Here is a 70,599-nt window from a genome sequence, read left to right as displayed (position 1 = left end):
ACTGTGTTTTTTCTCTCTTGCTCTTGCTGCCCTGATGGTCAGTAGTGTGGTTCTGTGAGCACAATGGTGCTCTGCCCCTGCTGTGGGCCCAGAATGTACTCTTGGAGACCCGAGACCTGGTGGCCACCTTCCTATGGCCCTCCCTGCATGGCTGTGCATGCTCCATGCCTCCAGCAGCCTCTGCAGCCTGCATTTGCATGCACACGGGCCCACCAGCCTTAGCTCGCCTGCGCCCTGAAGAGCTGTTCCCTGCTTGCCTAGCGCTTGTGAATAGCTCTGGCCTCGGCAACCCAGTCAGCTTCCCCACCCTCCAGCAGGCTGCAACCCCTTGGGGGTGGGGCCTTCCCTCCAAGTTTGTCTTTCCTTGGGTATTCTCCCTCAGCTGGACAGTATCCTCTAGAGTTCTCTTTACATCTTATAGTTATGTTCTGTCATAGCTTCATAATTTTTTACATGAAACTTCTGCTTAAATTACTGTGTGGGCCTTCTTTTTTTTAAAAAAATTATTTATTGATTCTTTTTTGAGAGAGAGAATTTTTTTTGATTTATGCATTCATTGGTTGATTCTTGGATGTGCCCTGACCGCAGATTGCACTGACAGCCTTGGCATACTGGGATGATGCTCCAACCCACTGAGCTACGCGGCCAGAGCCTGTGTGGACCTTCTGATTGGAACCAGGCTGGTATAGGTACATTCCTTCTTTGACAGGAAGCTAAAGCACAGAGCCTTCTTTTTTACTAGAGGGGTTCTTTGGCTCCAGACATCGTTTGATCTCTGCACTGGAATTCCTGTCATCCACGCATTGAAAATATGCAGTTATGATCTTGAAGGCATCTACGTGCCTGGCCTCCTTCCACTCCAGTTACTGGACAGTTATCTCAGCCGTGTTGCCTTCACAGGCTCGTCTTCCCTTTCAAAGGTTACTCACATATTTATGTAATGACTGGAAAACAAACTGTGGAGTGAGAGTCTTCTCTCTAGCCAGTTAAGTCAAGCCATGCTTTTTCTTTCTGAAAAAGATCATCTCCAAATTCATGGTACAAGCACTACTAAACAAGACGTTGAATGCTAAAGAGTGGTTTCAACCAGAAGTAATGGTGTCACCTATATCATAGGGTGAGTATGGGAAGAAAATGAGATGGTCTAGGTAAAATGCTCAGCCTAGTTCTAGCACTTTGAACGTGCTCATTTATTTTGAGTCCTCCTTTTCATTCATTCATTCAGCTCATTCTTAGTAAGCAGCTACTGTGTCCCAGGGCTATTATCAGCATGGGAATATGAGGATGAACAAGGTTCATTTCCTGCCCTCAGAGTAGCCAGTCCAGTCTCCTGTTTAGTGTATACCAAAGTATGAGAAATGATCTCCCTCTTCATTCTCTCCTAAAGCCATAGGCTTTCAAGTAAGTGAAATATAATGAATAATTTAGTCAATAATTTAGTGCAACTGAGTGATAAATTCATATGTCTACAAGGAATTTTCTGCTGTGTTCATTTGATGTGAGCTTTGGCAACCCTGAATAATTGTTGGGCAATATTCTTTTTCTGTAGTTAACTATAAATATATTTAGTTACATGTGATATATATGTTATGTATAAAACATTACCATACAATAGGCTATGTGATAAATGTTACGAACAGCAGTTAATTTAATCCTTACAACTATCTTCTAAATTAAGCACGGTTATCCCTATTTTATAGATGAATGAAGGTGATGCTCAGAGTGTTTGAGAAATTTTCCTTAAGTCACTCAAAAATCAAGTGACTGGACGTAGCTATACGGTTCCCCTCTTGGGGTCTCTCACACAGCTGCAGTCAGGTGGTGGCTGAGGCTGGTGTTACTGAACATCCGAGAAGGTTTCTTTATCACAGAGCTCACGCATGGCCTTGGTGGCTGGAACTGCTGAGGCCTGGCATTTCTCTGTCTCTACATGGTTTTCCATGTGGCTCTTTCAGCTTCTTTAGAATATGAGGTACTTCTTACATAGTGTCTGATTTTCCCCAAAGTGAGCATTCCAAGAGATCTGGGTGGAAGCTGCCAAGCTTTTATGACCTAGGACCGGAAGTTACTCAGGATTACGTCTACCCTCGTCTGTTGTGAGTCACTGGCTGGCGGAGATTCAGTAGGTGAGAGAGCTACGTCAGGGCATTAGTGTTGGGAGGCATCATTCATTGGGGGCCGTCTTTGGAGACTAACTGACATTGAGGGGAGAGGGCCGCCTGGAGAGGAAAGCTCAGAGGAGGCACTATATACATGGGGACTCTCAGAGGTATGGTAGGAGTTAGCCAAGTGAAGAAAGAGTGCAGAAAAGAAAGGATGAGAGAGAATATTGTCTTCTAAGCAGAGGGAACCCCCCATGTAAAGATTGGGAGATGAGAAGAATAGGGGCTGGGCCTGGCCGAGTGCTCGGTTGGTTCGAGTGTTGTCCTGTACACCAAAAGGTTGCGAGTTCAATCCCCAGTCAGGGTGTGTCCGGCAGGTGACTAGTCAATGCTTCTCTCTCGCATTGATGTTTTTCTCTTTCTCTCCCTCTCTATTCCTTCTTTTTGCTCTAAAAATCAATAAACATGTCTTTGGGTGAGGATTAAAACAAAAAGAAGAAGAGGGGCTGAGGGGGTGCCGAGCATAGTGTATTCAGGTTCTACCATTTACTTGCCCGGTAACTTTGGATAAGTATTTAACCTTTCTGCATCTTGGTTTCCTCACATAGGAAGCAGAGGAAATGATTACTAAATAATCAATTATTATCTAATAGCACTGTAAAAATTAAATTAGTTGATGCACGAAGAATTCTTTAGAACAGTATCTGGTGCGTAGAAAACGATGTGTTGGTTATCGTTAGCATCGTACAGGAAAATACGGGTAGCGAAGTATGGCTGGAACGTAGGACCTGGACTGGGAAGGGTAAGGTGTGAGTCTGGAACAGTCAGCAGGGGCCAGAGCATGACTTTGTCAGTTTTACAAAGGTGTCTGAATTTGATCCTAGAGTGAAAGAAGAGATATTGCAGATTTTAAGGAGGAGAGAGTTGACCAGGTTTGGGATTTTAGGAGGCTTTCTGTATTAAAGCTGTCCAGAGTGGGGGGGTTTGGGGGAGGAGGAAAACTAGACGCAGAGATCAGTTAGAAGCTGTGGTGGTCTGGGAGCGGGCCGCAGTGGCCGGGCCGAAGGGTATGGGATGGAGAGAGGTGGAGCTGCAAAGGCCACAGTGCTGGTTAGTGACAGGGCAGGGACTGGAGCTGTTGACTAATTACACAGAAATTTCCTGCCAGGAAATTAACCTTTTTTACTTGTTTGTTCAGGCACGAGTTTAATATGTGCTATTTGACGGAGAAAGATAAGTAGCTATAAGTAACTGGGCAGAGATGGTTCAGCTGGGAGGTACGGTCTCCCTTTCCATTGCTTACTTATGCTTTCAATTGCTAATAACCAGTGTGCTCCCATAAATCACTGCACCCAAGGGAAACTGAGCATGGTCAGCGATTTTCTTTGTAATAGGTTTTCTTTCTTTCTTTTTTCCCCCAGCTGTAGCGGAAGAGTCACACTCTGTCTGTCGTAACTGTCTCATCTATTCTTCTTTGGTCACACTGGGAGTGTTTATTTGCTTTTTCTGGTTATTTGGCATTTGAAACATTCGCAAAATCTGACTGGCTGCTCTGTTGGAGCATCTTTTGCCTTTTAAGATGTGTTTCCCAAACACTCCCTGTGGACACAGGTTGGTCACAGAGCACGAAGTTCTTAGAAGGTCTGGGAATAGCTGGGAACAGGTGACTCCAGGCTGAAGAGACATTTGAGGCAACAAGTTGGCTACTAGGACTGTGGGCAAAGAATGAACTTGGTGGTGTTCTCCTCCACTGAGTCAGGAGACCCTGAAGGTCTGAGACTGTATTCTAAGTGAGCCCTGACAGGATCCACTCTGATCGCTTCCCTTGTCCATCTGCACCCCATGCTTGTTCCTGACTTCATATGGGGTCATAGAGTCCAATGTTGATAGCGTCCTGTGTGTTCTTCAAGGCACAGCACAGGCCCACCTTCGTGGGAGCCATTCTTCATTATTCCAGCCCTGTGGGTGCCCCCACTCTCGCCCCCAACCTCTGGAGAACCACAGAGGAAGAGTAGGCACCATACACTCAGCACTCACCTGCGGTATATAGTGTTCTCTCAACAGGATGAACTCTTAGCTGTTCTGGAAGTCCTCTGAGTGCTGTGTCCTCCCTTGTCCCCATGACACTTGTCTGAGTTTTCGGGCAACCTCTGTTGATTGCCAGATCCAGAAGTGTGGAAGACGTGTTAGCCCTAATTACAGGTTGGGAAGCTGAGGAGGAAAGGGTTAAGTCACCTGCTCAAGGTAGTGAAGGTTGGCATTCATCCAGGAGCTAACCAGGAACAGTCCCCAGCTAAACATTTCACATACATTTGTGGTTGAATCTTTCCCACAAGCCTGAGAGGTAGGTCCTATTATCCATATTTTACTGCTGAGCAAACGGAAGGTTACAGCTTTTAAATAACTCCATAGCACTCATGTGCCAAGCCCGGCCAGGACTGAAACCCAGGCTGTCTTACTCATCGCTGCTTCTCGTTTTCGGCACTTCCTGCACCGTAGCACCTGTTTCCCCACCTGCCTCCTCTACTCAGGCTGTTACCTTTCCGAAGGGCAGGGGCCATGCTTTTGTTTTTATTTTCATCTTGGTCACCCCAGTGACTAGCACAGAACCTGATGCCTAGTTGATGTTCAATAAATGATTGTTAACTAAATGTTCAATGACTATAAAAGGCCAACAATAAAGCTTACTTTAGTTCTGGTCAGCACTGCCTCCCTGCAAGCCTAGGTTGGTCTGACCCATCTCAGAGTGAAATCTCATAGGAGCCTCTACTCCCCTCAATGTGATACCATTAGGCACCTTGTGTGAAGAGAAATCTTACTTCTGGGCTCTTCTGAAAGCCCCTTGGGAGGAGGTGGGAGCTGAGGTTAGCAAGCTGCTCCACTGGGCAGGGCAGGGAGCTTTCAGACCTGCTGTGCTGGGCTCCCTCCTGGCTTTCCTCTGTATATAGAGGTTTAGTTTCAGTCCACAGAAACCCTTCAGAGAGAGTGCCCACCAACCTCAACCAACCCTGGTGATGGAAAGCCCGGTCTCTGGCCAGAGGATTGGGGTTGGCGTTGGCTCTGCCCCTGACCAGGTGTGTGGTCTTGAGGCACTTATTCAACCTTACAAAGCCTCTGTTTCCTCCCTGTAAAGTTAGGATACAAATAATACCCACTCCATTGGGTTGCTGTGAGTATTACTAGAGAAAACGTGTGGGTGGCCTTCTCATAGTGCGCAGTGGATGGCGGCCCTGGTTACTGGCTGTTTAAAGGCTGCACACAGATAGACTGGAAATCTAATTCCATTGTGAAACAGTGTCATCTGAGTGACTGGAACATAAAAATCACACTGGCTCTTTCCATACCTTGAACAAGTTCTCATGAGGCTTGTATTGTAGGGGAAAATGAATAAATAAGCACTTATACTAGCTGTATACTTTGAAAAATCATACATAACTTTCGACATTGAGAACAAACAATTGTTTATATTTAAAAAAGAGGCTGGAGACAGAGCCATGAAAGAGTAGCAGTAATTACAACATGGGACCCTGCGGGCGCTTTGCCAATCACTCTCCAAATACCGTGTCTCCACCCTCTGTGTTCCCTCCTGAAAGCTCCTTCCCAGGGCAACGCTGTCAAACAGTGGGAGTGTATTTTCCAGGTCTCTCCACTTTCCCTCTCTGCTTTCTACTGTAGCATCTCCTCTGTTCCTACCTGTGGGTCAGGCTTCTAGGGGTAGATTGGCTGGAGAGGGCAAAGGAAATAGCCAGGTAAGGTGGGATCTCAGGTGAAGTCCCACAGAGGGCCGCCTTGTGGGGTCTGCCTGGGGGTGAGGGTGGGAATAAATTGACCTGACCCTACTACCCAAGACAAGGAAGTTGGAGCTTTCATCTTCCTGCACTGCTCAGTGGTCAGCCAGGAGGTGAGGACGCATCAGTGCCCAGATAGTGCTGGCTCTTCTCAGGTGCAGGAAAAGTGGGCTCCCAGGGGGAAGCGATTTAGCAACTATTAGGAGATGAGCACTGGATTCTAATTTATATATAAGATAGGAATCATAGTACCCCAGTGATCAGATCAAAATACTAGCATTCCATGGCATATTAGCACTTCAAATTAAGACTCTGAATAATGCTCATGGGCCACCCTCAGGTGGATGACAGGAGATTTGGGGGTTAAATGGGCCTTCCTGACATAGCTCATGTCAAAGGCTGGCTTTCACTTTTTCAGAGATAGGAGTAGACTTTAACTTGTTTTATAACAGTGCCTGAGCTCAGAAAGTGCCCTGCTCATAAAGCGCCCTGCCCTGAGCAGGGGTGTTTGCAATACAAATGATCTTTCTCACTCGGGAGAAAGGGACACACCCCTAGATGTTTTGACTATGCATTGTTGCCATCACAGAGTTGAAGACTGTGAAGTTAGTGCTTAGCACTCATAGGTGTTGCGTTAGTATTTGTTGAGTAAATGTGTTCAGGAATGAAAGGCAACACTCTAGAGGACAGCGTACATTAAGTGTCTTCCCCTTCTCCCCCCAGATATAAGCCTAAGTTTATTTAGAAAGTCAGAGATAGGAGAAGTGGGCTGGGGAGAAGGGAGCCAGCTGGGCTGTGGGGGCTCAGGAAACAAGTTACAGAGGTAAAAGAAGGGCTCTTGGTACTTAGGAGAAAGAAGGCAGGGATATACATGCCCGGGGGCAGAAGAGGGGGAAAGGCTGGGGAGTGTGGGGAGACAGAGGGAGGGGGAGACACAGAGAGAGAGCATCACCCTAAGTGTCTTCTTTGTTATGTCTGGTCTAAGCTTATTCTTCAGTTTCAGTCACTCTTACTGTGAAATCTTTTCCTGCTTTTTTATCTTCCAGGAGAACTTGCCCTCTTTCTTTTAAATTTCATTTATTTACTTCTTTGCACTGAACTCACTATATTATAATTATGTGCTTATCTGTTTCTCCTATTAGACAGTGAGGCCTTAAGGAGAGGACCTACTTTACATACATCCTTAACTCCAGAGCCTGGTTCCAGGTGGGGTAATAAGTGTTGACTGAATACACGAATAAACGAACCGGATGGCTAAGCCAGACGTCTGTTGTTTGAAATTACAGTGTGAATGCAGGGGTGCAGTAGTCCCTCTCATTCCTCGGGCCTCTTTCTGCGGTTTCAATTTGCTGAAGTCAATGGCAGTCTGAAAATATTAAATGAGAAATTCCAGAAATCAACAATTCATAAGTCGTAAATTGTGCACTGCTTTGAGTGACATGATGAAAACTGGCGAGGTTCCTCTCTGTCCTGCCCAGGGTGCTTAATCCCTTTGTCCAGTGTATCTGCTATGCACCCCATCCCTCTTAGTCTCGTGGTAACCGTCTCTGTCATCAGATTGACTGTCTAGGTATCACAGTGCTTGTGTTCAAGTAACACTTATTTTACTTAATAATGGCCACAATGGGCAAGATTAGTGATGCTGGCAATCCAGATACACCAAAGGGAAGCCATAAAGTGCTTCCTTTAAGTGAAAAGTTATGTATGTATAGGAAAAACACTGTATTCTCCAAGGTTTCAGTAATCCACTGGGGGTCTTGGAATGTATCCCCCATGGATAAGGGGAGATACTACGTGTGTAGGCATATTTCCCATTGTTTATCCTGATGACTCCCTTCTCTCAAAGCCGATCTAGCCATGGAAACTAAATAGTTAATTTAAAAAGGGAGAGGTTGCAGAGAAAAGGGAGCCCCTAGTTCACTGTTGGTGGGAATGGAGACTGGTGCGACCACTAGGGAAAACAGTATGGAACTTCCTCAGAAAACTAAAAATGGATCTGCCTTTTGACCCAGCAATTCCACTGCTGGGATTATACCCTAAGAACCCTGAAACAGCAATCCAAAAGAACCTATGCACCCCAATATTCATAGCAGCACAATTTACAATAGCCAAGTGCTGGAAGCAACCTAGGTGCCCATCAGTAAATGAATGGATCAAAAAACTATGGTATATTTACACAATGGAATTCTATGCAACAGAAAGAAAGAAGGAGCTCTTACTCTTTTCTACAGCATGGATGGAACTGGAGAGCATTGTGCTAAGTGAAATAAGCCAGGTGGTGAAAGACAAATACCATATGATCTCACCTTTAACTGGAATCTAATAAAAATGAACAAGCAAGCAAAATATAACCAAAGACATTGAAAGTCAGAACAGGCTGACAGTGACCAGAGGGGAGAGGGGAGGGGATAATGGTGGGAAAGGGCGAAGGGTTTACAGGAACAATTATAAAGGACACATGGACAATAACAAGGGGGGTAGAAACAAGGGAAGAAAGTGGGGAGGGCTGGGGTAGTAGGGAGGGGTGGGGGGGAGGCAGAAAACGGTACTTGAACAACAATTTTAAAAATGTTTTAAAAAAAGGGTTAAAGTAAGGGAACACTAAATGCATGAGGCTAAATAAGTGGTAGGTCAGTTCCTGGGCCTTGCAGCTTAGGTGCCTCAGGTAGAATAGCTCAGGCGACTACTCCTTTTGTCTGAGTCCTGATGGAGGCTGCGTGAGCAGAGGAGAGTGAAGGCAGGTAGAGGGCCCCCTGGTCTACAGGGCCACAGCACACCTCCAGGACAGATGGTAAGAGAACGGGACTTTATTTTTGTATGTGTTTATGTATTAGTTCTGTTTTTGAGTTCATTCCTTTTACAAGGTATCTTAACATCTGGGAGCTTATTTTATAACTTCAATCTGTAAAGCAGATTCTCAACCTCAAGTGAGTTAAAGGACCTTGAAAATCTCAGAAAGATATGAAACTTCTCCCTTGAAAGTGTAGAGTCATTCATTCACAAACTTTCTGTAGTATTGGGACTTCAGGAGCCTCCTTTGTATAACGACTGTTGTGTTGCATGACTAGTTCAATGCTGTCACACAGTAGGTGCTTTGTATACACTGTTGAGTTGAATCCAACTGAGTGAAACCATGGAAACAGTCTTGCAACAGAGGGACAAGTGAATGAAAACCTGATAACATGATTCAAGGTCTTGTAGGAAGGCACCTCCAGTTGTCCAAAAGAAACCAAACCCTGCACTTCCTTCCTTACCTGGCTTACTAATACTTGTTTATTTATTGTACAAGGCAGACACAGGCTTTAGCATAGGTCTGGTTTCCATTAAAGGGCCCCAGGATAACCCATTTAACCTTATCTGTCCTACATTTCTTGCCATTAATGTGTTTATCAGCTTCTTCCTGGGAGGGGAAAATGATTGCAAAAAGGGATGTAGGACATGTGGTGCAGTGCCTGGAATAAGAAGGTGCTCATCGGTGTTAGCTTAAAACAGAAAAAGACAAAAGAGCAGATTAGAGGTAGGAAGGTATTCAGTATTCAGTGGATAGAGGAAATAGGGGAAAGGGTATGGAATCAGTGGAGTAGGGAAGGGGGCAGGAGGAGACCCAAGAGTAAGAGCATCCTTCCCCGCTCGTTTCAGACTAGAGTGGCCTTGACTGCTAGAAGCTCTAAAGACTACAGGTGAGCTAGAACCCAAGAAACTAGGTAAAGTCCCTGACTGATACCAAATAAAGATACAGCCTTTTGATAGTTCTGTTATGCATCTTAGGATGTATAGAAATACAATAATTACATGAAATAGGAATCATGGAAAATAAGCTGTGAATGGAGACATTTGCTAAGAGGTGCGAAGTTGTCCCCAGAGAAGTCAATTTGTCCACTCTTCTCACTTGGGAAAGAGAAATTAAGTGAGAAGCTCTTGCCAAACCTAAGTGTCTGAAAAGCAGACTGTTTCAGGCTGCAGGGCAACACCAGCTGCAAATGAGCTCAGCAGGGTGAGGCCAGCAGGGAGGCTGCGCAAGGTCTCTCAGGAAACATGGCAGCAAGCACAGCCTCTAATGTCTCTGCAAAGTTGGCCACAGGCTGGGCCACAGGCTGGGCCAAGGTGCCCAGGGCAGGGTGGCCTGACCCTGGAGCTGGGGTGTGGGTCAAGTGAGTGCTGTGCCACTTTCTCAAAGCTGAACACGGGGCAGGCCGCTTAGCTCTACAGGCTTCAGTTCCTAATCTATAAAGGGGGGATGGTGTTTCCTCTGAAGAATTTCTGTAAATATAAAAAATGAGACAAAACAGCTGTGGAAACTGTAGAATCTCTGAATGTTAGTTGTTGTGATGGTGGAAAAGACTAAACTGACTGGATTAGTCTGACCGGCTGCCATATCAAAATATCATAGACTTGGCGAGGTGGGGGGCTTAGACAACAGAAAAATATTTTCTGCCCTGGCTTGAGCAATAGCCTATGAACCAAAGGGTCGCTGGTTCAATTCCCAGTCAGGAAACGTGCCTGGGTTGTGGGCCAGGCCTCCAGTAGGGGGTGTGCGAGAGGCAACCAATTGATGTTTCTCTCCCACTCTTTCTCCCTCCCTCTCTCTCTCTCTCTAAAAGTAAATAAATAAAATCTAGAAAAAGAAAAGAAAAGAAAAAATATTTTCTCACAGTTCTGGAGGCTATAAGTCTGAGGTCAAGGTGTTGGCAAGGTAGTTCATGTTGAGACCTGTCCTCTGGACTCACAAGTGACCACCATCTCACGGTGTGCTCAGACGATCTCTTTTTTGTTGGGGGGGGGGGGTGGGCAGAGCCAGAAAGAGAGAGCACCCTGGTGTCTCTTCTTATAAGGCCACTAATCCCATTGTGAGGGCCCCAGTCCCATGACCTCATCCAACTCTTTTTCCAAACAGTATTACATCTGAGAGCTAGGTCTTCAACATGTGCATTTGGAGGGGACACAACTGTCCATTCTTTAATGCTGGTTAAAAAGAAAACATTGCTCCACATGAATATTCCATCATATTTTAGTGAGAGAAAAAGAAATCGGTGGTAGTAAACAAATAGGCCTTAAATAAAATACCAGGGTAGGGAACTGCTTAGCCCTAGGCTGACCCTGTTTCCCAGCCAGGCCTTTGTTGGTCTGTAACTGCTGTTACAGACATCCTTTCAAAACCGAGAGCCAGGGAAAACCCCGTCTGCACTGGCAAGTATGATGTGACGTGATGTAGTGGTAGGTTAATAATACTGGTTTCCACCCTGTGTCCCTGTGTGGATACCTGTGAGAATGTGAGAAAGCTATGGAGATTTTCTCAAGGAAAATGCACATTTCTGACAATGGAGAAGGGTTCTCAACTTGAAATCGATGGTCAGATCCCTGGTGTGTGTGTGTGTGTGTGACCCACAGACCTCAGGTTTTGGGCCCATGCACTATAGAAGATGGGAACACTGGTGGTCCTTCAGAATAGCAAGGAAGTTTCTTCCAGTATTTGTGGGTTGGAGTAAAAATGCAGGGTTAAAAAAGATTGGAGTTTGCTATCTAAGTTGTTATCCTCAAATAAGTTATAAAGTGGGAATTAGGGTAATATGATAGCTAGATGCCTGCAACATGAGTCTGGAAACCTGGGTTCTAGTCTTGACTCCCTGGTTGAGGCCAGACACTCTGTGCTAAGTGTCTCTTTCACATTCAAATATTATTAACTGATAGTTCAACATTGTAAAGCACATATATGTACATCAATAGTCTCTATCAACTCTCTTTCTCTCTCTCTCTCTCTCTCTCTCACACACACACACACACACACACACACACACGTTCTGTGGGAACAGAACCATACTTCTTTACAATGGGAAAATAAAATTTCCTTAAGTCTCAGTTCTGTTCTTTCTCAGTGGGATCCAGGACAAGCCTTGGCCATGAGAACCCAGTAGTCATAACAGGAAACATCTGGGAACTTCATCTTTAGCAAAATGAAAGCAGCTTAGTCTTCTCCCACTGTTCCTTAAAATAGCCTCCTTTTCTCAATGCTTACCTTTGTCAGTGCCTATTTACACTGTTCCCTCCCAAGTTCACACCCATCAGCTTCTTGAAAAGGTGTTTCAGGCAGTCGTGGTTTGGGGTAGTTCAAGGGAAATAAGGAAATGACTGGCAGGCAGATGGCCAGCCCAATAGCACGCTTGTTCTACTCCGCACCTGCCGCAGGCCAGGGCGGTAGAGGAGCTGCACGGCAGTGTGTCCCTGCTGGCGAGGGCCCCGCGTGTGTTCCGAGTGCCAGCCTACTCTCTCCACAGGAGTTTCATCCTGGTTTGGGTCCGTGTTGTCCTTGGAATGAGCTAGTTCATTAGTCTCTTTTGATGACTGATGCCACTCGTCCACCTCTGGGTCAAGACCAGAACCAGACTCGGATGTGATCTGGGACTGAAAAGCAGCAGCCTGAGTCCCCTCCCATTCCACCCGCTGCGGCACAGAAGCACTTTTAGCCTGTCAACACACTGCGTAAACTTCGTCAGAGGACCGGCAACACAAAGTGAGAATCTGCTGATTTCTAGTCCAGGAGAGGAGACGAAGGGCATTTCGATGCAAAGGTGATGTACTGATTTGGGTGAAACCCTTTAGCTGATTCAGTTTCATTTGAAACACTACCCATATCTGGCACATAGTAGGTGTTTTGGATAAGTTTATTGAGAGAATGAGAGAATAGGTCTCATTAGGTTTTTCACATAAAAATGGGGAGCTGGCACAAAGCAGACCTCCAATCAGTATTTGGTTCTTTTCTCCCTCAGGTGCTTCATTCTTCTGATAACTTAGGGAATCGTGATTAAGGCTGTATTAAAGAATACACACACACACACAACAGGGATGGGCAAAAGTAGGTTTACAGTTGTTCATATGGAAAACCCTACAATAATTAATAAATAGTAATACAAGAAAAAATTCTGTGTTTCGCATACTCATAACTATAAACCTATATTTACCTATCCCTCTATATTTAAAAACCACATGCCAGTTTGTATTGGAAACCTGAATATTTTCCCTGTACTCAGGGGATAATTGACTTCATATACTGGCCTTATTATCTTGGTAGAAATATTTTTTTGGGTTCCACTGTCTCATCAAGTAAATTTCAGACAAGTCAGTTTTCTTCTTCGGATCTCAGCCAAACCTACCTCTCTAGGGACATAGGGAGATCTGGGTATTTGGGGAATTCGTAGATGTGAAAATATTTTACTTCACTTTAGAAATGGAGGTCTTCTGTGCCTAAGTTGAGGTGTTTCAACCACTGGGAGTAGAAATGGGTTTTTTTTAGACTTTTTGTAAGAGTTTATTTGAGTCAAACTGATGATAAGTGTTAGGGAGCGAAATTTCAAATACTTCCAGTAGAAATGTTCTCATTCTTCTCACTTTATTTGCTTAGAGATAAATGTGGATTGAAGGCAGAGGAAGGAATTCCTGGTCCTATGCTGGGAATCTAAATGTATCATTACTGTGAACAATTGTGAACAACAACAAAAAAACACAAAAAACCCCACAAAAAACCTATGACTTTAAACTTGTGGAAGAACTCATCATCACAGGTGATAAAAACCAGATGGAAAAGCTACAGTTGATGCTCCCATGATATTTCCCCCCCTTGGCCAGATGATGACTGACTTATTCCAAACCACCCTAGGGACTGATAACTTCATGTTAATTTCTGTCTTAACAGCTGATTGTGTCACCGAACTCCTGCTTCACCATGAAATTATTTCATTCCATCCAACTCAGCCGTGTTGGTGCAAGTGACTTGACCATGAAATAATTTCTAATTTTGTAATTCTTTGGAGAACCAATGAGAAAGCATTTCTATAATTCTGTTGGGAAAAGTTGGTGCTTAAAACATTTTATGCAATCATCCTCGTTTTCAATTTTCATCCCACAGCTGGTCTTACTAGCCTTTAAAATGTCTCGGAAATTTCAATATTTAGGTTTTTATATTTCTGAAATTGCCTCTTGCACTTTGGATGCGGCATCACAACCATTTCATAGCCAACACTGTTTTGTTTTAAAGAAGAATGTGGTTCTAAGGACCCCCATTTTTTCTTGATAACACATATAAGAAAAGGATTTTTCCTTCAATTATATACAAAGCTTCTATATATAGAAGTCTTGGAGTCATCCTTAACAACTTTTCTTTCCTATTCCACTTTTATTTCATTAAGTTCTGTTGCCTTTGTCTTTGGAAAGCATCCAGAATCAGCTCACTTTATGCTCCGGGCTACATTTCCTAGCCATGGCCTCCCGCTGGCCCCCCAGCTTCCTGACTGGGCCAGCCCTGCCCCCAGCCCTGCCCCCAGCCCTCACGTGCACTCTCACCATGGGGAGTTTGACCTGTTAGAAAATGGCTGGTGTGGCTCAATGGGTTGGGAGTCCTTCTGCAAACTGAAAGGTCTCCAGTTTGATTCCCGGTCAAGGCTCATGCCTGGGTTGCAGGTTCAATCCTAGGAGGTAACTGACTGATGCTTCTCTCTCTCTCTCCCTTCCTCTCTTCTCTAAAAATCAATAAACATATCCTCGGGTGCAAATAAAATATATATATTAAAATATATCAAAATCATCTTTATAAATTTATAATTATAATAAAATACACCCATTTTTAAGGGTACATTTTTTTGAGTCTTGACAGATGCACCAGCTGTGGCACAACCACCACATGAAGATAAAGAACATTTCCGTCCCCGCAAAGAAGCTCCCTCGTGCCCCATTGCAGGGAACCCTCAGTCCGTACCTGGGGCCCTGCTCAATCGCTGACCTGCTGTCTGTCGTCAGAGACAAATTCTGCCTGTTCTAGAATTTTATATAACCGGAAGCGTACAGTATATAGTCTTTTATTCTCTTGCTCAGCATAATGTTTGTGAGCTTTATCCCTGTTTTAATATGTATTAGTGGTTCATTTCTTTTTATTGCTGAGTGAAATTAGTAGGCCTTTCTTTTAATACAAAATTAAATCCATCCGGTCCTTTAAGTGTTTAGTCCAAATGAATTTTTCCCCTTCTGGTTGAGCAGCGTGTATGAAAAGTGCGTGAGCCTCTGCGTAGCCAGCAGGGACGAAGGCAAGATGCTGCAAGGCGATTGTGCTGGCTTCACTGTTTTGATCGTCTTCCAGGTACGGACTCTGGGAGCTGCCTCTCTGCATTCAGTGCCAGGAATCCAAGAGCAAGTGAGTGAATATCACCGAACATCTCCCATGTGCGAGACGTCATCCTATTTGGTGCTCATGACAGCATTGTGAATCGAATGTTATGAACTCCCTGTTTCAGATGAGGAAATAGACTCTAGAGTTGTTAATAGGATTCAGGCCAGGTCTTCCTAACTCCTGGTTACATTTGTTCAAGTTCATTCCACGACAAATTGTCCTGGCCTACTAACTCCCTGTGCTGGGCTGAGCACAGCCAGATTGGGGAGGGGTTGGGGGGAGGATGGGGGGAGAGAGAGAGAGAGAGAGACAGAGAGAGAGAGAGAGAGACAGAGAGAGACAGAGAGGTCAGGACAGATCCACTGGGCTCCAGATGCATTGGGTTTCACATCACGGAACCAGTCTGGGCACTTAATGGGACTCTAACCCAGCCTTGGGGTTACTGGCAGCACCTCTCTGGTTTCAGCATGGAGACTTCGACTCATAACTTTCCTGTGAATTAAGCCCCTTGTGAGTATGTGCACAATCTTAAAGTCAATCCCAGAAAAGGTGGGGAAGTCTGAGCTGTAAACATGACATTTTTCATAGCCAGATAACGAGGCAGGGAGGGCTGGTGGTTGGCCAGCGTGCTGACTGCAGGCTCTGGTTCCCTGCAGACTGCATTCCGGGGCTTCAAGTGTCATCTCCCTTGCGCCATGAGTGTTTACCCTTTGTGCACTCCACCTCTCTCCCTTTGACCGGGTGGAGGTGGGAAGACGAAACCAAGGCCACTTCAAGATCAAGCCCTTGAGACTGCTGCTGTGCTGGGCAGGCTTCTTTTAGCCTTTCACAAAACGCTCTGGCATAGGCGAAGCTGCCTGCATTTCAGAGGTGTATTCGTTTCCTAGGCTGCCCCAAGAAAATATCGCAAACTGGCCCTGATCGGTGTGGCCTAGTTGGTTGGGTGCTGTCCCGCAAAGCGAGGGGGTGCTGGTTCAATTCCCACTCAGGGCCCATGCCCAGGTTGTGAGTTCAGTCCCCGCTTGGGGTGAGTATGAGAGACAACTGATTGCTGTTTCTCTCCCTTTCTTTCTTCCTTCCCTCCCCTCTCCATAAACAAACAAACAAACAAGCAAATAAAATTAAAAAACAAACCAATGTATCACCAACTGGGAGGCTTAAAACAACCAGAAGTTGATTCTTTCACAGTTCTGGAGGCCAGGATTCATTCCTTCTAGAGCTCTGGAGGAGGAACTGTCCCACGCCTCCCTTTAGCTTCTGGTGGTGGTTGTCGGTCCTTGCTGTTCCTTGGTCGGTGGCAGCGTAACTGCACTGTCTCTGTCTCGCCACCGCCTTCCTCTCTGTGCCTGTGTTCTCTTCTTATAAGGACACCAGCCACCAGGTTGAGGGCCCGCACTGGCTTCACGCTCCAACACCCTTCTGCTTCCAAGATGAGTCTGGGGCTCCACGCTCGATGCGCCCACTGCCCACACGTGGTGCTCACACTGCCTGCCGGGGCAATCCACGGCCCGTGACTTTGCAAATTCTGTCCTCTCTGCCTGGAATGCCCTCCCCTTCCTCACCTCTTACTCTCACTCCCCTTTAAGGCTCTTGTCCTCAGCAAGGGCTGCCCTGAATGCTGCGGGGAGTGTTGACTGTGGTCTTTGGGGCCCCACTGTGGTCCTTGTGTTCCTCTGGCATGCCATCTAACGTGACACATTGGTTCTGTTTCATTACAGTCCGTCTCTCCACCAGACTGAGATCCTTAAAGGCAGTTTTCTTTTGCATCCCCACACAATTATACAGAAGATGATCCACAGCTTCTACATAAACATGGCGATTCCCTTCAGGGGACTGAGACCGATTGGTATCTTTCTCATCCTTGTGGTGTATGTACCACAATGCTTGGTACACAGTTGGCTCGCAAATGCTTTCTGTATGGTTTAGCAGTTGAATGGAGAAGCCACAGTTAGCAGGAACCTGGTGGGACCTGTGAGCTGACACTAAGCAGTTCCCTCAGTGAAATGGCCTGAGGAAGTAAAACTCCCTTGTGCTTCTCTCCTGGTCTCAGGTGTTTCTTAAGCGGGATTTAATTGGGTTCAGGGAGGGGGTCAGAAGTCTTGCTAGCGAAGTGAAGTGGGGGGAAGGGGGAGCCCCTGGCTTGAGGTTCTAGAGCCCTGAATTCCAAGGTAAAGTTGGTAAACAGGCCAGGACCAGGACACTGGCAGAGCTGCCTACGTTCCTGCGATCAAGAATGGGGGCCACTGTGGCTGGGTGGCTCAGTTGTTCAGAGAGTCATCCAGATCCACCAAGGTGGTGGGTTTGACCCCTGGTCAGGGCACATACGAGAATCAACCCATGAATGCATGAATAAGTGGAACAACAAATCAGTGTGTCTCTCCCCCTTCCTCTTTCTCTAAGAATCAATCACTAAAAATGTTTTTTAAGAAGCTGGGGCCATTTTGGTGTTGGTTGGTGGGGTCTGTGAGAGAGGTGTCTGTGGGGACCCGGTTCTGGGACTCCCAGACTGGGGCTGACCCAGACCCCTGGTCCTGGAAAGTGACCCCCTTGCTGGCCTTACTGCTGAATGAAGGCTTCTGCAGCGTCAGCCCGGCCTCCCTTTTAGGAGGAGAAAGGTGCCCTTATTGTGAGGCTCTCTCTCTTCTCATCTCCTCATTTCCAATCATGTGAGCTTATCTTCTGTGTCCCTCAACAATGCTACCTGTCACTTGAAGCCAGGTAACACTCAAAGGAGGATAACCAGAGTTGGAGTCGTACCTGGGTTTCAGACTCCTTTTATACAGTTTCTTCCACTGATTTCCGAGGGCCCTCAACCTTGTTTTTCAGACAATTTTAGCAATGGGAGACCCAGAAAATGAACTATTCCATCTCTGGCCCTCCTCCCTGTCCCCCTCAGGGACATCTCAAAATTACTCAGCTATTCCACCCTGCCAGTCTCCTCTCCACCTCCCAGACAGCCAGACCCATGTGGCTCCGGGTCAGGGCTGGACTAGCAAAGGCGGGCAAGGCGCCCAGGCCTCACAGTGTGAGCAGGTGCTCAATCTCAGGGATCAGTGTCTCCTTAAATGATGTGCTCCAGGTACCTCACCAGTCCTGGCTTCATGCTGGGCTGGTGTATTGATAGCAGGTTGGGAGGAGCAAAAGAAGTTAAAAGGAGGGCAGAAGAGACCATGCTGAGAAGACAAAGTGGGAAGTCCAAAGTCAATGGCAAAGTGAAGAATAATGGGTGCAGGTGATGGAGGGCAGCACCTCAAAATTAGTCCCCAGGAAGCTCTCATGTACGCCACCCTGGACAGGCCAGAGGGACATCGCCCAGAGAACAAGGAGCAGCAGGAAAAATGAAACACACGCAGCCTTTCTCAAGAGGTTTCCTGGGTTTCTTGTCTTGCAGGGGGGCTGGGGGATAGGGAAAGAATCCCCCGAAGCCATGTTCCCTCTGCTTTTACTCCCTTCTCATCTTTTTCTTGATGCCGTGAACCTCACTGCAGGCGAGGCGATTCGGACTCCGGCAGTGTGGAGCTGGAAGAGCCCTTTGAGACCGCCAGTCCTGCGCTGTCCCGTGGGAGCCAGTAGTCACAGGGGGCTTTTGAGCATTTGCAGTGCGGCTAGCTAGTCCACACCAGCAACGGTTGTACGTATGACATACACACTGGCCCTCCGAGGACAATTTGAAATGAGAGAATTTAAAATAGCTCATTAATATTTTTAAAAAGATGGATTATATGCTGAAGTAATCATGTTTTGGATCTATTGGGTTAAATAAAATATATTATTAAAGTGAATTCCCCTGTTACTTTTTACCTCTTTTCACGTGGCCGCTGGAAAACTTAACATTATAATTACGGCTTGCAGTTGTGTGTTTAATGGCCTATCTTTGAGTAAGTCTGGTCTAGTTCAACTTCCTTTTTTTTCTTTTTTAAAGATTTTATTTCTTTACTTGGAGAGCAGGAAAGGGAGGGAGAAAGAGAAGGAAGCATCAATGTGTAAGAGGTACATTAGTCAGTTGCCTCTCACATGTGCCCAGCTGGGGAACCTGGCCGGCAACCCAGGCATGTGCCCTGACTGGTAATTGAACCTGAGACCTTTTGGTTCACAGGCCAGCGCTCAATCCACTGAGCCACACCAGCCAGGGCTTAACCTCCTTCTTTAACAGAGGAGGAAACTGAGTCCAGAGAGAAGATCTGATGTGGCAGATGGCACCCACTAAAAAGCACTGGGGACTGTCTTTTTCAGTCCCCAGCAATTTCTCAGTTTCCCCTGCACACACACACACACACACACACACACACACACACACAGGTGCCCCACAAAAGGAGCTGTGGGCTTACAGACCCTGGGCTGCTGGCCTCAAGGGAAGGATTCCAAGACTCAAGACATTGGCCGCAGTTTCTTGGGAGTGAGGTAAAATTCTAACAAAAGTGGAGATATCTCTCCAAAAAGTCACATTTAAAAATAAGTGATGAGAAAGCGGGGAGCCCGGGGCCTTCCGGGGTTCATTCACATGCACATAACACAGGCTAGTTTACCAGGCGCGCTAAGGGGCACTCAGTGACACAGAGCCCCCTCCCCCAAGGCGGAGGGGCAGAGCCGTGCCTGAGCCCTGACACTGTGCCGGCAGCCACTTAAGGATTGTTTGACAAGTAAACAGAGACAAGTTTCAGTGGGATTGGCTTGATAATGGAAGAGGAGTGGGCAGCCAGAGGGAGGGGAAACCAGATTCCGAAGGCAAAATTCCTTTATTTCATATTTTATCTGTCATCCCCTTTCTCAGCCTGCATTGTGAGGCTGTAAGAGAGGGAGGTGGGAGAGCAGAGAGACAACGATCTCGGCCCGCCCGCGGGGCAGCACTGATGGGCCGCATCTGAGGGCGGCACTAACAAGTGGAGCCGCCAGCTAACTCGGGACCCCGGAGGAAGTTTTCCTTGGCCTCGCCCTCGCTCGGGCTGGTGGGCCCCGAGGGGAGGGGGGGGGCGCCTCCTTCTCTCCCGCCCTGGCTTCCTCTCCTGCTCTGCTGGGGTGGGAGTGGCGGACGGGTAGCAAAGGGCCACCGGGGGGCCAGCTCTCCGAGCCATTTACTCCAATAAACACGGTAAATAAGTCTGTAGCCCGGCCCCCGACCCCAAAATTAAACTAGGCTCTACGACCTGGCTAGCCCTTGCCCTTGGGGGCCAGGAGTGCCAGGCGGAAAGCGGGGTGTGGCTCCGGCTCGGAGGTGACAGCTTTCAGGACTGATAAGGCGCAGTCCTCGCTGGCCCCTTTCTTTTGTCCGGAGCCGAGGGACCAGCCGGTGCGCTGGTCTCGGGGCAGTCTGCTAGACAGGGAGGGGCCGAGGCACCCCCACCCTCAATTTCAAGGGTGACTGTGCTGCTGACGTCAGGCAGCTTTTGGTTCATTCCCTGGCGCGAGGACTTTATTTTCATAACAGCGCGCAGTGCCGGGGAACTGGAATAGGCGTGTCCGCTCCCCTGACCCTCTCCCGCCCCTTGTCCCACTGCTCACCTCCCCGCTCGCTCCCTCCCTCCGGCGACAGCCGCCTTTATAACTGCTCCGCGCGAGAGGGCGGGATCGATCACTTTCGCGGGGTCCCCAGCATCAAGGGGCCCAGGGCGCCTCGAACGCGCGGGAAGCGGCGCGCGAGTTCAAGCGCCCGAAGCCCAGGCACAGGGTAAGTGAGGTGCACGGCGGCCGGAGCGCGCCCCGTCTCCGGATGTAAATCCTGGCGGGGAGAGCGGGGTCGGGAGGGATGGGAGACCAGAGAAAGCCTGGTGATGTGGTCTACAGCTGGCTAGGAGCAAAAAAGAACCCCAAGAAGAAAATTCCTCTAGTTTAACTCAACTCAGATTTTTTTTTTCTTTCTGCGCTTCTCAGCCTACGATAGAGGCAGAGAGCAAACTGAACGTCAGGTAGCAGTGTCAGACACGGTGCACACACAGTTAGTAGGTGGGATCCTGGCCAGGCAGGTGAGCTGTTCTGGGATCCGAGGGAAGAGTAAGGAGAGAAGGATTTCAGAGGACGGGAAGGGACGCGCGCGGAGAAGGGTGGAAACAAGAGGGGGCCAGGAGGAGAAAGATGGTGACAGTTGCTACACTACGCAGTCACTGAAAAGTTTTCAATTGGTTTGCCTTCTGCGACAAGCATGGCCTTCTGAGTTTTGGGAAGTAGATTCAGAGCAGTCACCCCTTCTCTTGTGAGGGTGGCGCCGTCTGCTCCACCGCGGTCTCGGCTCTCCCTTGAGTTGCTCAGGAGCCCCAGCAGATGTCCAGCAAAAGCATGGCCTTCTGCAACATCTAAATCGCACTCGGGCATGGCCCCGAAGCTGTCTGAGAAGGCCCCTGCGACATCCGGGCGGGGCAGGAAGAGTTAGCCCACAGGGGAAGTCTGCTTTGCTCACATTCAGGGAATCTGAAGGACTTTTCATTCCTGACTTCTTTCCAGGCTGATTTTCCCCTGAGAGAGTTTGTAAATGCCACACCTGCTGAAGGGCTCAGCTGAATCACCTCCTGCTGTGGGCTTATTCCTGAAGGGGAATGCTCCAACCACTTCAGATGCAATGGCCTGGGGCCCCTGGAGGGGCGAGGCTGGAGTCAGAGCCCTCTCCGTCTCCAGCGCTGTGCGCTGGCCGCCCCTTGGAGAGGGAAGGGATGAGGGGGAGGAAGGGTCCAGAGAGAGAGAGAGAGAGAGAGAGGTGTTACTTGGGAGACTGAGAGACTCCTCCAGGGTGTGGAGAGGCGTGTGCTCCAAGGGCAAATGGGAATGAGCAGAACTGAGAACGCGCAGAGCATTCCTGGAGAGTGCTCTCAACTTGAGTCAGGAAGGCTGATTTCTCCTCCGGACTCTAGCAAGAGGCCGCGCCTTGAGTTCCTCCTAAGGGGCCGTGCGCAGGGCCCCAGCTCCTCCCCAGCCTGAGATTCTAGCCCCTCTGTATCCGCACGGGTGCCCTGGCCGTCCTCAGCGGAGTCCGCCAGCCTTTGTGTCTCACTCCAGTGGGAATTGAAGGTAACGGGATGTGAGGAAGAATTTGTGTGATTTCACTTTTCTCATTCTGCGAGTCGGGCCTCAGGGGCACTGCCATGTAACAGTCCACAGACCGAGCTGAGGAAATGGTCAGGAAACCACGTGCTGGTGTAGCCGAGCCTTTAGCAACAGTGAATTGAATAGTGTTTTCGCCTGAAGGGCCTCAGATTTTCTGAGCAGTTTGGTGTGTTTGTTTCTACTTTGATTCCTGTTTTTATTACTTTGTGGTCAGAATATATAGTCTGTACATTTCTTATTGTAGGATTTCAGATTTTGTGTGTGTGTGTGTGGTCTAAAATATGCTGTTTTTTGGTACATGTTCCAAGACCACTTCCGTAGAAGCAATCATACAGAGCAGGGGTCAGTAAGTTAGGTCCAGGACCAAACTCATCCCTCAGCCTCTTTTTGTAAATAAAGTTTTATTGAAACACAGCCATGCTCATTTGCTTCAGCTACAAATGTATGACCTGTGAAGCCTAAACTCTTTGTTATCTGGCCCTTTACAGAAAATGTTTGCTGATCACAGATATAGAGGATCTGAATTATATGATTAATCATGGAGCTCTAATAAGGTGTAGATAGAAAATATTTTGATTAAAGTATCTATAGCACACATATAAAAATACCATGTTATTATTCTTTTTTCCCCTATTTAACCTGTTGAGGACTGATAAAAAGTATTAAAATCTCCTCTAACTGTGGTTCTTTTGATTTCTTCTTGTACTTCCAGTAGTTTTGCTTTATGTGTTTTGGTGCTGTGTTATGCAGGACAAAAAGTTTACGGTGGTTGTATCCTCAGTGTGAAGTATCCTGATTATTATAATACGAGTATAATACCTTTTAGCCTTCACTACACTTTGTGTGTGACATTCATACCTCAGTTCGTTCTTACTTGTCTTATCTTGAGCAAGCCATTTAACTTTGTACCTGACACATAATATCTGCCAAATAAACACTATGTATTATTATTGCTTTTTTTGCATTAATTTTCATTTCACCCTTCCTTTTGCTTTCAGCATTTTTGATTCCTGTTGTTTTAGGTGAGATTCTTATAGATATGGTATAGTTTAATTTAGTCTTTTTTTCAAGTGAAAAAGTTACCATTTACATTCATTGTAATAACAGTTGCTTGCTGCTGTCATCTTGTTTTTGGCTGTGCATTCTGCTTCCCCCATCCTTTCCCACGTTGGATTGTCTGCATGGTGCTTCTGCATCTCCTAGGCCACTCCATGGGTGGTGGTGTCATTCTCAGGGCTTAGACCTGCAGGCTTGCAAGGAGAGATGACAAACTCAGCTGGGAGCTGTCAGCTCAAACATGAATGTGTTACCACTACATATTGGAATGAAATATTTAAAAGATGTCTTTGAGAGCTTTGAGATAGTATAATGGTAGAGGACTTCAGTTTATCCACCCACCTATTTTCTAGAAATTTCATTTATTAAAATTCTGCCCTAAGAGTCTTGAAAGTTTCACTCAAAATCTTCAGGTTTTCTTTGTTTAAACGATTTTCAGTATTTTAATTTTATATTGCAGTAATTTATGTTACATGAATCTAAAGTTCACAGGCTTTGTTTAGACCAGAGGAAGATGGTAATAGCCCCAGGGAACTGCTCGGAAGGGGAGAAATTAGGCTGAACACGGCCGTCACGTCTGTGTGAATCTGCCTACAGTGATATGATGGTTTATTCCCTCTTGGTTACCGCATAGAAATTCAGTTCAGCGGTGTTATTCAGATGTTGTTCGTAAGCTGTTGCCATGATGCATCACTTCCATGTCATCAGAACATTGGATGGCCTCTCGAAGCAGGGGATCTGGGATTTCCCTGGAGACACTTTCCAATTATAACTAATCCTTCATCCAGGGCAGAGAAATTTCTGTGGGACTCCACCCTTGTCTCAGAATTCAGTCCAGATAAAAATACGAGGATCAGCACATACTCATCTTCAGAAACTCTTCCTCCCAGTTACTCACACTTGCTAATAAATAACTTGCTCTGAGTAAATATTCAAGCGGTCAGTCTTAGTCCAAAACATTTGCTTAGCAACCACGGTGCAGAGCACGTGGCGAGGGGGCACCAACAAACAGAAGATTTGCTTTGTTTACTTCGTCCTTACATAAAGTGTTACCTGATAGCTGAGTTAACACTGATGTTAACGTATAATATATAACATAGATGTGTGGAAAATCTTGAGTACCAAGAAGCAGTTAATTGTAAAAATGATGGAGAGTCTTGGCTGGGTGGTTCAGGTGGTTGAGCATCATCCCATACACCAAAAGGCTGCGAGTTCAATCCCCGGTCAGGAAGCATACGGGAGGCAGCCAATTGACGTTTCTCTGTCACATCGATATTTCTCTCTCTCTCTCAAATTAATAAATATATCCCTAGGTGAGGAGTAAAAAAAAAACTATGAAGAGACCTACAAATTTAAAATGAGCTGGGACTAACTAATAGTTTTTAAAACCTGCAAGGTTTGGGATAAGTTTTGAAGAACTATGATGAATGGATTGTGAGTAGGAGGGATGCAGTCCTTCTGGCCAGGAGGATAATGAGTGTGCTGAGGCAAAGAGGGCGACTCTGTCCGAGAAGGTCTTAGATGGGCCCCAGTTCCCTACCAGACAGAAGAAAATACTCTCGGAAGATTTACTTACCTTGCATAGAGGTGGACAGAGGAGCTAGGGAGGCAGGAGGGGATGGGTGGGAGGACCCATTGCAAAAAAGCCTTGAAGCTCAAATTGAGGCTAAATTTGTTATAATAGACAAAAAGAGCTAATATGCTTTTTAACTGCTAAATTCAAGATCCCTTCCCAGGCCTCCTCTTTGCTCCCCTTGAATATACTTAACTCCACTGACCACGTTTTTTGGGGGAACTGCTTCTGGTTAACCACTGGGGCTTATTTCTTTTCCTAGCCCCCAATAACTTCTTTTTAACATCCTTTGCTGGCTCCTGCTTTGATGAGACGGTGTTCCCATGGTCCTGTCCTCTGCCCTTGCTCCCTGCGTGTGCTCCCTGTGTGATCGGCCTCCTCTCTAGACTTCGGGTGCCTCCTCTGGGCCCACCCACTCTGTGTGTGCAGACCACATGTCCCAGCGCAGAGGGGGCAGCTCAGCCTGGTGTCTGGGAGCCTGGCTTTTCAGAGCCGTGGGATCTTAGACAAGTGATTTAATTCCTCTGTGCCTCAGTTTCCTCAACTGTAAAAAGGGGGCATCATGATAGGGTCGTATGGGGATTAAGTGAAACCGAGCATGGCCCAGAGTGAACTGAGAACTTAGCGTTTGCTCTTCCTGGGTCCCTCTAATTGCATGCCCCATAGTCACCTTAGATTCAGCAAAGCTGAACTTGGCATCTGCCCTCGTAAGTCTGTATTTCTAAGCTCCATGCAGTTGCCTAAGCTAGAAATGTGGGAGTTAACCTAAACACCTTCATTCCCCAAGCCCTGTCTCTGCTACCTTCCTAAAAATCTCTCACCATTCCCTGCCCATCATTCATGCCTCATCTCCCTGGTTTCTTTGCTAACGCTTCCCCTGCCTCCCTGCCTGCCTTTAGGTGGACTGGGCTGCTATTTTCCACACACACTCAGTAAATCCTTATTTGTGTGTCTGTGGGACTGTTGGTCCTTCCAAGGGCAGCAGCCACACTTGTGATCTGAGTGACTTGCTCACTTAACGTAGCACCTGACACTAAGTAGGCACTTAAATGTTTGTTGATTGACAGAATGATCAACTGAATACAGGATTGTTTGCTTTGGAGACTTCTTGGAGATGATTTAATGGAGAGAGGCTGGAGTTGGGAAGAAAAGTTTCTGAGATAATAACAGTGATTTAGAGATGAAATGACAGATTAAATTATGATTAAACTCATAAAGGGATATTCTTCTAACTATATGGCATGGGACATGTAACTCTGTCTAAGATGCAGTCTTCTCACCTGTAAAATGAGTAGCAGGAATCTCAGATGAGGTAACAGGTACAAAAACATGGAAAGGAGAGAATGCGTATAAAAACACGCACACTGAGCGTGTGCCTGGTTGTGTCTGGCTCACCAGAGGACGCAGTGTGTGACAGCGGTCGTCACGTTTATTCATAATTATACTGTGACTATTGTCATTAATACTGATTGAATGTGGCAATTCAAGGGTAGAGAGGAAACTAAAATGCTAGAAAGTCACAAATTTGCCTGGCTGGGATGGTGTGAAGGCTCAGCTTCAGCTAACACGTGCAGTTTGGTGTCATTCCCCAGGCAGTCCTAAGAGGGGGGTTTGTCCTCTCCCTTTTTAGGTGGCAGGTGAGAGAAATAGGTGAGTCTGCTAAGGAAGAAGGTCAGATCAGCTATGGGGAGCACGGATTCCTGGGTAATTCATGCTCAGATGCTCCAGGGGAGGGCTTCAGAGACCCATCCAGTGCTCACATTTGTCCTTGGATTCCAGTCGATGCCATATATTATGGGTCAAGGTCCCGGGTAGGGTGAGCATTGCTCCAGAGCCCGGTGTCTTTGTCCTGCAGGTGGACCCCTCAGCCTCACCTCCAGCCCTGGGCTGGTGCTGGGTTAGGAGTTTGCACGCGTATTCTTTTAATGACAGGACGTCATTAGGAATGTGGGGCAGGAAGGAGGATGAGGGGGAGGGAGAAAGGGGTTTGGAAATTGTCTACAAGGAGCTCCCCAGAGGAATGAACAGTGGGGCTGGACGTGAGCTCAGACCACCTAGTTCAGCACCCCGCCCTCATTTTACAGAAAGGATGGGGGTTCCTGGAGACTGTGTCCGCTGCATGTGGGGGCAGCTGGAGCCCCTTCTTCCTAAGGGGGCACAGTAAAGGGAGGGTTTGGAACTGAGCTCAGCAAGTGACTTCCTCCCTCCTTCGCCTGCTTCTCCTCCTCCCCCACCTCTTCCTCTGGTTGTTCTCTCCCCACCCTCATCTTTCTTTACTTCTTTTTTCCTTTTCTTAGCCTTTCCGTCAATGCCCTGACTCATTCCAGAAGGGTTAAAGTAGCGCCAAGTGACTTCAGGGTCTCAAATGGGGGTGCCGTTGGATTATTGGACAGCAGGTAGTTAGCTCAGTTGGCCTCTGTAATAAGTGAAACGGGGTCTCACTCTTATGACCCCGTTTTAAGAACCTTCCAAGTTCTTTTCTCATTTCCCAGGCCACTAAAACTTCACCACCTTCCTCCGAGGTGCACGGTTTAGTCATCAGGAAATTGGGTGGGAGCATATAAGTGCATTCCAGTAAATTCCTGTCTGCTTGCTGGGAAAGCCTCGGGATTTATGGTCTTTTCGGTGACACCTGGAGTCACTTAGATAGGAGCAGGGTTTCAGATGTGGCCCAGCGCTCCCAGCTTCAGACCCAAAGTGGGATTTTAGACAGCCTTCTTGAGAAGGAGGATGGGGTAAGTGGCGGGGGTTAGATTAAGGGCAGCCGACCCTGCCAGCCCCTCTGACTCCATCTCCACTTCTCCTCACCTTCCTGGCCGGGCACTTAGCACAAGTCAGGCGCTAGGCTGGAGGCTGGGAGAAACATTTAATATCCTCCTCCACGGAACCTTTATGTCAAGAGGGTGATGCAGAATCCCCCACAGTCACAGCAGGGCTGCGTGACAAGTGTGCTAGGAAATGCGGCGGTCCTCTGGGAACTCAAAGGACGTGCGTCTCACTAGACTTGGGCCTCAAGGAAGGTGAGCTGGAAGAAGGCAGCTCTAAGTCAAGTGAAGGGGGTGGAGGAGCGGGGAGAATGTTCCACATAGATGGGGCAGCATGCTTGAAGTGAGATACTAGGGCCTCTTTGGAGGAGTGATGAGAAGTTTGCCTACTGGGGACTCAGAGCAGGGCGTGGTGCCAAGCCACCAGGCCAGAGGCAGGCAGGGACTGAGGATGCAGAGCCTTACCCTGGCTGTGCAGGTTTCCGGCTCTCTCCCTGGCCACAGAGAGGGGGCTCAGGGACAGTGGGCCTGCAGACAGAAGGTCCAGGTGGGGACGATGGTGGGCAACATAGTCCAGAGACCCTGAAGAGGTGGAAGTGTGAGATGAGGGTGATGGGTTTGCCAGTGTGGGATGGAGGTTTCTTCGGCCGTTTCCCAGATCCTTGGTAAGACCTTAACTTGGCTTTTGGCACCACCGTCCTGGGCTCACCAACAAGGAGACCCTGGGATGCCCCCTCCCCACTGTCTCATCCTCCCCTGCAGCCCCCCCCCCCCACCTTCCTGCTCTGCCTGTTCTGGCAGAGCACACACAGCCGGCGTGCAAACGGTCATTTCTTCACCGAGTCGCACTTTGAGGGCACGCGTAACTCTGAAGAGTTGGGGCGACTCACGAAGGTAGACTGAGCTCCCATGCTTTAACCCAGGCTCAAAGCCTGGAGCAGCACCCGAGCGCTGATGCCGTCACCCCAGTCCAACTGGCGGGTCCCTCCTGGCTTGGAAGTTCTCACCAGACAGGGGGCTGTGCGGTGTTGTGTTGAGATGTGCGATGGTGAAGTTAGAATTCGGGTTTGCATCCTGGCCATTCAGCTTGCCAGCTGCGTGGCTTGGGTGAGTCAGCTCACTTGCGCTTCAGTCGCTGCCCTGGCAGGACAGGGATAATGACCCTATGAGCCATCGCGTAAGGTGGTTGTGTGGGTTAAATGAGTAAACGGCATAAAACTGGGCCTGAACCCAGTGTGAGTGAGTCATGAGACCCTCCCTCCCCTTCAGAGCAGTCCAAGAGTGAATGGTTTCTCTCGGTGCCCATTTGGTCTTTGTTGGAGTGAGTCCATTCTCCGCTGGACTTGAGGTCTCTTTGCCCTTGACTTTGGTTACAGTCGGTGTGCACGTAACTGCTAGACTCATTACATTTTCTTTTTCTTGCTCCAGCCCTTATGTTCTTCCCCAAGGCTATGTCTTTAGCTCCTGGCAGTTTATGTTCCCAAATGCTGATTGTGTGCTTCTCCTTCCCCAAACCCTGTCTGCTCCCAGCCACCATCCTTGCGTTTTCCCCTCATCTGGGCCATTCTCAGGGCACCGTAGTCCCTTCTCAGTCAGATCTGCTCGTTAATGGGCCTGGCGAGTTTTAGTTTCCTCTGACTAAACCGAGAGCACTCCGGATGTTTTAGACCCATCCGGTCAGCCCTGTCGTGCGTGCTGGGGGAGGGGTACGGGCAGGGGGGGTGGGGGGGGGCTCACAGAGGTCAGTGAAGAAGGATAATTAGTTCCAAAAATTAGTCACTCAGGTAAAAAAATATTTACTAGAAATTTTTTAAAAAGACATTAATGAAAGAATTGGGAATAAATATTTACTAGAAAATATTAATTTTTCTAGAAAAAAATATTTACTAGAAATTTTTAAAAAGACATTTATGGGAGAATTGGGAAACATAAACCCCAACTGGATATTTGATATTAAGAGGTTATTGTTAATTTTTTAAGTGTGGCTAAGTTATAAAGGAGTTTTGTCATACATGTATATGTATATGCATGTATTTATGGATAAAATGATCTGATGTCTGGGGTTTGTTTACAGATCATCCAGGGAACACGGTGGGGATAACGTTCATGAAACAATGTTGGTGCTGTACTGATAATTCTTGAAACTACACAATGAGTCACGGGCCTCCGTTGACTCATCCGTATTTATTGTTGAGTATGTGTGAAAATGTCTATAATCCAAACTGAAACATTAAAAAACTAAAAAGGCCCATTGTTTTAAAGGCAGTTCAGGGACTGTTTCTCCTCCCCTGCATGACTGGGGTGCAAGGTGGGGACAAATGGGGGGAAATCGGTTTCCCCACCCTCCACACCACTGCCCACTGCTCTTGTCGGACACTGGTCTGTGGGTGTCAGGAGACCCCGAGACACAGCCCCCTCTGCACAGCTGCTCACGGAGCGAGGGGCCTAGCGGTCCAGGTTGGGGGTAGGAGGTCTCTGCCTCACTGTCCTTCTGTCCGGCCCCAGAACTCATTAGTCTCTGTGAAGATTTATAGTCATTAAGTTCAAAGTCTTTCATAATCATCACGTAATTATGATAACAACTACTTGTCAACAAACAGCTCTACTTTGAGGGGTGGGGAAGGAGCAGCGGGAAGGGCAGGGATGGTCAGAGAACTTCCTTTCCAGCCGGACACCACCCTGATAATTAATTTGGGAGGCAGTGAAGTGGAGAGGTGAAGGTGAGTGAAGATGAAAGGCGCAGGGCCTGCCTGGGCCCCTCCCCTTGTTTGTGCTGCCCTCGAACTGGACAGGTTCTTCCTCTTCTGTGACCAGGCATGGACGAGGGAGTGCCCTTCATGCCTCCCTTCCCCATAGCACCCTGGGGTGGACACTTGTAGGCAAAGCATACCAGACTCTGGGTTCTTGCATTTCAGGCCTTGCCTGTAGCTGAAGCTCCTCATTTACCGTTTTTAAAGTAAGGATTTGATTGATTTATTTTTAGAGAGGGGAAAGGGGAGGGAGAAAGAGAGGGAGAGAAGAGATACAAAGACCGGTTGCCTCTCTCATGCCCCCAACGTGAGACCTGGCCTGCAACCCAGGCATGTACTCTGACAAGGAATTGAACCAGCAACCCTTTCATTTCTCAGGCTGGTGCTCAATCCACTGAGCCACACCCGACAGGGCTGCCTTGCTTTTCCCTCCTGGTTCTCATTCTCTGCCCTGGGGAGGTGGAACCTAACCCACGCTTTGCTCTGTGCTCTGCGTGCGGTAAATGGCACATTGCAGGTGACAGACCCACGGTGAGGGAAGACCACGAGAAGACTGAGGCAGTGGCAGATTATGTGTCTGTCTGTCTCCTACTGTGGCAGAGAACACGTGTGTTCCCCTTTCTCGCTGAGTGTCTAGAATGGTGATTGGCACAGGGTGGTGTTCAGGAAACACTGGTTGAATGTATGACTATATAATACAAAGTTAAGCTTGGAGGGCCAATTTCATAAAAAAAGTTAGGAAGATAGATTTAAACTGTAAGTTATTTGTTATTTACATATATTTAAGGTATTATTTACTTATTTTTAGAGAGAGGAGAAGGGAAGGAGGAAGGAAGGGAGAGAAACATTGATGTGCAAGAGAGACATCCACTGGTTGCCTCTGGTGTGTCCCCCAACCTGGGACCTGGCCCGCAGCCCAGCCATGTGCCCTGACCAGGAGTTGAGCTGGTGACCTTTTGCTTTGTGGAATGACGCCCAACCCACTGAGCCTTGCCAGTCAGGGCTAAGTTATTTATATTATTTAACTTATTGTATTCTAACTTTCCACTAATACAATATTCTTTTTTTAAAGATTTTATTTATTTATTTTTAGAGAGGGAAGGGAGGGGGAAAGAGAGAGAGAGAGAGAGAGAGAGAGGGAGAGAGAGAGAGAGAGGGAGAGAGAGAGAGAAACATCAATGTGCGGTTGCTGGGGGTCATGGCCTGCAACCCAGGAATGTGCTTTGACTGGGAATTGAACCTGTGATGCTTTGGTTCGCAGTCCATGTATAATATTCTAATGTATACATAATACTAAAAAAATGAATGTATGTGCTATATTGCATATATAATTAAAAGCTCATTATGATAGGGAAGACTCCCTCATTGCTTTTTGGAATTGGTAGAGCCACCCTTACAAACCCTGAGGAGGGAAAGAAAACCCTTCCAATCTGTGACAGCAGAGCTGAAGAAGAGAATCCAGCTGTTGAAAATGAATGTTTGGTCTCTATAGAGAAATCTACAGCTCAGATAACTCCTTTTGCCCTTCAAAGAAAAGGAGGCTCACACAGAGCGTCTCAAACAGGTATTTCCTTGTTCACTGGTTCCTAAGAAGGCACAGCCCAAAATATCAGGAAGGCTGGAAGTTGTTCATGACGTGTATTTGGAACTGACCCTCTGAAACCCCTCCACAGAGCACGCAGTCCTCTAGCTCCAGGGTAAATATTAAATATAGTCCAAGTGCGGGGAAGGAAGGATGATTTGTTCCTTTCTTTCATCAGCCTTTAGGATCTGCCACGACAGGTGGAGAAAAGTTAGCAGCTTTATCTAATGTAGTAAGTTCATGGGCAAAACACTGGCTGAACATACAAAATTTTTTCTTAATCTTTCTCGGTCCTCTGTGCCTGAGTTTGTCAGGATGCTCATCCCCTGTCCCCAATTTGCTTCTCTGCAGGATCACAATGGCCAAAGGCCCCCGGGGTTGCCTTAATGAGAAGCTGGACGCCAGGTATCACAGACTTTGTGACTTAGATGCAGCTTGGGGCGTTGTCCTGGAAGCAGTGGCTGCAGCTGGGGCCGTGACCTCGGTGGCCTTCATGCTAGCTCTCCTGGTCCTCGTCTGCAAGGTGCAGGACTCCAACAGGCGAAAGGTGCTCCCAGTCCAGTTTCTCTTCCTCCTGGGTGTGCTGGGGATCTTCGGCCTCACCTTCGCCTTCATCATCACACTGGACAGCAGCACGGGGCCCACGCGCTTCTTCCTCTTCGGCGTCCTCTTCTCCCTCTGCTTCTCCTGCCTCCTGGCCCACGCTCTCAACTTGATGAAGCTGGTGCGCGGGTGGAAGCCGCTGTCCATGCTGGTGATGCTGGGCCTGGCTGTGGGCGTCAGCCTGGTGCAGGACATCATCGCTATTGAGTTTGTCGTCCTCACTATGAACAGGACCAATTCGGCCATCTTCACTGAGCTTTCTCCTCCTCGGCGCAACGAAGACTTCGTCATGCTGCTCATCTTCGTCCTCTTCTTGATGGCACTGACCTTCCTCACCTCCTGCTTCATCTTCTGTGGACCCTTCACTGGCTGGAAGAGACACGGGATCCACATCTACCTCACCACGTTCCTCTCTATTGCCATCTGGGCGGCGTGGATCACCCTGCTCTTGGTCACCCCTACCCCTGGCCCCGAGTGGGATGATACCATCCTCAGCTCGGCCTTGGTGGCCAATGGCTGGGTGTTCCTGTTGATTTATGTCATACCTGAGTTTCAGCTGCTCACGAAGCAACAGAACCCCATGGATTACCCTGTTGAGGATGCTTTTTGTAAACCTCAATTCATGAAGCAGAGCTATGGTGTGGAGAACAGAGCCTACAGCCAAGAAGAAATCACACAAGGTATTGCATCTGGCTGGGTAGAGAGCCCCTCATAGAAAGGCAGGGAAGCATCACGGGGTATTGTAACTGGAAGGAATGTGCAAGCTTATCCAGCTCGTGCCCTTGACAGAACAGAGCAGCTCCCCCAGGCTCAGATCTTGCTTCAAGTCCAGCTAGGTAACACCAAGCAGAACTAGAAGCTGGCCTCTGGAGTCATAACCCAGTACCGTCTACACAATACCATGTAGGTTTCTCTGAGTCAAAATTACATGAAGCAAAGGAATGGAGAAGGGATGACTGGAAAATGTCTTAGAGATAAGTTGGCGAGATTGTGTTCTTTATCAAAGGTAACTAGGCATCCCTTCTGGAAACGTGGGGCCTTGATATGTTTGGGTGCATAAAGTTAAGTTCTGATTCCCTGCAGTGATCACAGGGCACAGGGCAGGCGGGGGGGCGGGTGGGGGGAGCTCTTTCATCATAAACCAGTGGGAATCTCTGTGAAATTACTAAGGATTCTGATTTAATCTGAAGAGCTGCATTTTATTGCATGTGCCTGGGCCGTGGGAGGGAAGAGATCGTATCAGACATGAAAGAATGAACCGATTTGCTCTTGCCTGGAGTTGTGAGCAGCCTGGCGTTCTGCTGTTATTCTCCTAACAAAGAGGCTACGCTGATAGCCAGACACTGCCCTTGCCCACAGGGATCTATTTATTGGTCTCCGGGGTTTATATTGATATCTGGGCCTAACAATCAGGGAGGGGAATGGATTTGCGGCAGGAGTAAAGGGCCTCACAAGCCAGGGTCTTAGCCACCTGCTAACAATTCCTCTGCTCTTGAAGCCTGAGGGGCAAAGCTTCCCGGTGCTTCTGCCTGCAGCTGGGGGCTCTCTCCTGGGCCCTTGGAAGCCTGAGGGGAAGGGGAGGGCCCGAGGGGCTCTTTTACCCACTCATCCCTCCGGTCTGTTTGCATGGCTTCACTCTGTCACCTCACTGCCTTGGCTCACTGTCACCATTATCATCCCCCCACTGGTCTTCCTTCTTTAACTCTTCTTTGCATTCGTTCCATGGGCCACTGTCAGCCTACTCTAGGACACTCCCCTGGCCACCACACTTCACTGTCACTGACTCAACCAGCTCCCCAGTTCCCCTGCTTTGATCAAATCCTCAGTGAGGCTTCTCACAGTAGAACCCAACAGCCACGCAAGCTTTGCTCTCGGTCCAAGCCTATCAAGTCATTTTCTGCCTCCGTGTCAGGCTCAGGGAGTGTCTGTCCTCAGCCAGACAGTCGCCAGACAGTCCTGCCTTATGCCTACCCCTTTCCAGAGTCACCCATTCCCCAAGCGCTGTCAGCATTCCCCCGCCCGCGTACCTGTAGAACTCCGAGACACCCTGAGCAGTCCATCATGTCCTGCAGCTACTTGTGCGGCTGTCCTCACTCCCGAGAGTCAGCCGCAGGGCAGGAATCATCCTTGTTAATCCTTCTGTTCTCTACAACACCTTACTACCGGAGGTGTTTAGGTTTTTATCGAGTAACTTGAACAGGTGCACTTGGTAGGAAATAGATTCCTTTAAATTGTATTCATGATGATTGTGCGTGCTGACTCACCTATTCCTGACTTTAAATTCTGGTTTCTTCCAAATCCATAGAAACAGCTGCTCATAAATTCTGACCCTGGTTAATGGAAATAATAAAAAAAATTTCCCCCTTGTTGGGCAGCTAAAGAAGTAGGTACATCCCCGTGAGATTCCCCCGAGGCCCAGCTCGGGTCAGATCTCTTGGAAAAGACTGGCTCCAAATGTGCCTTTTGAAGTGGTCCTACAACGAGGTGGGCCCCTGGTGAGGTTTTGGAAAGGTGTTCCCATCGTGGTCACATGGTGCTAGTTATTTGTTTTTTTCAACCAATGCCGTGCTTGCTCTGTGCCTGGTCCTGGGCATGCGGACACAGCTCTCCCGCCAGTGGAACTCACAGTCGTCCAGGGAGACAAGTCAGTGGGTAACACATGATGCCTTGGTGAATGGCTCAGCCGGGGTGAGCGCAGGCGGGTGCCCCAGGGAGAGACCCCCACACTTGAATTGCTCCTCTCCCTCTGTTTCAGGTCTTGAAGAGATAGGTGATACCATCTATGCCCCTTATACCACCCATTTTCAGCTGCAGGTAAATGGTCTCTTTCTCCTTTTTCATCACAGCCCTCAGACCATTCTGATGGCCCCTCAATGGCCACCTAGAAAGGATGACATGTCTGCTTTGCTGTCATCTGCCTCATGGGGTTAGGGCAGAAGACGAGTGTAGGGCAGAGGGGGGCTTTAGGGGGCGGGTTTAGGAGAAGAGGAAGAAAAGGAGATTCCTACCCAGATGGAAGTTCTGTTGAAATATCCAGTAATGAAAGTGTTTTGTTTGTTTAAAACAATACAATGCTTCCTTTTCAGAATCGGAACTCCCAAAAAGATTTCTCCATTCCGCGGGCGCAGACTCGGGTCAGCCCTTACAATGACTACGAAGGAAGGAAAAGCGGCAGTTAGCTGTTCTGGAGAGTAGGATGAGCACGAGTCTGCAGGACAAATGGGGAGTCCGAAGGGATGTGGGCGAACCTGAAGTCTTCTAAGGAAACCATGCAAAGCATTACGGAAAGATGTGGCCTCCCCACCAGCCTCACAGCTCTCCTGTCCTGGAGCTGCTGCGGTAGTGAGGCTCCAGTTCTTAGCAGCACTGTAGTTTCTTCTTTGCTCCATACTTAGGATGCTTCTTATAAGTGGGGGTATCAGGCAACTCGAGGTTAGCCTCTTACTACTCCCTGTCACTTTCCCTGTGACTAAGGCTCTGGTTGTGTAACTGTGTACTCGCTCATTGAACTTTCGGAGCCAGCACGCAATGCTGGTTTTGTAAGGATGGCTTGGCCCGGAGCAGCACTGCAAATCTGAGCAAAAATAGCAAAGACCTCTCAGCCCCTTCCTGCCTGAATCTACACTGGAAGCCAACTACTGGGACGCTCCCTTCTTGTCTGGATTGGAGAGCTAAAGGTCACCCTAATTTACTCTTCTCTGTTGTGCTGCCCAACACAGGGCCCTGGTGGGTCCCCAGCACCAGTTCACAGGTCTCAGACCTCTCCTGGTATCATTCCCAAGTTTGCTGTCCGTCTCCCTGCTAATGTCCCCTGTATGTTTTATCAGGAGTTCTCCTAGACCTCACTAGTGTGGACAAGCCCAATTTCTCTCTGCCCAGAGAATTTGCGCACTGTTCTTTCTATAAATTCCTGGCACTGATTCGAATCTGTAACTAGATTTGCACTGTGTTCACCTCCTGCATTCTGTAAGTGAGCATTGTCTAGGGGTGGGGAGTGTTTGTTCCTTGTATCATAAGTTATTCAGCATTCTTCACCTGGAGACGCAATAAAGATGTGGTGGCAACTCTTTCACTGTATGAGTGGTGGACATTAGTCATGTTGGACTTGAAGTTCAAGGTTCAGTTCCACTGGGTATGGACTTGACTCTTCTCCATATGTTTCTCCTTCTCGTCTTCACATGTGTCTAAGACAAGTGTGTTTCCCCAATTTTGAGATGAGTGGCATGGGTGAGTGGGGGAGCCAGGAAGGGTCATGGACCCTGAGGTTTTGCTCCAGGAAGGCAGAGGTGTGGCGACCTTGGAATGGGGTTTGGCAGCCCAGGTAAGACAGGAAGGAGACCCTAAAACCAGTTTCACAATTCACCCATGGTTTAATTGTAGGAGGAAATAAATCTATATCCCTTATTTGACAGAACTGGTTCATAATATCTATTGGAAAGACATGGTACCTAACAATTATTATTTGCTTCATCCCAGAAATAGCTCGGTGGGGCAGGGCAATTAGAAAATTGCTCTTTGGTGGAGGGGAAAAAAAATGTCATCCACAGAAAATGAATGACATTTAAAAATGTGTAGCTGAGTTAGGGAGTTACCTCCCAAGAACCTGATGCCCCGTGCTTCATCCGAAGGAAAGCCTAGTGTGGAAGGAGGAGAGGCGAGTTTGGAGGTGAACACATGACTCGCTGAATTAGGGGTGTTCGCATTCCACAAGGTTTGGTTGATGGTTTCCCACTGGCTTTGCACCAACATTAGCCAAGTTTTAAATGGAAAAGGAAGAGTTACAAATGATGACTTATGTCCTGCGAGGCTGTTCTAGTCTTTCCCAAGAGGCCATTCACCCTGTGAGGTTAGCCGTGAGGAAAAAACAATATAGTTTCACATAGATTGTTTTGTCACAAGAAATACACATTTTCTTTCCCTCTTTTCTGTCCTTTGGTCTCTGGCCTCTCCACCAAGCAAAGGCAGGTGAGTGAAAGGTCGAGCCACAAAATACCCCGGATTGGCTTTCTTATTAGAGAAAAGAGTCTCTGGATCCTCAGGTCAACCTCCTCCAAACCAGGAGAGGATGTGGCCAGGGGCCTCTCGCTGGAAATTGGTTTCTTTCCTGAGAAATAAAGTGCTCTCCAGTGTTTGGACAAGTAGGCCTTCATTTTGTTGAGTTCTTGTTCTTGAAAGGATGTACAGGAATGCTCCCCATTCAACCCCACTTGTCATCCATCCCCTGCAGCTACTAACCTGTCCTCAGGTCTTAGATCCTCTGCACATGATTAAACTCGGTTGTTAAACTGGGCACATCTCAGGCGCTGGAGCTTCTGGCCTCTGACAGTCACGGTGATGGTACTGGAGCGGAGGGTTTCCAAGCCCTTCCTGTGAGTCTCCATCTCCACCTGGGCTGAAATAGAACGTGCAAGGTGAGCTCAGCCTGTTCCTTTAGCGAAGCCAGTTGATCGATGGCTAGGAACTCCAACGGCATCTCCTTTGAACAAAACGGATAACGGATGATAATAAAATGAAGCTCACAACCTTTTTGTCATCTTTCATTGTCAGATGAGAAAATAGACCGAGGCTCACTTCTTCTGCCTCTCACTTTAGGCGGAGAGGACGTCCATAGCTGCTATACCGCGTGTTTCCACTAGATGGCGGTAAAATCCCAGGCATCGGCCCTCAAGGACGCAGTGCCTCTCAAAAGCAAACATCCAAAGCGGTTTTCCTGGGAAAGGCACGCAGCAGACAGGCAGGTATCCAGTGGGCTTCGGGCAAAAGCGTCCCATTCACACGGTTCCCATTTTAAAAGGCTTGTGTGTGAGAGCTGTTTGTGTCCTTCCTCCCACCGTCTTTAGAGAATTTGCTCCCGATCTCTTTGCCAGAGTTTAATTGCCCTGTCTTATTTTTGTGAAATTCTCCAAGGCATTTCCAGCCCATTTGCATGCAAAATGGCATCTTTACAGACATTGGTCTCATATGCTGTTGTTACTAACGTCCACAAGTATTTATGTGATGAGAACATTGGCTTTTTGTCAGGAAAATGTGCCAAAACAAAGAGAACATCCTGGCCCTGGAAACACAGCAGTAACACCCGTTCTTCCCCCTCCCTGTGCATTCTGGGTTTCCTTCCTTCATTCCCAGGCTTGTCCTTACTGCTGAGAACTGAGCTGCGCCCAGCTGGTCTTTTCCTTCCTTGCCCATGTCCTTCTGTTGCTACCAGGGCTTGCAGGTGTGCCCCTGTCCCAGCCCCAATCTGAACCCGGATTATTCCAGAATCAGAGGTGGCGGCTTCAGAAAAACCTTTCTTCGGCATTGACTGCTGAGATCCAGGATCTGGGGAATCAGCCTCCAGCGTGTAGACCGCTGCCTTGGAAAGTCTCTGGACTATCCTGCCGTCCTTCTCTGGAACCCCTTCCACGCAGGGCAGACGATGCCTTGCGCCCCCTGGCTTCAGGACGTTTCAGGTGTGCGGATGGGTGTGGGCAGCACCACATCGGAGTCTGACCCTGATTTCTGCAACCTCTGGATTGTCGCAGTTTTCTTGACCCCTTCAGAGCGACACTCCAGTGACTAAAATGTTACAGTGTGAGAAGGTCACAAAGCTTGGGTACTTGGTGCCTCCAACCCCTTGCTTGTCAGGGGAGGGGCCTCAGGCCTGGCGGGCTTCATACCATTGGGAGCAGGTTTCTGGGTCAGTGCTCTGTCTGCAGTCGACACCTGTGAGGTCAGTGTGAGACACACTGTTTCCCAAAAGGGTGTTTGCGTCAAGAATCAAGTAAAGTGACCACAGTCACCCATCTTTTAAATTCCTCTCATTTCCCTTTGTCTTCCTAATTGCCTTTGTCCCCCTGCTTTCTCCTCCAGTTACCTCCTCCCTGCTCTGGATATGAGCTGTGAGGGCGGGGTGGGGGGTGGAGTGGGGAAGACCAACGTTTCCCCGGTTAAACCACAGACCCCTGTTCTGCAATCCCCAAGCCAAGTGCACACCCACCTCGGGGGCGGTGGGGCGGTGGAAGTGGGCTGTCACTAGAGGGATTACAAAGCAAAAAAGGGTTCTCTGTTTTCCCCAGCGGGTGCGATGGTCCTTCTCCTTCTCTGAGCCCCATGTGGAGTCAAAACCCATGCCCAGCACCCCGTCTTGCCCTTTGTGTGGAGTTTAACCCCGCCCCCAAGGGCAGGCCTGTGCCTCATGCAGTTTCTGAGGGCAGGTGTCAGAGGCAGCCCTCGGAAAACTCTGCAAGTGACCGTGTGTGCCATGCCCTGAGCTGGGTGTCACCGGCACCAGATTCAACCATAACCTTCTGCAGAAAGGAAGAGGAACTGTGAGTGGAATTCGGTTACCACATGTGTGGCACCCGATGGTCTGGTTCCAGCTGCTTCTCGTTCAGGCCCCTCCCATATTAAGATCCATCAGTTCAGTTAAGAAAACAAGCGAACTCTAATAAGCCCATGCAGCTCACTCCTGAGCTCTGGGACAGGTGGTGGGGTCTATCTAGCATCACACCACGCCCTGTTGTGACATGAAGCTACCAGTGTCCTCTCTCTAGGAAGGAGTAATTCCAGATTAGCTATTATTACCCACAAGGAGTTGAAATAGAAAAGACATCTATTGATTTTCGCATGATGTCTTTCTGAGAAAGGCAGGGATAATGATGATCGAGTTAGGAGGTCACAGGTCAAACATTCAAGAAGAGACTGTTTATCAGACGGAGGTCTTTATCGGTTTCCCATAGGGCTCTCTCTTTCTTTAGATCTGTTTGGATAATATTTTTATTGACCAGTTGGACAAAAATAAAGCATTTATCAAAGTCCACACATGACACAGAATTAGGAAAGACTGAATCATAAAACCAGAATGAAATGCGTTGCAATAGACTGGAATAAAGGTCCCAAACCAAGATGTTAGTCTTATAGTTATGAATGCATTCATGCCCCCTAAATAAATCCCATAAATACAGGGAGGAAAGGCTCGGTTTGACAGCAGTTTCAGGAGTCTGTCAGGCTGAAAAGGACCAGGGACGTGGCCCAGCAGGCAAAGAGCCAGTGCGGTTGGAGGCAGCACGGATCCAACTGCGGAGCTCAGGGCGAGGCAGGTGCTGCCCCCACGGGACTGGGAGTCCATTCTGCAGCATCAGAATGCTAAATCCCCGACCCCATCTCCGCGGATCTCACGCTCCTGCAGGAGCTTCTCGCGGGAGCTCTTTTGAGAACCACGTGATAGACGGAGAGGGTGAGGGAAATGGGGGTGTTTTACCTGGAAAGACGAACACCTTGCAGGTGCATTCTCATGATCACAGCTAACTAACATTTATCGTGTGCTTCCTCTGTGCCAGGCTCCGTTTTTAAGGGCTTTACTCGTGTAATATCACCTCAGACGAGCTCCAAGGTGGCGGAGCTACCAAGTGACAGGGCTGGGAGTGGACACCAAATGGGCTGCCTCTGGATCTCTTATGTGTGACCCCAGGCCGCCTCTCAACGGTCTTCAGTCGGGACAGCGCAGCAGGTGGCTCAGCGGTCGGGAGTTTTACGGTGCAGATCCTAGAGGAGCTTCCTGCAATGGAGTGGCGGGGCACCGCTTGCGCGAGGAGTTCGAGCCCAGGGATGCTCTGTTGAGGATGCTGCAGGGAGTCCCGTGTTAGGAGGGAGGCTGGACTAGAGAAGCTTAAGGAGTCCTGGGACTGTCAGGGTTCTGGCCTTTTACTTGCCAAATGGTCACACCTGGTATTTGAATCTTAAGAACCATGGCGAGACGACCGGTTTTACTGTGCGGTTTTCTCTCCCCACACCTGCCACCCCAACGCCTCCTGAGCCCTCGGCTGAAGTGAAAATGCACTTCATTGTCTGGATGTGCCTCCGCCTGTTGGTGAGTGTCACTTATAATTGGGTGTTATAACCCATCTCTTGGCTGGCAGTTTTTAGAAATTTTTTAGTTTAATTCATTGGGGTGACATTGGTTTCAGGGGCACGATTCTACAGTACATCATTTGCGTGTTGTACAGTGGCAGTTGTGTCTTACAGACAACCCTTCATGGCCTCGCTCTAGGGAAGGCGCCACGTGAGGACAGTACAGCCACCCCCGGGTGACCCCTGGGCGTCAGCCCCAGGACCCTGCCCCTCCCCCGACCTCGTGGATACCAAACTCTGTGGATGCTCAAGTCCTTGGTATAAAATGGTGTAGAATTTGCATATAACCCACACACATCCTCCTGTACACTTTATATAACCTCTTAATACTTCTAATATCTGATGCAATGTAAGTGCTATGCAAACGGAATAATGGCAAGGAAGAAAAGTCTGCACATGTTCAGTACGGAAGCAACTATCACAGGCCTAACTGTGCAGCACCTGTCAGCAACGTGCAACCTTTTCCTCCTAGTATTTCCAATCTGGGCTGGTTGAATCCAGGGACGCAGCAGGCGGGGGGCTGGCTGTACGCACTGTATTTAATGCCACTTTATTGTGGACCCAGTGATAATGTAGAACTCTTTGCAAAGACACTTGAACTTTATAAACACCAGTGTCCCTCCTCAGATACATGCAGTCAATGTACTTCTCTACCGAAAAGCTACCATTTTTAAGTACAAAAATACGAGTCCTTGTTGTGCTTTGAGGGTGATTAATTACACAAGAGCCCTATTATTTGTATTGCTCAGCAAAATCAAAAGGTTTGTGGGTTGCCCTGGCATAGCACGAGGTTAGTCATCTGAGTCATAAGCCCACGAGCTCTGTGAACACTGGGGAACCAGGAGGAGGGTCAGAGGGAGCATCTCACTGGGCCTGACTAGATGGGAGGGGCAGATGGAGGAGAGGACCAGGGTTCAGCTGGGAGGGAGGACAGTGTGGAGCGGGGAGGGGGGGCGGGGAGCTGGGAAGAGAGGCCTGCTGCTGGGTAAGGGGAAGGGCTGTAAAACCAGAAGCCTGGCGGAATGATAAAGAGAAAAGTATGTTAAGGTGACATTAAAGTCAGGAGACTGTTCAGCTGCAATTCCCAGAGTGTCACGGACTGCCTGGGAAATGGAGCAGATGGGTGTAACCTCATCACAGAGCCTCTGGGTAAGAGTGGCTGTTTTTCCTGTGATTTCCCAAAGGTCCCTGTGTCGTGAGCGAGAGGGACAACGTGGGGAGAGGCAGTCTCCAAAGGCACAGACCCTGGAGTGCACGGAATGTGGTTCTTTCAATGACACTGACTCCAACCCACCCCCAAGCCCCTCCAAAGGCCCTGGTTGGGTCCTCTGTTCCTCGTTTTCCTAACATACCTAGTGGCAATAACACACCACATTGGTACCTGTATGTTTTTGCCAGGCCACTGGGGGGTGTGTGTGTGTATGTGTGTTACACTTCATTTTAAAAGAATAGGCAGAAAAATAGCTTCATGTTCAGTTCTGCATAAAGGATAAATGCAGATGTTTTCATGTTCTTCAAATATCTTTTCCAGGGTCCTGTGAGAGACTCTGACATGCCAGTATGTGGGCGAGGTGTCTGCAGGTGGCTGCATGTGTGTGCACACACACTTTCATGTCTATCCATACATGCACAGGCCAGAGGTCATTACGAGGCACAGGGAGTCATTTCTGCAAGTGAGACGAAACCACTACCTTTCATTCTGTTCACTGGACCTCTGCAGATCTATGCTGAATACAGAACAGCTCCTTCCAAACAGGCAGCAGGCTGGCTGGAGGCTGTGCGGCCGGGAAGGAGTGCATGCTACCACCTGGCCTGTGCTCTATGGACAACCCATTCCTGATACCTTGATTGCTGCGCTCTTTCTCCTCTACCCTTAGGCTTGTGTCATAGCCAAATGGCATCGTGTCCCTTTCTACAGCTTCTCTCATCCCTGCTTTTCTCAAGGCATCTCTTCAGCCAGAAGGTCATTCCAGTCTGAAAAAGCTACGTACATATTGTGAGAAAATGTGAGGATATGGCCTATATACATGGTTCTTGCAATCCCACGGCTGCCCGGTTGGGGCCTAAAGCCTTAGGTCGGGCCTCCCCATTATTATGGCCTATTGGGCCATAATAGGCCTATTGGGTCACGGGGTCAATGGATGCTACCACTCACGGGCAGACACAGCCAGTCTGGGTCTTGGGTCACCTCAGAGCCTTCCTGACTGCCCCAGAGCCGAGGCAAAAGTCACAACTCACCACCCTCTAATGCACTCCAGGCACGTGCTGCCTGCTCTCTGGTCTGCTGGCCCTTCTTGGTTCTGAGCCTTCAAGTTAGAGTTCTGAATGGTTTCAGTCACTCAGGACAGAGACAAGTTTGGTTTTTCTTAATCCTCACTGGAGGACATGCTCACTGGTTTTAGAGAGAGGAAGAGAAGGGGGGGGTGGTTGGAAACATCCATGTGTGAGAGAAACATCGATTGGTTGCCTCTTATAAGCCCCCTCAGTGGGGATGGAACCCGCAACCCAGGCATGTGCCCTGACTGGAATCAAACTCGCAAACGTGCTTTGCAGGATGTCACTCCAACCAACTGAGCCACACCGGCCAGGGCCAGAAACAAGTTTTCCCATAAATCCTTCCCTTGAGGGTCCCCAGCTCGAAATGCTTCCCACTGGAGCCTCCCCCAACCTTCCCAACTGTCTCCAAACTCTTGTCCTTTGCACGTTGCATCTCAGCCCAAATGTCCTCCTCAGTGAGGCCTCCCACAGCCAGTCTCTCGGGTGCTGGTCTCCCGGAGCGGCACCCATCTCTCTTCACAGCACCCATCTGCTTCCCTCAGGGAACTGGCCGCTTGGAATTACCTGTGTTTGTTGTTTTACTTGTTTTCCTCCCATGATTTTGTATGTTTGGGAAGACAAGGAATTGTTTTGTTTTCTGCTGTACTCTCAGGGCCCAGCACAGCATCGGCACACACACACACACAAGCATTTGCTAACGAACGAATAAACTTTGTGGTACGGAGGTATTTTTTGTTTGCCTGTCATAATTAAGATTATGGCATCTCACTCAGAGAACACTGCTGTCAGATTTTCCCTTGTGTTTTCCGTGCCAATTTATCCTGAAACAGTTTTGATGAATTTCAGCTGACTCACGATCAGGTTTTTCTTTCGTGAAAGAACACAGAAAGCCAATGTGATAAAAGCTTCTCACAAGCTGGGGCTCGGAGGAAAGAAAGGACATTCTTTTTAGTTCTGGGCTGAGTGCCTTTCATCGAGTCCAAGTTTTATTTCCCTAAGGCTTTTCTTTGTTGAGCTTGGGAAAGTGCTGTTTCCTAGGAGAACAACATGAGAACAAAGTTCCAATGTGAAAAAGAGAAAAGCTTGCCCTGAAGCAAAAAATTAGAGAAGCCTTTTACATAAAGTGCCCCCAAAGATAATTGCAATCCTTTTTTTTGTTTTCCAAGTGTGTTACTTTTCTAAATTGACTTGAACCAAACGATGACCAAGCACCTTTTAGACTGCTGGGCAGGGCCAGGGGCGGTGTGGGGGGGGGGGGGTTCCCACCCGCTGCCCGAGTGCGGCTCAGGATGTCTATGAAGGAGGCCCACAATGAAATTGTAAATTTACTTTAAACCTTTATTTTTTGTTCATCAGTTGTCGTTAGCACTTGTGTATTGAATGTGTGGCCCAGAGACACCCCAAGGTTGGACACCCCTGGAACCCAAACTGGAAGTAGGTAGGAGCACCAGTGAATAGGCGCAGGAAGGATTTATCTTCCTAAATTCCAAGGCGGTACACTGCTTCTGGTAACATGTTTCTCTTAGGGAAACGGGGCAGGTGTGTCCTGGGTGGAAGCGGTGTGGATGCAGCAGACGGGGGTAGGGGTAGGGGTGGGCTGAACATCATGCAGACAAGGGGTAAAAAGATGATGCAAGTTGGAAGCTGGACATCCCCAAGGGCCTGACGGACTGAGAAAATCTTTCCATTCATTACGCTGTGTCAGGCCAATGACCTTCTGCCTTCCTGGGCCAAACTGGAAAAGCCTGGGCAGTTTTTGCTACAAACCAGAGCAGAGAGGAAGCCTTTTTTTTTTTTTTTTTTTTTTTTTTGGTCAACGGAGCAGGGCTTCCCAAACTCACACTATCTTAAGAGTCACATGGGAACTTAAAAATGCAGAATCCCAAGGCCCCTCCTGGAGGTTCTGATTTAGTAGGTCTGGGTCTGGGTATGAAAATTGTTTGTAACAAGTTCCCCAGCTGATTGTGCTGATTAGGCAGGTTTGGGTAGAGGCATTGGATAGTTGGCCCAATTTGTCCGTCATTTGCTGACCCACCATCTCCCAGGCTAGCCCCAGCAGCTACCTTCCCAACCTTTGACCTCAAATCCTCAGGAAGAATCTCAGTATGTTTTTTTCGTTCATACATTCGTGGTTAGTGTGGTTTTGCAAACAGCACTCAGGTTCCCTCTCTGGAGGGATCCTGGTGGAGACGCCCCAGTGTTAAAGGTAGATAGGGAGGCAAAGGTATCCTGGGGGAATCCCTGTGAGCGGGAGAGCAGCCTCCACCACGACGCAGTCTCCTTATGCTCCTGATACATTCCCATCTCCCTCCACAAGCTCCTCCTCCACCTCTGAGCTCCTTCCTGGATCTTTCCCTCTCTGTCTCCTGGAACTTCACAGCCTTCTCTTCACCGGTGCATTTCCCCTTCAAACTCGACTGCTTCAACACTGCAGGAGTTTGCTGTCCTCTCTCTCCCCTGCTGGGTTGCCTCTTCTACAGGTGGAATCATCAGCCCCGTAGTTACCCAGGCCAGAGTCCCGGCATCTCTGTCTTCTTCATTCCTTACATCGAATCCTAAATGTCAGCTTGTGGCAGTGGTTTGCAACCCAGGCTACAAAACAGAACCATCTGCAAAGATTTTAAGATATACTCGTGCTTGGGCTCCACTCCCAGACATTCTGCTTTAATTGGTCTGTGGTGACGTTGGGCCATGGAGAGCTTTCAGAGCTTCTCAGGTGATTCTGCGTGCAGCTAGGCCTCCCCTCCCCCCACAGGAGGCGAGTCTGCCGCACAGGGTCGGCTGGGTGAGGGGCGAGGCGCTCACCTTGGGCACAACATTCAGGGGAGTGTCCCGACCCTCAGTAATCAAGATCAATAATGCTTGATAAAATTTTTTTTGTAAATTTAATTGCTGCCAAAGCGTCCAAAATAAACAACACATCAAAATTTTATAAAAACAGGCTGTTTTGGTGTGTTTGCTTTACAACCTGGTGTGATTTTGCAACAGGAGCCACCGTGCCCGATGGGGCCGAGGTTCCCAGGTGGGCGTGGCTGCCACATTCCTCCCTGGGGTTTATGAGGGTTGACCAAGGTGTGCAAACACACTGGGCAATGGAGGGCTCTGGATTTTTTGAGAGTTCATGTTAACTTTTTCTATGTGGTTCAAAACATGGTAGAGTATTTACACAAGTGGACACAGGGTGCACGTTTTGTCTTTTGCCTCAGGTTCCAGCACAGCTTGGCAGGGCAGTGACAGAGGGCCACTCCCTTCAGAGCTCCTCACGCCCACGTCTAGATGCCTTCCTTCGGGATAGAAGCCCTGAGTGAGCAACAAAGCCCAGCTCTCCAGCCTCATCTCCCATTGTCTGCCCTCCCCCCCACCCCGGCCCCCGCCTTTGGCATTTATGCTTCAGTGGTAATAAATGCCTGGCAGTTCTTCCTGTGTGCCTTGGTTTTCTTCACTTACAGCTATACCTTCGCACAGGCATTTTTTTTTGTGTGCTCTGCAGATTGGGGTCATTGCAGTCAGCTGTATGGTTTTTTTTGTTTGTGTTTTAATTTGCTGTTGTTGATGTTTGCACTGTAAAAAGACATCTGGTCGAGATGGTGAGTGGGGTTGGAATTCAGCCTCACTCCACTTACCAAACCCTGTACCAGGGGAAGCCCATACCGCGCTGTGTCCTTGGGGCAGGGTTGGGGGCACATTTCCTAATTCATTTGCCCAGAGTGGGGCACATTTTTCCGACTTTCATGAATTAATGAATACTCCCAGTTAGTGGCTGTTCTGAATGTCACTCTTTCCATTCTGTGCCCCATGAATTCCTATCCACCTTATAAGACAGAACTCAAGCTTTTGACCTCCATTGTGAAGTCTCTCTTGGTCTCCCAGACTGGGTGACTCTGTGTTCAAGGTCACTACCTCACCCTCAGCATGCTTTTATGATGGCAACCATCTCAGTGAGCTGTAATCAGGTAAACAACCGCAGAGCCACATGGCTGGTGGGTCAGTCTGGCATGTATCAGTCAAGAATAGGGTGGCTCTTCTTTAATCTAAGGATGTCTTTGAAGAACACCAGAGCAACAAGTGGTGAAGTAAAAGAGTCCAACAAGCAGCTCCTTGTTTTACCTGAGGAAACCAAACAGCTGGTTCAGGACTACGGCAGTCAGGCTGGGCTGGGCTATCACAGGCAACATATAATCCAGATCATGGGGACTCCAAATAACAAAGTTTTATTTCTTGTTCACACTGCACGTTGATGGAACAGCCACAATTTGAACCACCACTTGTCACTGTGGAGGAAAAAAAGAAGCTTCTTGAGGGTCTTGCTCCAACAATTAATTGCTTTTGCCTGGAATTGACCTAGTAAGGGTCATAACTTCTTTTTTAAGTCATTTTTATTTTTTAATTACAGTTGACAATACATTTTTATACTGGTTTTAGGTGTACACCCCAGTGAGTGGACGTTAAATAACTTACTAAGTGATCATTCTGATAAATCTCTTGCCCATTTGACACCGTACATAGTTATAGAATATTACTGACTACATTCCCTATGCTCTACTTTACATCCCTATGACTGTTCTGTAACAACCAGTCTGTACTTCTTAATCTGGCAGCTTTGAAAATGTTCTCTGTATCTATGAGTCTGTTTCTCTTCTGCTTGTTCATTTTTTTTTAGATTCAATTGTTGATTGATATGTATTTACTGTAATTTGTTATTAATATTTTTTTATCTTTTTCTCAGAGAGGACCCTTTAACATTTCATGTAATACTGGTTTCGTGGTGATGAACTCATTTAGCTTTTTCTTGTCTGGGAAGGTCTTTATCTGCCCTTCAATTCTAAATGATAGCTTTGTTGGGTAGAGTAATCTTGGTTGTAGGTCTTTGGTTTGAATACTTGCCACTACCTTCTGGCCTGCAAAACATCTGTTGAGAAATCAGCTGATAGTCTTATGGGAGCTCCCTTGTGGGTGACTAACTGCTTTTATTTTGCTGTTTTTAAGATTCTCTCTTTGTCTTTAAACTTCTGCATTTTAATTATGATGTGCCTTGGTATGGGCTTCTTTGAGTTGTTTGGTGCTCTCTGTGCTTCTTGGATTTGTATGTCTATTTCACCAGATTAGGAAAGTTTTTTGTCATTACTTTTTCAAATAGGTTTTCAATTTGCTATTTCTCTTCTCCTTACAGCACCCCTATAATGTGAATATCGGTATGCTTGAAGTTGTCCCTGAGGCTCCTTACATTTTCTTCATTTTTTTTCAGATTCATCTTTACTTTTGCTGTTCTTATTGAGTGTTTTTTGCTTCCTATATTCCAAACTGCTCTTGATTCTTGGCTTCATCTACTCTACCATTGGTTCTCTATAAATTATTCTTCATTTTAGTTCATGTATCTTCCATTTCTGACTGGTTCTTTTGTGTGCTTTTCATATCCTTTTTTATGCTGTTGAAGTTCTTCCTAAGTTTATTGAGTATCCTTATAACCAATGTTTTGAACCCTGCATCTAGTAAACTGCTTGTCTCCATTTCGTTTAGTTCTTTCTCTAGAGTTTTTGTTCTATTCTTTTGTTTGGGACAGGTTTCTTTGACTTTTCATTTTCTCAGTCTCTTTGTGTTTCTTGCTATGTACTAGGTAGAGCTGCTATGTCTCCTGGTCTTGGTAGAATGGATTATGTAGTAGGTGTTCTTAGGGTCCAGTTGTCCAGCCTCCCCAATCACACAAGCTGGGCACTCCAGCTGTGCCCCCAACGAATGTGCTGCCTACACCTTCCTGTTGTGGTTGAGCCTTGATTGCTGTTGGCACATCAATGGGAGGTACTTACCCCCAGGCCAATTGGCTGCAAGGACTGGCTCCACCCCACAGAATAGGACTTACTTTGGTGGGACTCTGGTGCCAAATGAGCCCACCCTTGAGTGTGTCATTTGTGGAGGTGGTTGGGTTGTGCTTCTGTGTGGCCTGAAGCTGTGCACTGGGTTTACTGGCTCTGGGGCCTCCTAAAAGGTACCAGCCAAGGTCAGTCACCTGTGTTCTGTCTGCAGCTACCTGGCATGAGCTACAAAGCAATCTGCAGATAGGCGCTAGTTGTGCTGGGCTTGGAGGTGCCCAGGTGAGGGCAAGCTGCAAACCAAGGCTGGCTGGCTGTTGCTAGTTCTGGGTCTAGAGTCACTTAGCAAGAGGTATGGGACACATTGTTTGTTTGAGAAATTTTAGGAAAGTGTGAAGCATAAGCCAATATAGGCCATTCTTATGGAAAAGCCCCTGGAAGCAAATTGGGTGGGGCCAAAATTTGGGTGGGGTGGGGCCTCAGGGAATCACCAGTATTGGGCATACATTGTAAGCCAGGTTGATGGAGACTCAGAGATGGCACCCACCTGCCGGCTCTGTTGAGGAGGGCATCTTAGAAAAGGAACAATGACCTCTACCAGCACTTTTGTCTGACAGAAAGCTACCCTGCTGGCTCTCACCCTAATGCTAGACAATTCAGTTCCTCCCAGTATGTTCCTGGTGCCTTTCAAGCTGCTGACCCAGTGCTGGAGCTCAGAGGGAGTGAGTCTGAGTAAATCCACATGTGGCCCTTTAATAGGAACTTCCTGGGACTCTTGAAGGCCTCTTCCTCACTCAGCCACAATCTCTGCTAGCTTTTAGAGCCAGAAGCTATGGGGACTGCTCTGTTTGGCACTGGAAACCATGGCTGGGGGGCGTGGTGTGGGGCTGGGATCCCTCATTTCTTAGGGGGACCTTCGCAGCTGAGATATCCCTCCTAATTTTTATCTGCCTCATGTGGGTGTGGGACCAGCTCATTCTGTGTCTCTGTCCCTTCTACCAGCCTTGATGTAGCTTCTTCTTTAAATCCCTAGTTGTAAAACTTTGATTCAGCTAGATTTCAGACTGCTCTAAATGATTATTGTTTTGTAGTTTAGTTGGAATTTTGATGTGGTTGTTGGAGGATTTGAGTATCGCATTTACCTATGCCACCATCTTGACCGGAAGTCTCAGAAGTGTCATCATTTCTGCTCCAATTTGTTAACCACAGTTAACATCATTGTCCTACTCAGCCTCAAAAGGGATGAAAAGTGCAACCTTATCATGTGGTAGGAAGGTGGGAGAGTTTGGAAACATTTGGCAAACAGCCCTTAGGACCACCTGAGTTCTATGATGCTTTCCCTAAAATTTACTGACTTTTAAATTTTCCTAAATAGCTACTTCAACTGGTTGTTTTGGCATTTAGAAAAATGAGTTGTCAACAGTAGGACATGGCAATACAACTATAGCTAAAACCCAAAAACATGTGTTTTTTGGGAAAATTTTCAGCTGTATCTGAACCCGTAAGAAAGGGTTCTCAGGAGGTAAAATAAAGTGTGAGTAAATCTCATATGAAAAGTCAAACTTTTACATGTAAATGGTTTTCCCCAAGAATAGAAGCCAATAGCATTCTCTTAATTTTCACATAAACAAAAAAAGTCTGCCTGGAGGATGCAACCACTGGCAGTCTGGTGCACGCTTTTCAAACACCAACTTGATTTAACCACATACTAAATATGGATCAAGGTCTGATAGTTCCACTATTTTTGGAAAAATCCAGAATGATGTCCAATGGCATTTCCAAAGTGCAGTTAGTAGTTCTTTGAGTGATGGATAAGATCAATATTTTAAAAAAATCAATATTAGAAATTCATCATTAAACTCACTTTTTCAATCTAACAGCTTAATTCCCATAGTAATACAATTCCACTGATTTTCTTGAGACGCCTTCCTTCTTTTCTTCCTTCTTTCCTTATCCTTTCCTCCCTTCCTTCCTTCCTCTTTCTTTCCTTTCCACTTGAGGACATTTTTTCATTGCCTTTAGGGAGAGAGGAAAGGACACAGAAAGGGAGAGAGAGAAACATCGGTGTGAGAGAGAAGCATTGATTGGTTGCCTCCCATGCATTTCCCAACTGGGGATCAAAGCTGCAACCTTTTGGTAATGGGACAATACTCAGCCAACTGAGCTACACCTGCCAGAGTAAGACATTCTTGAAGGCAGTCCAAGAAAGGCATTTTAATAATATTTTAATCAATGGTGCATCTCTGTGCCTCCTGAGGTAACCACTTTGAAGTTCTTAAAATAAGTTATGCTATATGTTAAAATGAAAACTTAATCCTTACTAATGTGTCTTTGAAGAGCAGCAAACATGATCTCTCACAAGAGACCAGTAGCTTAAAACTGGCCTGACCCATTAAGACATGTTTAATAGTTCCAAGAACAGTCTTTCTTTTTTTTTAATAGATTTTATTTATTTATTTCTAGAGAGGGAAGGGAGGGAGAAAGAGAGAGAGAGAGAGAGAGAGAGAGAGAGAGAGAAACATCAATGTGTGGTTGCTGGGGGCCGTGGCCTGCAACCCAGGCATGTGCCCTGACTGGGAATTGAACCTGTGATGTTTTGGTTCACAGTCCGCGCTCAATCCACTGAGCTATGCCAGCCAGGGTGAAAAGTCTTTCTTTACCCAGATGTCAAGTATCCTCGAAAGTCAAGGTTGTTGCAATCACTCTCATTTAATGTTCATTGAGAAGCACCTCCCTCAAGTGCAAAACACAGGGGCTTCTGTACCAAGGAAACAAAAAAGATTTTCTTATTAATAGTGTTCTTCAAAAATTAATGAGTAGGCTCATTCTGAGAAAGATGCTACAGAAATACTTGTTTAGCATCTAAGTTTGAAGAAAAAAAGAACCTCATTCCACTGTAAGTTAAGTTGGTGTTGGTATATGACAACCTTGGGTCCCCCCTGTCACCAGAGGATGTTTCTGAGAAAAGGTAGGCTTGGAACTGATTGTGGCATGATGAAGAGAAGGATAAAAAGGCATGAATCTGACTGATATGAAGTAGAAATAATCCTAGGAAAAGGGAGCATTTATTTAAAAGAAGAATGAAGAAATAATGAGGAAAAGTTAGCTTGACTACACCACAGGTTGAAATAAGGTATGATAAGTAGATACCCTTTAAGTTTATGGGGTGATCATAAGATTTAATGTTAAGGGACATAAATGTTTGATGCTCTTTGAATCAGGGAAAAAGCATCAAGATGTAAGGGATATTAAAAAATACCCACCAGGGCAGTTATTTTATTAGCAGTATGCTCTAACTGAGCTAACCAACTATGTACACACCAGGAAGGTATTTTATAGTGAAGTTTTTCATCAGTACTTTTGGATAAATATGTAAAGTCAGTATATAAGTAAAGTCGGAAGAGGACTACCTAAAATATTTATGAGGACAAGTGTCTTTCCAATTATGTAACCCATTACATACAAGTAAGTGAGTTTAGATCTTCAAGTAATACTTATTGAATTAAGGAATTGAGTACAATAGGCTAATCATAGTTTTATTTATTCTTTTAAATGGTTCCTCATAAATCTCAACTTAGGAGAGTACTGGAGTTTTTAGCTTTATGTGAATTGCTCCATAAACTCAAAAGAAATAAACTTGTATTTTCATTAAAATATCCTATGATTTCAAAAAATTTTATTTTTCTGATTAATTTCTCCTGATTTGGTCACTCACATTGCATGAGTACTGCCCAGAACATACTTGTCACTGAGGGAGCAGACATCTGTGACTGAGTCTGTACCACGTGACCAAGCCAGCCACAGCTGAATGGACCAAAGATGGGTACAGGCCCCAAAGGCAGCCCGTCTACAGGCTGATTGTAAATCAAGAGAAGGGTTGATGCAAAAAAGCTCCCAATTAGACAGTGGTGAATAGCTGGACCAATCAGACCCCCTCTTAGGAACCTGAATTATGATGTACAGGAAGAGTATCAATCAGCTGGTAGTGGGGACAGTGTCAAAGGGACAAAGGGGGATTGTGGCGCCAGGGCTGGAGACAATAAGCTCCTCCAGTGCCTGACAGTATTCCACCTCCATGGAGCCGGATGAGTGACTGTACCCGGCTCCCAGAGAGAGTGTTGTCTCCTTGCTGCCATGTGTAACCTTACGGTACAGCTTCATTCCCAAGATCGCCCGAATGAAAGACTTGCAACTAACTATACAATCCCCCAAATCTAACTAGTATACAATATAACCCCAAATTTGGTAAAATTGTGCTGTATACTTCTGAGGCAGTTTGGTACAAAGAGGTTCAATTTTACCTTTACTAATTTTAGGAAAAATTTTGGGATACAATACCAGCCATTGTATATGGCTTCAGTGTGTTTAAAGTTTGTCAGCTGACTCAACAGAGACATTTCCTGCCTGCAAAACAAAACAAAACAAAACAAAACAAAACAAAACAAAATTACGTTGAAGGCATCATTGTCATCATTGTAAGTGATAATGGCTTTCTTCCAGAGACGTAAGTTTGCAGGGCTTGCTGTTCTGTCTCCAGTCAGGTCCTCTGTGTGGTGTGTTAAGTAGTATGCCACCTAATCTATAGGCCTGTCTTTTAAAAAAGATTTTATTTATTTATTTTTAAAGAGAGGGGAAGGTAGGAAGAAAAAGAGGGAGAGATGCATTGATAAGCAGAGAAACATTGATTGGTTGCCTCTCTCACGCCCTCAACAGGTGACCTGGCTCACAATCCGTGCATGTGCCCTGACCAGGAACCTAACCAGCGACCCTTTGGTTTGCAGGATGATGCCCAACCCACTGAGCCACACCAGTCAGGGCAATAGATCTGAGTCTTAATGTTTAAACATTTTCTCTCAACTTGTTATTACCAATAAAGGCAGAAGGTCAAATTCTGGTCATTTACCTGGGTACTGGTTTGTGCTAAGAACGTTGCTCAGGGCACAGATTTCAAAGAGGGGCAGCTAATTTGCATGTAGCAGAAAAATATATGAAAATGGAACACTGAAGAGAGGGTGAACATTTGAACAGCAGCTGAATTCTAGCTGGTCGTCACTAACAGCCATGTTATCCTGGGCAAGTCCCTTTCCTCTCTGTAAAGGAGGGAGCTGCATTCCTGAAGTTCTTTGCATTGTATTGTCTCCCCCACAAAAAATTTAAGATCTACCAAAGCAGCGTTGTCTGCCTTGTCTGCCTAGGACTGAGTCTGAGAACAGTTCCTGGTACCTTGCCCACGCTCAGGAGATACTCATTGATATTCAAAAACCCATGCTGTCCATTGGTCATTAGAAAGGCTTTTTTTTTTTCACATATGGAGTCTTAGCTATTTTTCAATGATCTTTCACACAGCAGGTGCTCAACACTCCCTGGTTTGAAATAACACATTTGGTTCTCAGGGGAGGGGCACACCTTACTGGATAATACAAAAATACGGGCATGGAGAAGCCTCCCAGGGTGGGAAAAAGAGTTCTCTATGTTTTGGGAAACCTGGCCCACCTCTAACTGCTGTGTGATTTGGGGCAGGTCATTCCATTTCTCTAGGGCTCTGTGTCCTTCTCTAAAAGGTCAGAGGGCTGAACTGGTCCCCTAGAACCCTTCTGGCAGCACACCTCTGACTCTGGTTTACATATAACGAATGTGTATTAAAGACCGATGAATCCATGTGGGGCTGCATGAGAAACAAAGGCAAAGTAATTAGTGCAGGAGCATCGGTTCATTAGAAACATCAAGACAGGCAGACTCTGCTTTTTATGTGCACCACCTAAATTCCTTTATGAGCATCAGCTGGGATGGCTCTTCCTTTGCTGTTATTGGTTCATCAAAGCAGGTCATTGACCCCAGCCACATTGGCCGTCATACTCGCTGTCCTGGGGTGCAGACACCGTGGGAGGAAGCCTGCCAGTTTGCAAGTCCACGGGATGTTCATGTTATTTAAAACGCCCAATTGTGGGGATCCTGAGGATTCTGCTCTGACTTTTATGGCAAATGTTGGGTCACTCATACATAGGGGCCTTTTATACAAAAATGACTAGAAGGGTATTCCAGTAATGAGTTGCTTTTAAACTTTGTCATATTGGCATGACCCTAATTTCCTCAGACCAAGGTCTTTCGGTTCCATTAGTAAGAGGAGCCAGTTTGTTCTAGCATTGCTAAGGAAGGGAATTTTTTAGTTACGTGAATGAACAAAGAGACACATAGTCAGGGAGGGTGGCCAGCAAGATTGTAATTATGCTTGAAAAGGCAGTCTTCTGATGAAGGGTCCAAATGGAAGAAGGAAGCAGAGAAGGAAGGATGAGTTGGCATTTTGTTGGCAGTGTGACTCTGTGGGCTCCCCAGAGGCCCAGCAGGGCTGCATTAAGATGGTCGTCCGGTTCTTCACTGCTCCCGTATCCTGTGGACTGCAGAATGCCGCATCTTGCTGGAGGCCTAGTTTAGCCCGTGGGATGAGATACTCTTGTGTGGAGTCAACAGTCTGCAAAGGAAGAAAAGCCATCATGAACTTTCTGAGCCAGCATAGGGGATGGTACTCTCTAGAACTGTTTGAAATATTATCACTTTAGCATCATTTAATACTTTGTTAATTAAAAAAAGGAAAAAAATTGAGCCTACCCATATCAGAACTTCTTTACCATTGTCCCCCTTAGTCATTAACAAGAATCTCTCTGCAATACTCTCGAATGGCTGATCACTGGAAATTGAAAGTAATCTAAGAAATTCTCACAGGGGATAATAAAGATGTTCCTGTCGTGTAAACGCCCTGCAGAGGGTTAATTATAGCAAATGATACAGCTATGTCCTCGACTGTGTGTCGTTTCAAGAAAAGACAAAGTCTCAGAGAACTGACCAGAGGGATCAGCCTAGAACTGCCTAGTACAGTTCATGGCTTTCACTCTCGGATTTTAGTTCCATCTGATCCCCATGATTCAAGAATTGTGTCCCAGTGCGGTCTTTTTGGTTGGCCAGATTGTTTGTCTTCAAACCGTCACGGCACAAATGCAAGTTACCTCCAGTTCTACGCTGCAGCGCTCTCTTGGTTTTTGACTAAAATGATTAAAATTAATACATCCCTCTGGACATCCAGATGATGAGGACAGACCTGGCCCAGCTCCTGGGGCCGCCTGGGCAGCTGGAGCTAGGCGGTGACTCAGAGAGGCAGCCGGTGTGGCTCAGGGGGATCCATTTCGACAACTGATACTAAGAACAGATCTGACACTCACGCATATTTACAATTCCCCACTGTGCCCAGGGCAAACAGCAGTGGGCTTGCTTCTCTTCACCCTCAAACAAACCCTTCAAGCTGCCCTTTCTTTCTGGGGACACTCACCTGCATGAGAACACATATATTGTTGATGGCAGTGGCCATGGGGATGGGGAGGGGCTCAGGCAGAGGCGAAGGGCCTGCCTTGCCTTTACTGCACTGGCCTGGTGTGGTATAATCTAGACGGCTCCAGCCCCACATGCCTGTAGGGATGGCCCTGCCCTACCACTCCTCTCTCGGGTCAGTAAAAGCCACTGGAGCTGAAACCTGGCTGCTCTGCTAAGGCAGGGGAGCTTGCTCTGGCCCTCCGTGGTGAACGCAGATGAGCACATTTACCTGCAGCTGAATATGAAGTTAATGCTACATCCTCCTGAGCTCCATCACTGTCTCGGGCTGAAAGCCAAAGGAGGGAAGGGCTGAGTTAGTGTCAGAGATCCACTGGGAAACAGCACCTGAGGACTAGGAGAGGACTCAATGGCTTGCAAAGAGGCTTTTGGTCTTTTAAAAAGAAATTCTCTGTTCAGGCTGTTCTAACAACAACGACAAAAAAAAATGATTTTGTTAAAAAAGTATTTTTAAAACTTCTGAGGAAGATTCGACATAAAGAGCCTTTTGTGTTCAGAAGAAGCTCATCTGTGTTTAGTGACTAAAGAGGCTGAAGATTCATCATCACTTTCTAGAGAAAGAACAGGGGCCCTGGGCCCGAGCCTTCTCTCCCGTGTTACCCATGACCACGGGCCTCTCACTGTCTTCAAGAGCAAAATAAAAAGGTTTAACTAGATCATTCTAAAGGCCCTTTAAGCCTGATACTCTACAAAATTGATCCCATTTAAGAAACTGGACATAATACAAAACATCACTAAAGATGATTTTCTATTGTGACAGAATATCACGCAGGTGGTTATTTGTTTCATGTCTGTCTCCTCAATGGGACTGCAGCTTTATGAAGAGAATAGCTGTGCCTGTGTCTAAGGCGAGGCCCCTGTGGGTACACAATTGTTGTTTGATGGTCACAGCCACCGTTGGGCCACCAGTGCTCACACTGGTCGGCTGTGGCATTGGAGCCGTGGGCTCTGCTCTCTCATTGGTTAGCCGTGTTCCCTGGGGCCCGATTGCTTAACCTTCTGTTGCCTGTGTTTCCTGATGGGAGTAAAAGAGGGATCATGATGATCATAATAGGAAATCTATTTCATAGGGTTGTTTTGAAGATTAAATCGACTAACATACGGGTGGATAAGGCCCTTGGAGTAAGACGTGATATATGGAAAACATCACGATGCTACACTTTGTATATTATTATCGGTGGTGGTGCTGGTGGTATAGTTACAATTGATGCTCTGACATCTTCCTCCTGCTGGCATGTTTTAGAGGGGTAGGACCTTGTGAAATATGAAATGTTCTCTTTTCCTTCACAGCAGAATGAACTGAATTTTTGGTGTAACTTTATTCCTTGTGGCATAACAAGACTCCTTCCTACTCAGTCCCGTGGTAACCAGTGTTCACCCAACATTGTTATCAGACCAGATCATAAGTTAGAGAAGCTTCATTCTCCAGCTCACTGTCTTCCTCCATATTTTTTTGCCAGTTTTTTCTTTGTGACCCGTAGCTCTTGAGGGTGACAAAAGCACGGTTTTGCTCCTTGTTCCCATGAAAGAACAAACAAAAATCATACCCCCTGGGACCATTCAAACTGGCTTCTCCTAGTAAGGTGGGGCCTTGAAGAAAAAAATGTTGAGAATTGTCAGAAAGGGCTGCGTTCAGCAAAAGTTGGTATTTGCTGTATGGAAAACAACCCGAAGGGCTTATGTTTGCAAAAACTTTCTTCTCCTGGTTTATATCATGTATAGCCATGGGCCCATTTTTATATTACATAGACTCATTTTTTTTTTATCAAATTATACTAGGTGTGTACACATTCAAACACAGGACAGAAAAATACCCACAATAATGTGATACTTTCAGATATATATGGGTCTTGCTTTTAGCAACCTTGATATAATAATATTCTAGTTAGTCTAAAAGAAATAAAGTAAGCAATTATTAGAACAGGAGATTTCCTAGCCTAAAAAAGCATTCATAGCTGATATTCTACTATACTTATGGTGTCCACAAATTCAGTTACATTAAAAATTCTCAGTTAAAACAAAAACAAATTTTAAAAGGTCAATCAATATACTACTGTTTAGGAGCACTTTTGTAACAGGGCAAAGACTAAGCCCAACTGTTCTGTAGTAACAGTCTGCTTGCATTTTCCTTCTCTATCCAGATGTTTGCGTATCTTGGAATTAAGTCCGTAAGCCACTTCAGAGAGATAAAACCTAATCTTCTTCTGAAGGACTCCCAGGGAAAGGGAGTCTTTAATCCCTTTTGCTGATCCGTTTTATTGTTTACCAACTCTTATTTTCATATGTAATCAAAATCCCTCGTGCTTTGGTTTGAATCCATTTCTACCCATAGCCTTCAGTGGGAGACAGGAAATAGGACGACAGCCTCTTGGAGAGGTCTCTGTACTGGAGTAACACCCTGCTAATCCCCTCTTGTCTTATCCTTCTTTCCGGTGAATAATTTGGTCCCACAGCCCAGAGGTAAGTCAAATAACTATGTGACTGGAGTCACAGCTATGGACGGTATTAATCAGAAGAGTCACATGACAAATGCATGCCTCATGGATTCAAACAAGATGTCATGTTTTGTACAGAATTTAGAGAGAGGAAGAATTTAAATGGTTCACCGCAAAGGCACGTGAAGAACTGCCATAGCAGTTCATTGTCTTAACATTTCCACCCAGGTCTGATGTTACAGCCCTTTGATTATCTTTGTGGTTTCCCACCGAGAGCTCTCCAAGTTCCCCACACTTCTCGTGAGTGGATCCCGGAGCTGGAAGGGGAATTCTCATTAGCGATTCACCCACGCTCAGCACAATGGCCTGACTGTTCTTGCTGACCACATGTCTGTTTATATAGCACGCTGATTGTTTCTTGAGAAAACAAAAACAAAGACAGTGTTAAGCTGCATTCCCACTGCAGCTCATGACCTACAACACAGAGTTTTTCAAGTAATTGTTTTTACACTGTACTTAGTATACTGTACTTGCCTACTTCTTGTCTATTTTGTGTCTATTTGTACGTTTTCTCTACCTAGGTATAATCCTTTACTTTTTATTGAGATTTCATCATTCTTCTAATTTTTGGTTTTTGTGCTTTTTCCAGGTGACCTAAATTCTGATTACATTCTCTAAAGCTTAAGTTTCTGGTTATTCTGCCCAGTTTTGGAGTGCAGTCTCTGTGCTCTCTACCACAGTATTGATCCCCCCCCACCCCCAAGTATTAAATTACATTGACAGTGGCTATCCCTGGCAGGCTGTTTTCTGCTCAAGAGTGGATCTTCTAGCCATGCTTGAGCAATAAGCATAGTACTAGGAGCACTGCACTTTTGCCAGCCCTTGCTGTTCCACCAGGATGTTCATTAAAACATTTTAAACACTTGTCCCATATTTTGGGGGGCATGGAACATCAGTGACTACAAATCCCAATGTGTGTAAGGTTTTATAAAACTCGAAGAATTCTCTCTCTCTCTCTCCCTCCCTCTGACTTTTGTTTCCTAGAAACATAAAAAAACACAGGAAGTTTTATCCCGTCTTCTGGTGAGAACTACGAGAAGTAGTTTCCAGAAAGACTGACTCTGAAATTCTGCCAAAACCTCAGTGGTCTGATTGCACATCATCGACAAGCAAGGAAAACCTAGTACAGGGAGGACACGCACTGCCAGCTTCTGACCCTCGGTCAGCTGGACTGAAAAGAATTAATGGATGCATCCCTCTGAACAAGATACAATTTGAGTATGCAATTAGCCATAGATTACAGCTCAAAAAAGTGTATGTACTTAAAAGGAAAGCTTTTATTAATTTTTTTGAGCCTAGTGAACATGATGTGTGCTATACAATATATAAAATAACATCACTTTGCACAATAGAAACAAATTGTGAGAAATCAGATGCCTATTAAGACACAAGAATTGATGTAACATTCTGATATTTAGTTATGAATAATAGGCCAGATGTTTTAAAAAGGAAATAATGAGTTTTGGCATATTTCCAGATGACTGAAATTAGCCACTATTTTCCCCAGGTTGTTGGTGTTCAAGCTTCCTTATTGTCATGGATAATACATTTTATTCATCAACAAAGGATGGTCAGGTGGCTTGATCTTACATAAAAGGAACCTAGAAATTAATATGAACATGTCACATAAGCAAGTTGCTTTATTTCTATTAATGATTGTACATCTGTACTTTTACTCAGGATTCTGATTTAATGGCTCTTCCTGTCACTTTTTGTAAACCTTGAGGGGCTTTAAGCAGTGAATAGTTTGAAAAGCAGTGATCCAGAAGTTATTGGGCTTTGTAACTTTAACAAGGTAATGAGTCCTGCAAATCAATTTATTATGATGTTTGGGCAAATTAGTTTTGAGACTTAACTTTTAAAATGCCAGTCACTGTTGCCAGGATTGACTTCCGTACTTGACAGCCCAAACAGCTGGGCTTAGCATTATACGTCATGCAATTGCATGGCCCAAGCCTCATTTGGGGCTGATTGACTCATTTTATATGAGTGGGTGCCTTTCTCTCCCCGGCATGAGCACCAAGCCACACCCTCTTTACTTAGGGCCTTTGGTTCATTTCTGTCTTGGTCTCATTCCCTTGGTCTCTGTATTTTGGAAGAGCTCATTTTTCATAAAAGTGTAACCATGATTCTGGCGGTCTGCATCTCCATGCTTGAAGTATCTAGTCATCCACTACATTCTGACCATTGCCTTTTTGTTCCCTCCTGATTCACTTGGTTGCACAATTTCTCTCCTGTTTCTCCCACAGAAGAACCTCCCTGCTTCCTGAACCCCCAGGAAGGTACCTTTTGAGAGTTCCTGGTTCTCCGCTCTGAAGCCGCATTGGTAGGCCGGCACTGAGCAGGTGTTGCCTGGTAAAGCACAATCTTGTTTCCAGCATCTGTAGAGAATGCAGAGCTCGGGGATGATGTACAGCAGCAGGAAAACCCAGGCATTGGTGACCAGGGCAATGCAGATGACAGGGTCATCCCACTGGGGCTGCCGCTGGAGCTGCGGGTTGCCCCTCATGAGCATGGAGATCCACACCACCCAGATGATGATGGAGATGAGCATAGTAATGAAGATGAGCCTTCCATGCTGCTTCCAGTTCTCACATGGGCCACAAAAGGTGGCTTTGGAGACGAAGAATGTGAGGGCCATCAGGAGAAGGACATAGACCAGGAGCACAACGAAGTCCACATTGAGCTGGCAGGGCGTCATATGCACAAACATCATACCTCTGGTCATTATGAGAGTCACATACTCAATGGCAATGATGGTCTGCAACAGGCTCAAACCAACAGCAATGCACAGAATTGTGGTCCAAGAGAGGGAGACGCCACCCCGGACCAACTTCACCAGGTTGGAGGCATGAGCCAAGAGGCATGCAAAACAGAGAGCAAAGAGAACCCCAAAGAAGAAGTAGCGTACAGGAGCAGTTTGCTGATTGAATGGCATGATGAAGGCAAAAGCAAGGCCAAAGAGCCCCAGCACACCCAGGAGGAAGAGGATCTGGGTGGGGAGGACATTCCACTGGCCACAGTCTTGAACTTTACACACGAGGAAGAGAAGTGCCAAGAGCAGAATAACTGTAACCACAATGCCAATGATTGCCAGGCACTCCAGGACAATGCGCCATGGCCCCTCTGTGTCACAGAGGAAATAATAGTCCTCAGTGGACTTGGGGAAGTCCTCACACATAGTGACTGTAGGTGGACTCCACGAAAATGGACTTGTGTTTCCCTGCAGAAGAAAGAGGAGACAAACTTATAACTTTCTATCTACTCACAAGAATGCCTGTTGCAGGTCACTATAATGTCTCTCAGTCCCAAATAAAGACATGTAGACTTACTGGGTGAAATAACCCCAAGCTAGTAAACCCTCAAAACTATCCTACCTCTATCCTGCTGGGAAAAACAGAGCAATCTTTACTTGGGGGCTCCAGATAATTCATCCACTTCCATGTCACAATTTCCACCAAGGCTTTTTGAAGCTGATGGAGAATCTTTTTTGTAAAGAGGGGTGTGTGACAAGGTTTGCCTGACTGATGGAATTCCAGCTATCTCAGGCTCCAGGACAAGGGCCGTTGACCTTAATGGATTACTGGCTCACTCAAGACACTGATGCACTGGTTGAAGGAGACAGAAAGGTGATTTTTCCTAGTAATATTAATGACCATTCCTTCTTAAAATTCAAGTCAATTCAGTGCAACATGTTCTTGTTCAATGCTTACTATTTGTTCATCAGAGAATTATACAAAATGGCTCCTGCCTTTAAATAACTTTTTGGATAATTTGGCACCCAAATCCATGTCTTAACAGAGGTTGCCTAGGAAAAAAAACCATATATTGATTTGGAAAAATGTACCTTGCAATCGAATACTCCTAGCTCTCCTCCTCTTCAGTTATTCCCAAGCCAGATGGCTGGAGTGACCCAGGTTTATAGCTGAGGGCATGGCCCCTTCCTTTTGACTTACCTTCTCTGTGTCCGCGCTGGAAGCTGAGCTTGTGGTGGCTGCGAGGCTGTAACTGCCAGTGAGTAAGAAGGAGACAACCTCAGCTTCTTTATTCTCTCCCCAAATGGGCGGAAGGACTGGAGGCCCTCACTCAGATTCCTGCAGTGCCTATAAAAAGAACCAGAAGGTCAGAAGACACACCTATTCCAGTTTCACAGCAACTTTTCTAGGAGATTTCTTTGGTGAGGACAATTATTTTCCATTCTACTGCTCACTAGAGGACCTTGGCCGTGGGGAGGTCCTGCAGGGGGTGTGAGTTTAGGAAAGGCTGCTTGCCCCCCACGTGCTGCACCGTGTTCAGGAAGCTGCAAGAGACCCTCAGTTGGCCCTACGAGAGGATCTTTCATCCTTCTTCTGACCTGCTCCCTGAAAAGCCGCCTTCAGGCTCTTTCCCACATCTTGGTTTTGATCGTAAGATTCAAAAGAGCATTCCTTCAACAAAGGAGTAAGGGTTTTACTGGGCCAAAAAGAAGGGTAGGTGCATTTAGAGGGCCAGTGATTGGCGAAATTGTGGACTGGGGGAAATTTGTCTTCTCTGCTATTCTCTTTTCCTCTCTCTGGGAAGTCCTCCCTCAAACCCTGGATATCCAGCAGATGTGGGCTTTGGTGTAATTTCCCTCCATCCTTCTTCTCCTCACCCTGTGTCAGATACATTTGCACTGTATCTCATTCCATCGGGGCTTTCCTAGGACCCGAGACAGAACTCAGAATGGGAAGTGGCCCCTGATATTGGTGTATCATGTTCCTTTCCTCCTGTGGTGACATGTCACAGAGCACACAGTGCTGTGTCCTGCCTATCCAGGCTGCAGGCCCCTCCCCACTCCCTGCCCCTGCTCCCGGTTTACTCCGTGGTTCTTTTCCTGGATATTTGCCTTTTGACACGGGACTTCTAAAGACCCCACATTAGTACCTGTTAATCTGGTTTCAGGTTGCTCTTTGACCTGGCCCTGCCCTCCTCATCCACCCATATTTCTTTCAGGTCTCCCGGCCTTGTGGTTTATCCAGGTTGGTTTTCCTACGTCCTCCCAAAGAAGCAAGCTCCCATCTGCTTGCCTTCTCTTAGGTGTTGTCCCTGACCTGAACTGCCTTTGCTTTATTCCTTTTTATCGTCTGTGTTTTATTGCCCTTGACCCTGTTTCCTCCCCAAATTTAAGTCCTACCTTTCAGATCTAGCGCATGGTATCTCTCCCACGGATTCGCCCGCCTTCCCTGATCACCGTAGCTCTCCCTCACCTCCTCCCACTGTGAGCACAATGCCACGGAGGGTCTGTGCTCTTCAGAGTGGCAGAAGCCAGATTGTCTCCCTATTTCATGTACATTGATTAATTAAAAACATAATGAATGCATTTTAAAAAAGGAAATAAATTTCTTTGTTTGTATGAGTCTCATCCGCTTGATTAGATTTATAGTTGCTGGGGGGCAGGGAGTCCAGTTCCACATTTTCTGCCCCCACGGCACCTGGCCCAGAGCGGGGCACCCCCCGGGTGGTGGACGCACTGTGTCATTGAAGGACACTCATGGTAGAGTTCCAGGCCTTGTGAAGGGGCTTTTCCGCAGTGTGCTTTTCCAACGGAGGCTTTTTAGTGAAAGCCACCTGCAAATAAGTCAGGGCCTTCACAAACCCGAGACAAAGTCATTCTGAAGTGGGGTTCTATTTTAGAGATGGCTTAACTTTAAAAAGCCATTTTTTTTTGCCTTTGAGGGAAGAATATTCTAGGGAGGCGAGTCCTCCCCTTTACTTGCTTTAGGTGTAATTCTGGTCGGACTGGAGCCGTGAAGGCAATCTAAAGTTTACGTGAAAGGATGAAGGGATTTTCTAGGTGATGAAATATGACCTTCATGAGAATTCGCTCTAAAAGCCTAGTGAGTGGTTCAATTGCTATCAGTAGAACAACAGAGGATTTCCCATTTAATTCTTCCAAGAGAACCATTTTGGTGACCTCTTCTCTCCTCCCAGCCCCTTCCAGCTAGCTAGTCATGGCCATTCCTCACTGCTGTGAAGTTCTGGCCAGCTTGCCTTCTAAGGGGATTCCTCCCGACCTGCTGGCTTGAGGCAGGTGAATTAATGGGTTAATTACCACATAAAAGAACCTGTCTTAGGTGCTAATTATTGTTATTTAAAAATCTGGAGTTATGGGATTAACCCACGTGCTGCCAGGCCTTAAGGAAATGAGGCCCCCTTTGCCTACACACCTCCACGTCACTCACACCTCATTTCTTTGGGCTTTTGTGTGGCAACCACCGCACACCAAAGGGTTCGGATATAGCTTTGATGACTCAAAGAATATTGATTGCCACAAGTCCATTAAAAATAAAGATAAAACAGTCAAGAGGCCGAATGCCTCTTGTCAGACTCCTATTTGTGTCGTTTCCTTCTCCCAGAAACAGAGCTGGAGGAGATGTGAGAGCTCCCCTGTTTTGATCCTTCCATTAATAATAATAAGGAAGCCGGCGTGATTACAGGAGGAAATAAATAATAAGGGAGCAGAGGCCCCGAGAAAAAAGAGAATGCACCAGACACATGGAACGGTGGGGGAGGCAGCCAGGGTTGCCTGACTCCTGCTCAGGTTCTTTTTTTTCTTCTCCTTTTCTTTATATTTGTTACCTGGTCACTTTCTTGCTGCCACACCAGGCTGCCTTTCCTGACACTCCCTACCTCAGGACAGGCTCTGAAAGAGACAAGGCGTTAGACGTGACATGTGGGGTCATGACCAGAAAGAAAAAAGGAGACTAGACTATGACTGTCTGTACAGTCATAGACCCCTGTGGTATACACTTGAAACTAATACAAAATAATATTGAATGTACACTTTAGCAGGAAAAATTTAAATAATAAAAATAAAAGTAGTCATGGGATGTAAAGTTCAGAATAGGGAATATAGTTAATAATATGGCAATAACTATGTACGGCATCAGATGGGCACCAGACATATCAGGGTCATCACTTTGTAAGTTATGTAAATGTATAATCGTTATGCCATACGCCCGAAACTAATATCATGTATGTCAACTGTAATTGAAAAACAGAAAAGATGGAGTTCAATACTAAAAAAAAAAGAGATTATGAGAGAGAGTGCATCAGACAGTCTTCATCCCACAACAAAGTGTGCAGCTGTCGGGACTGGCCGTGGGAGACAGGGGGCGCTGGCCAGGACGGACCATCGCTCTTTAGCTCACTGTCCTCTCCCAGGCTGGCTCTGGGGGGTGCAATCAGCGCAGCTGTTCAGGGCCACCCACTCAGAAGGACCCCATGCTTGACGTTTAATGCTCTGCGGTCACCGTCTTAAAATTCTTCATAACTTGAGCTCTGAATGTGGGTGTTTGTAAGTGAAGTCCGATGGGAAAGAGAAGTACGTACGTGCTGGGGCTTAGAGCCTTGGCTCCAGCGCACCGGCCTGCCTCCGTCGCCTCCCAGCCTCCCGAGTCAGGCTCTCAGCTGCCTGCTCCACACTGCTGCCCTTTGGGCTCTGGTTACCAGGCTTCCCCCTTTCTGCCCCTGCCTCGTGACTGTGGCCACACTCCACACCTGGGGTCACCCGTCCATCATAGGGTGGGCAGTGGGCCCCCGGAAAAACGGATTGACAGACCCATGTTCAGGCGGGGGGCCACATTTTCATTTGCACTGGGCCCTGAAAATTAGCTAGCTGGCCCCAGGCACTTCATTTATTTTCTGGTATATTATAGTTAACTCGATCAATATTTTATTAGGATGCCGACATTGTGCAGTTGAACTGTATATTAATATAACGTGTAGTTAGTTGTGAAGAACATCCATGTTTTATGTGGATCAGTAAATTTTCAAAACTTGAGTTCATTTATGAATGTCCAGGGTATTTTTTGGAAAGAAAGATTTTTTGGTATTTTTTCCAGTTAGTGACTAAGTTTTTATCCATTATTAATTTTAAAAAGCCTTATACAATGATTAAAATATAATTTAAAAAAGCCTTATAATACTCTATTTAGAAGTATATTAGGTGGCAAAACAAGAAATGAGTCACACAGCCCTGGCTGGTATGGCTCAGTGGATTGAGTGCTGGCCTGGTTCTTTGGCTGGACCAAAGAGTTGCCAGTTCAATTCCCAGTCAGGGCACATGCCTGGGTTGCAAGCCGGGTCCCCAGTGAGGGACGCATGAAACGCAACCACACATTGATGTTTCTCTTTCTTCCTCCCTTCCCCTCTGTCTATAAATAAATAAAATCTTAAAAAAAAGAAAGAAATGAGTCATACAAATGTTAAAAATTATTCTTCCAGGATATATGGGATAGTACATATGATTTTGATGACAAAATGATGAATCAGCTGACACACTTAAAATTATACCTCTAAATATACTATAATATCTCATCAAATCTGTACTGTTGCTGAACATAGAAAAGCAATTTTTAATTCATGTATGGTTGACAGGCAACATTACATAGTGATTGGACATTTACATTCCTTGTGATGTGATCACCACAGTAAGTCTAGTGAGCATCTGCCACCATACAAGTTATTGTGCTGTCCTTGCCTGTGTTCTCTCTGCTGTGCATTCTGTCCCTGTGGCTTATTTGAGAAGCAGTGTTTTAACACCCTTATAGCCTGACATAGATGTTATGATTCAGCTTGACAAAAGCACTGAGGTTGTAAGTTGTCAACACCTGTAGGATTAGATATGACATAGATTTTATAGAAGGTTGTTTTGTCTTGTTTAAATTTAATTTCACTCATGACTAGATTAGATACCATGTCCAAGTTGGAAAAGTATATTGTTGATTTAATATTCTTTAAACTGGGAAAATCGTAAAGGGATTACAAGCCTGGGCAACAAATATGGCCAGAAAATATGGGAGTTATTGAAATTTGTTCAGTGACTAACAACCATGGTTTATTTATCATGAAGCTTTGGCAGCTAAGCAAATTCTACTTGAATGTTATGGATTTATTGAAATCAAATGAGATGGCAGTGAGCAAAACTTTTAGAAACATTTTGTTCAGAGTTTGGAGCTGACCATGCCCACTTAGTATACAAGGGGGAATTCCTGGTTGTCGTAGGTAAACTACTAAGCCAAACATGATACATAAACCCAGAAATAAGATTTAGATTTCTTGAATTGGAAGACTACCTCATTTATCAAATATTTTTGCACATGGTAGTTGGATAGTAAAAGTGCATACCTAGATATTTGGGGGCATTTTAACTACAATTTTGGGAGAAAACTAATATATTTTAACATGTCAAACACACTCAAGGATTCCAAATGACATGGCAGTTTTCAAAAATGGCTGTAATTATCTGATATTCCTCCTCACAAGAGATGGGGTTGAATCCCCTCCACTTGAATCTCAGCTGGCCTTAGTGGCTCTCTGGTAACCCATAAAACATGGTGGAAGCGATGATGCATGAGTTCTGAGACCAGGTCCAACAGGCCTTGCAGCTTCTGCTTTGGTCTCCTGGAATACTTAGTCTCCAGATGCTTTCTCCTGAGACATGGCTGCCGTGCTCTGAGAGTCCCAAGCCACACAAGAGCCAACACGCAGGTGCCTCAGTCCACAGCACCAGCTGAGCCCAGCCTTCCAGCCGTCCTCACCGAAGCGCCTGTCGTGGCAATGGGAAAGCCCTCTGGGAGATGGATCCTCTTGTTCCAGCTGCTCAACTGAGTCTTCGTGGAACAGAATTCATGTACATATTTACATGTAAGAATTAGCTGCATCGCTGTGAGTTTTCTACAAGTTAACATTTATTACTACTGGGTTCTAAAAAGCCTAGTCGAAGACAAAGCCACACATCCATACAGGATCAGATAATCCCAGAGGCACCAGTTTCCATCAAAAGGACTTTCATTCCCAAGTCTTTAAATTTTTCTTATACATGTAATACTTTTTTGCTGCTGTATGTTCCCAATATCATTATAACACATAGAAGGGAACATTATAAAGTCAGTGTGAATAAAATAAAATTAGAGATATCATTATACCTCACATTTTTCTCAAAGTCACCATCATTACTTTCTAGAGGAAAATCTGAAGCTTGAAAGAAAAACATTTGAATAAAAGATCTATTTGCTTTAAAAAACTCTGAACCAAAAATTGTTGTAAACGTGGCGCACAAAGAAGAGAGTAAATGCACTTAGTGTTTATACTGAAGAATGATTCCAACCAAGACTTCACGGTTAGTATTGGGATTAAGATTAGGAAGAATTCCTAGTGCTAAGTAGAATTTCTGTATTACCAATCACAACAAGCTATTTGGGCGAAGTTTTCAACTTGGACTGGATTTTAAAAGAATAAGAATGAGGTCCGACCTGGCACCAGGGGCACATGTCGCCCTGTCCCCAGGCACTTGGCTGGGGTGGCTTCATAAGCAGCCAAGCACATCCGTTCACTAAATAAACACCGTGTCTAAAAATTGTGTTTCTGTATTGTTTGTTTTGGATTTTATATTCCATATAACTATTCATAAAACAATATGCAATGTTCACTCTGCTATGCTTTTATCATTGATAATAACGGGAAATAGCCTTTCACAAAACATGTTTCGTGTGTGTGCATGCATGCTTGTACTGTGTTGAAAAGTAAAATGTATTTTCGACTGAAGGCTGGGTTAAAAAAAGAAGCTGAAAAAATACTAGTTCATTCAATGAGCTCAGGCCTGGGCTCCGACTTGGGTTTCGATGTCAGCTGTGAACTAGCTCCCCGATCTTGGGTGAGTTTCTTGGTCTGTCTGAACTTAGATGGCCCTGTCCCCTGTGGGTGTACTTACACAAAGGAAAGACATCAATGGCTTTTATAATAATTTGGTCAGGGCTAAGTTACAGTTTTGAAATCAAAACGATTGCATAATCATACCAAAGCTTAAATAAGACTGTTTAACCTTAGGAACATTACTGATCTTTTTTTTAAAGATTTTATTTATTTATTTTTAGGGAGGGAAGAGGGGGAGAGAGAGAGAGAGAGAGAGAGAGAGAGAGAGAGAGAGAGAGAGAGAGAAGAGAAACATCAATGTGCGGTTGCTGGGGGTTATGGCCTGCAACCCAGGAATGTACCCTAGCTGGAAATCGAACCTGGGACACTTTGGTTCCCAGCCCGTGCTCAATCCACTGAGCTACACCAGCCAGGGCACATTACTAATTTTAAAGGACTTTTATACCTTCATTATCAACATGTGAACTATTATATTAAATTCACGTGAGAGGTCTATACACTAACGTAGCCATTTATTTACTTCAAGAGCCTCTTTCTAGCAATACAGTATTAGCATTCACTCATTCGTCTGCTTGTTTATTCTTCTAATGACTTTTTTGAGCATCTGCTTCGTGCCAGTCACTGAGCTTGTGTCTGAGATGCCACACTACTGAGACTCAGGGCCCATTA

General features: G+C 46.4%; 2 protein-coding genes across 6 annotated transcripts; one reads left to right on the top strand and one right to left on the bottom strand.

Annotated features, from left to right (window-relative positions):
- Nucleotides 1-20,126: 20,126 nt before the first annotated feature.
- Nucleotides 20,127-36,479, top strand: GPRC5A (G protein-coupled receptor class C group 5 member A). 2 transcript variants are annotated; one of them, XM_036019325.1, is made up of 4 exons: nt 20,138-20,709; nt 32,154-33,085; nt 35,161-35,219; nt 35,492-36,479. In XM_036019325.1, exons 2-4 carry the CDS (start codon nt 32,161-32,163, stop codon nt 35,582-35,584), a joined length of 1,077 nt encoding a protein of 358 aa, XP_035875218.1. In that variant the 5' UTR covers nt 20,138-20,709; nt 32,154-32,160; the 3' UTR covers nt 35,585-36,479. The 2 variants fall into 2 exon arrangements, with proteins under 2 accessions (XP_035875219.1, XP_035875218.1); XM_036019326.1 differs by lacking the exon at nt 35,161-35,219 and having other exon boundaries at nt 20,127-20,709.
- Nucleotides 36,480-55,468: 18,989 nt separating this feature from the next.
- Nucleotides 55,469-62,844, bottom strand: GPRC5D (G protein-coupled receptor class C group 5 member D). Of its 4 annotated transcripts, none has more exons than XM_036019324.1 (3): nt 61,540-62,844; nt 56,970-57,026; nt 55,469-55,858 (listed from the first exon to the last, which is right to left on the bottom strand). In XM_036019324.1, the coding sequence occupies exons 1-3, from the start codon at nt 62,432-62,434 to the stop codon at nt 55,602-55,604; spliced, it is 1,209 nt and encodes a 402-aa protein (XP_035875217.1). In that variant the 5' UTR covers nt 62,435-62,844; the 3' UTR covers nt 55,469-55,601. The 4 variants fall into 4 exon arrangements, with proteins under 4 accessions (XP_035875217.1, XP_035875215.1, XP_035875216.1 ...); XM_036019322.1 differs by having other exon boundaries at nt 55,469-55,847; XM_036019323.1 differs by lacking the exon at nt 56,970-57,026 and having other exon boundaries at nt 55,469-55,847.
- Nucleotides 62,845-70,599: the final 7,755 nt, after the last annotated feature.

This window comes from Phyllostomus discolor, chromosome 2 (genome assembly GCF_004126475.2).
Source record: "Phyllostomus discolor isolate MPI-MPIP mPhyDis1 chromosome 2, mPhyDis1.pri.v3, whole genome shotgun sequence".
In the NCBI taxonomy this organism is placed as follows: Eukaryota; Metazoa; Chordata; class Mammalia; order Chiroptera; family Phyllostomidae; genus Phyllostomus; species Phyllostomus discolor.
The sequence above is the reverse complement of the archived record's forward strand: the minus strand, read 5'-3'. Positions and strand labels throughout refer to the sequence as shown.

Bases quoted from the DNA above. Each gene is read 5' to 3' on its own strand.
- GPRC5A (XM_036019325.1), top strand. From the start codon at position 32,161: ATGGCCAAAGGCCCCCGGGGTTGCCTTAATGAGAAGCTGGACGCCAGG. The intron at 33,086-35,160 runs GTATTGCATCTG...CCTCTGTTTCAG, and splicing joins CCAAGAAGAAATCACACAAG to GTCTTGAAGAGATAGGTGAT. The intron at 35,220-35,491 runs GTAAATGGTCTC...CTTCCTTTTCAG, and splicing joins CCACCCATTTTCAGCTGCAG to AATCGGAACTCCCAAAAAGA.
- GPRC5D (XM_036019324.1), bottom strand. From the start codon at position 62,434: ATGTGTGAGGACTTCCCCAAGTCCACTGAGGACTATTATTTCCTCTGT. The intron at 57,027-61,539 runs GTACCTTCCTGG...TTTGGCTTTCAG, and splicing joins GAACCAGGAACTCTCAAAAG to CCCGAGACAGTGATGGAGCT. The intron at 55,859-56,969 runs GTAAATGTGCTC...TGATGGCTTTTC, and splicing joins AACTTCATATTCAGCTGCAG to TTCCTTTGCAGACTGTTGAC.